Raw genomic sequence first — 72,089 nt, 5'->3', positions numbered from 1 at the left:
ACATTTGGGTTTTTAAATGAGCTGCTTTCTACATTCACAATGTTTAGGGAGAGAGTGTGTTTTCAAAGCCAACACTCAAGGTCAACAGGCCTAAGTTGGGTACAACTATCAAAAAAGCAAAACCGATTTCTACAGGACCATCTGATTGGCATAGGATCTTTATAGTCTCTATCACATGACTAAAATGAATAGCAGTTTATATAGCTAATGGTGAAATCGTATGTTGCAGATTGATTGCAGTCTTTTGTAAAGACGTATGAAGGGCTGATGTGTATGAAGTGGCTAAATGTATGCATTCTTTACTGCTGCTGAGTTTAGCTGGAGTTATCTGGGGAAAGAGGTCCAGGGTTTGTCATCTGGTCTGAAGGGATGCTGTATGGGTTTCCTTCTGTCTGTCTGTCTGCCTGTCTGTCTGCTGTGCTATGTTTGTGCTGGGGCGCTCTATAGCGTGCTTCCGATCCTTCGCCAGCTCTGGCCCCCATACGCCCGCCCTCACACCCTCTCCCTCTGCCCCACAGGTGGACGAGTAAAGACATGGAAGAGGAGGTGGTTCATCCTCACAGACAACTGTCTCTACTACTTTGAGTACACAACTGTAAGTCAACCAGGTTCATGTGCATTTGTTTTTCCACATGTGAAGGGGGGGAAAAGATTCAGGAACCAAGACATTGTAGCAATTTTAAGTAGCTGAATTTTGAAGACCTTCTGGTAGTAGCTTTTAGATGTGCCAGTAAGAGGTTTGGTTTTTTTTTTTTTTTCAATGTAACTTTGTGTCTCCATTTCATGTACCAGGCAGATTTCTTGTGTATTCCATTGTACTGTGGCCTCTGTGTTTGTATTTTGTATGCTTATGTGTCAGGGCCATAGCCGTATGCATCATGTGTTGGCATTGTATATGTGTTGTAGCATCATCCTAGGTGTCATATGTGTTTTATATGGTGTTTTATCATGGTTGCCTTTGATCTCTCTGTAGGACAAGGAGCCGCGAGGCATCATCCCTCTGGAGAACCTCAGCATCCGGGAGGTGGAGGACAAGAAGCCGGTAAGGAGAACGCTTGAGCTTACAATGATGTTCCCAAAGTTCAATGGTGCTGCTGATGTTTTCATGTCTGTCTTGTATGCTATATAATATCTTGGACAACAAAGTCTATCCATCTTAAATATTTTTTTAAAATCTTACCAGTGCATCTTCTACAAAGCAAAGCATAGCTTTTTCATCATTGGTTCTGCATTTAAAATGTAATGTAATGACATTTAAAATGTGCCTAGAGAATTTAAAATGTGCTTTTGACTCTGAGGAAGATGCAGGTGCATCGAAACGTCAGTCGCTTTGTGCTCCAAAAAATTAAAAAAACTCTAAAAGTATGCTGAGTGCTCCGGTCATCCCTGGGTCTAGTTACTGAGATGTAGCCCAGTTTGCCGTCATTTAAAATGTGTGTTTTTTTGTACTGCAGAACTGCTTTGAGCTGTTCATCCCAGACAATAAGGACCAGGTGATCAAGGCGTGCAAGACGGAGGCGGACGGCCGGGTCGTCGAGGGCAACCACACCTTCTACCGCATCTCCGCCCCCACCACCGAGGAGAAGGACGAGTGGATGAACAGCATCAAGTAAGCTTGGCCTTATCAGTCATCATCATCACGGCCCTACATGTTTACATCCAAGTCTGGCTCCACCGTTTCACTTTAGCCTGGCCATTATCATCATCATTGTCTGTTCCCTGGCCTGCACACCCTGAACGTCTGGCCATATCCATTATCATTTCCATAAACATTACATACATACTGGATTCTGGATCAACTGCATCAAGTAAGCAGACATAGTGGATAGGGTGGAGATGGCGGGCTGTGCCCGGTCTGGCCTGACCTTATCATAATTATCATTTCTCTATGCAATACATCAAATTATAGATCAACAGCATCAAGTACGCACACGGTGCGGGGATGCAGGGTTGGAGATTTGGGGGTTCTGCCAATTAAAAGTAAATACGTTTTTGGGCGGGAAATAGGGTATGTGGGTTTATTTGCTAATTTCATTTGAAATATTCAAGACATATTTTTGTATTGTTTTTCCTGATGTCCATGTATGTTTGTTTGTTTTGTTTGCCATCAGGGCTGCCATCAGCAGAGATCCATTCTATGAGATGCTGGCAGCGCGCAAGAAGAAGGTGTCATCCCTGAAGAGACACTAGAGGGCGCCGCAGCCAAAACACAGGCTCAGGAACGACACGCTCATCGGAGGAGGAGACACATGGCCCACTGCTGGCTACAGCATGCGTTTCCTCCTCCTCCCTTGCTCTGGGATTGGTTGATAGCTTTTATAGTGGGAGGGGTCTGCAGGGGAAGGGTCCTCTTCATTGACTGGTTATGGTTGTCAGTCATTGTAGGGTCTCTTGGCTGCTTGTCTTCAGACTGTTCTTTTGGTCTGCTCCCAGCTGGCTGTTGTTGGTTGGAGAAAGTTTTGTCATTCTCCCCCTCTTTAGTTTCTGTGCGAAACTTCATCTTACTTAACCAACTTTTTTCGTTTCACACTTGCAAAAGCAACTACGTCAAAACTATACAATCAGCAGGTCTGACAGAAAGAGGGGTCTCTATTAAAGTTTCTGTGTATGCTTTTGGAAATGAGTAGCTTTCATTGTGAGCTTTCACATTTACTGGCTGAAAATGTATTGTTTTTTGTAAAATATTTTTTCTATTGTGATGGTTCTTCCGTTCAAGCATTGTGGTTTTCACATCAGGCATAATGAACGAAGACTGAACTATTTTTCTAAGGAGTATGGGATGGAGTGATGTGTGTTCAGGGGATGAGAAGTGATCAGGGATTGGGGGTTGCTGGATGTCTTCACTCTTTGCGTGTGTGTGGGTGATAACATCCGGAACAGCCCATTTTGGAGGCCTTGTCTGTGATGAAATGGTTTATAAAAGCATAGCTAGTGTACTGTAGACATTACTAGATTGTATTCGATTGAACAATAAGTCTGGTCACGCCATGTGCCTACCTGCTCTCTCGCTGGGTCCCTCACAAAGCCCCATGCCCATGCTGCGCACTCTAAGGCCCTCGCGTCACGTCCACACTGTAAGCATGACTTCCGGAAAGATGACTTCCGAGAGAAAAAAAAAACACAACTTCCATCAGTAACACTTCCGTAAGCACGACTTCCATAAATTCCACTTTGGTAAAAAGTCCACTTCCGTCAATGACACTTCTGCACAGACTGTGATGGGCAACCAGTGATTGATTCTTTTTGTTCACAATCCAGTGCCACATATTCCAAATGACCTGGTATTGCTGCTCGAATTCAACCAGGTGATTATTCAACCAGGCAAAAAAAATGAACAGATAAAATCAGGTCATTTGGAATACGTGGCACTGGAATGTGAACTAATGAATCCGGATTGCCCACCACTGTGACTAAAGGCGACTTGTGTAAAGTCGTCGTGTTTCGGACTTGTACCCTGAGCGCCCAGTGCCTGCTGATGTTCAGTGCTCTTCTCTTGGTTAGCGTTTGCTGCTGACCGCTTCGCACTCCCTCTCGTGCACTGACTGTCAGAAAGAGAAAAAGAATCTAAAGTCTAAAGCAGTATTTGTTTATTTATCATGGATGTATATACTTCAGTGTAAAATGTATACTGTCTCCATTTCATGAAGAGCGAACATGTCATGTTTATATATAGCATTGAATTGTTATTAGTATAGTGCCATTTATTTTTCTTTTTTTCTGTGTCATTTTAAAGTTTCTACCATTTCAGTGGTAACTTGTGCTATAATAAAAAATAAAAATAAAATTACAGCAAATAACTAGTTTCTGATGTGTCTTCATCTATGCTTTAGGCTGGTTTTACCATGGCCTTGGAGTTGTTACCATGTAAAGGTTGTTCAGAAGGTCTGGAGTTACTGGATTGATTGTCTATTGCGGGTTAGAGGGGTGAACCCAGTTTGAAATGTTTGGATCACTTGGTCATATAAGACAGTGTTTCCCAACCTGGGGTACGCGAGCATACGGCAGGAGGTACTTGGAAAATGTATGGGAATATCAAATGTAGGGAACATGGTCACGTTGGGATAGAGAAAGTGATATAGAACTTGAGTTAGGGGTACTCAAGGCACAATGAAAAGGCTTAGGGGGTACACGAGACAAAAAAGGTTGGGAAACAATGATATAAGATAATGTACCTTTATATAATTATTGATTATAGTATCATTCTGGCTTGGTTGTCTGGAGACGTAGACAACATGACATAATCTACTGTATACTCTGGAAAGAAATTGAGAACTGAGTGGGAGCGTTGAGTCTAGTCATGAATAATCGGTGAAGGGGGTTCTGTGGTTACTGAATGGCTGGTTTCTGTAACAGCTGGTTACCTAATACCCATACGTCGGAACCAACAGTGATTGGTCATAAGTAAATATCACTTTTAATTAGATTAGTTTTGACCAATCACTGTGTTTCTCACATCTGGGTAACCACTTTTTATGGGGACACCAGACATCACCTCACACCAGCTCATAGCCCAGGGGCTGCCAGTTTTATTCCTCACACAGTCAGGAAGTGAATCATCCATGACTGGGGTAGCATACAACATCCTGCTTCCTTGGGTTGTCTGTTAGATGGTAAACCAATTTCGAAGTGTGCCCGCCCGGTGCTGTCATTATGACAAAAAATGGGGCTTTCTCTAAAGTCCAGCAGATGGCAGCATTAATGTGCAACAGTGTCATTTCTAGTCTGCCTAAACTACACACTGCTAGTGGTGACACATTGACAGGTAAAACACTCAGAAGAGGAACACAATGGTCATTGGTCAAGAAATCTTATTCTTAGATACTTTTCAGTGCATAGTAAACTCAATGCCAGAAATTAACCGCTCTTTCCCCATCATACCGACAAAGCTAAGAAGAGAACAAAATGTGTCTTTGTGACTTAGCAAAGGTTACAGTATATTCTGGCTTCCCTGTACTGTAGTGTACACACAAGGAAGCGTAATGCATAGGATAGTAGGACAGAGGAAAGGACATTCTGTCACTTTCCAGTCACCTCTGTGTGTGTGTATATGTGAGTGGATTGTTTGTGTATGTCAGTCAGTGTGGTGGAGGATGGAGGCATTTCCTGAGTGGAACCATCCGAGTTCACTCCAATTATCTTCACTGTTTCCCAGAATCAGACTCCTCCTCCTTCACCAGCAGTAACACACACATACACATACACACACACACACACACACACACACACACACACACACACACACACACACACACACACACACACACACACACACACACACACACACACACACACACACACACACACACAGAAGCATGCGTGCACAGCACACATGAAACAATGTAATCTAATCCACACAGATCAATCCTTGTAGCTCTGCTACTGTAAGATAAAATGCAAAATGCACACAGCACAAGCATGCGGGCCGCAGGACGCCGTTTTGGCAACAATCGATATCAGATCTGTTGGGAAGTCATTGCCATACAGTTCTCCACATCAGATATTGTTAATGGTGCTAATACAACACAGCATGATCACATATTAACCACACACTAGCTTACAGTACACATCAGATGTGGCTAACGACGGTAATACTGTACACACCGCTTGATCACATATTAACCAGGCTAGCATGGAGTACAATAGACGAGCACACAGTGGAGCCAGGAAAAGGCGTTCAGGAAGGAGCAAAGGACAGCGCAAGTCCTGGCACAGCTTGTGGGTACAGCTCATGCAGGTCGGGCCGCTGACAGCTTTGGCCGGGCCCAGGACAAAGACATCTGAAAGGGGCCCCCCACCCCACCCAATACATACAATGTCATGAGGACCCAACTCTGGGCCCGGGCCCGGGACAACTGACCCCTTTGCCCCCTCCTTCTCGGCTCTCCTGCATGCAGGCATAACTTCCTGCATGGTGCACAGGCCCACATTATTATTGCAGAGAACTGGGAGAGATCCCATCAGACAGGATTCTGTATCTCAAATTCCATCTGCTCACTTCTCCGCACCCTCTTTGGTTTTCCTAGTACACAGAAAAGGTCAAACAAAGGACAGCATCTCCACACGGATCGTCAAAAGACAGCCTTGGCGTTTCGGTACTCAACACTGATGCCACGACGTACACAAAGCTGTGTGCAGATGAGCTTCTCTGCCCTCAAATGATGCTTTGCTCATTTTGGGATTTTAATTTGGGGATTTTAACTCATTGTATTAACTTATTGTATTTTTATTCTCATTTTCCTCTGCTCTGTTTCTTGTTTTATCAGCTGTTTTTGTGTGAAGTTCAAGTGTATGTAATGAGCTATATAAATAAACGTGCCATGCATTGCTGTTAGAAGATGCCATGCCACCACAGTGTTAATGCATGAATGACATATCCCCTGCTATTTTTTGCTATCAGAATGGCAGTGTGTGACCATGTGTTACTAAAGACTCTGTAAGGAAATGTAAAGCAGTGTGGTAGGCTAGTAAGGTGGTCATGGGTGCCGCGAGGGGGAGGGGAGGTGTTACAGATTCTAAGGGCCCGACAGCACTTAGAGGGCCCTTGGAAGGATGCTGATAACGTAATTTGTCATTTTGGGGTCCCAAAATTTGAATCTTTCATAGGGCCCAACATTTTTAGCGCTGCCCTTGATGGTGGTGAAGCGGTTTCAGTGAATATATAATGCTATTTTTGGAACTGTGTGTGCATTAGGGTGCATCAGTTGCCCCCTATGAAAAGATATTGCCTTGGCCCTATAGTAAAACTGTTCTACACCCAGTAAATAAAAACACACTGTGTAAAATATTTTGAAATTTGGATGAAGTCTACCGGGGCCACCAGCCCCATGAAAATAGAAAATAATGGTGATAGTCAGAATCTTGGAATAGAAATGGACATTTTGCTGCATAAAGCTACCCAATAAAAACATATTGTCTCAGCTCTGTGATAGAAATGTTCTATGCACAGTAAAAACACACTGTGTAAAATATTTTGAAATTTGGATGAAGTCTACCGGGGCCACCAGCCCCATGAAAATAGAAAATAATGGTGATAGTCAAAATCTTGGATAGAAACAGGGCTGGACTGGCCATCTGGCATGGCGGGCATTTCCCGGTGAGCTCCGCACCCTCGTTGGCCACGATTTTTTTTTTTTTTACATTACTGAAAATAGGGGCCCATGAGGGTGCAGGGCCCACCGGTGAGTCAGTTCTCCGGCACTAATAATAATGAGGGGGCCCCCTTAAATCCAAAAGTGCCCGGGCCCTATTTATCGCCCAGTCCATCCCTGAATAGAAATGGACATTTTGCTGCATAAAGCTACCCAATAAAAACATATTGCCTCAGCTGTGTGATAAAAAAATGTTCTATGCACAGTAAAATCACTCTGTGGAAAATGTGTTGAAATTTAGATTAATTCTACTGGGTCCACCAGGCCCATGAAAATACAAAACAATGGTGATAGTGATGGGCAACCTGAATTCCAAAGTCCAGTGCCACATATTCCAAATATAGCCAATATAATGAACCAGCTGACCCACTGCCAGTATCAAGCAAGAGATTGTGAAGTTGTATGACTTTTGTGTGCTTCACCTGTGGGCCTACAGGATTGTACAGGTAGCTGTTACAGTATTTGCCTAGTGCTTAAACACTATAGGCAGATGCTTAAACCAAAGTAGCGTATTGTTAAGTTGTTGGTGCATAACTTAAACACTTATTGCTTGACTCTAAACAAAAGTAAGCATTACACTTTCATACCAGTTTAGCAAGGCACTTGCTCCTTTACGCAACACACAGACTCCAGCTGTCTACACACAATTTCATACACAAGACACTTTGTTCAAAAGTAAAATCTCAGAGTGTCATTGTGAAAACACATCTGTTAAAAAAACAAAACACACTGATGTATGACAAGATTTAGACACAGACAATAAAACACATGCTTTCAAAATTGATCACTCTTCTGCCATGTTACAAAGTTGCATGCTTTATATTTTATCACATTTGTTTTATTTTGCATTTATTTGTTTTACTTTGATTGCTTGTATGCTAAACAAGGCGAATAGCACAATGGTACTAAAGAGTAGAATATGGAGTATGGCATTGACTGACTCACGTACTGTAAAACCTAGCCTGATACATGCCGCCAAGAGTAGCCTTTTGTCTTCATCATCACATAATGTGAACATGATAGTTTGTAGAAATAGTGTCATTTTCAAAACATAACCAAGCAAGACCACTTGAGCAAACTGACTGAACATGATATAATTTTGATTATGTCATGTAGATGTCAGCTGCATAGTGTGTCTGTGAAAATGTTTTGTATTTCGTGAATACCTCATACCTCATAACCAAACAAAGTAGCCTATATTGACTTGATTGTCATTGATGATTGTCATTACAGCGTGTTGACGTAACCCCAAATTTATATCATATTTAGATGTTTGAAAATGTGTGAATATAACCAATACACAAAAACGGTGCATAAGCTCACCTACACACTGTTGTACTTAGAATGATGTACTGTTTGAGATATATTTTGCTTCGGTTTAATGTCCTGTACTGTAAGGTGCAGTTTTGCAATGTACAGTATTGAATTTTGGGGTCTTGTGAAAATGTACATTCTGTGAGACTGAATAGACTGCTCCAAAAAGAAAGACTGCTGTGTTTTGTATAAAGCAGACAACTGTTTTAAAGTTGATCTAATTTGTTTTCTCATTTGGTGCTTTTGTGTGTCTTTTGACATGAAAGTGAGGTTTTGACAAAAGATTGTAAGGTTTTTATGGCAATGTTTATGCTTTTATAGCAGAGCTTCATGTTGCCATATATGTGATGGGTTTATCTCCAAGTGTTGAGAGTAATTGGCTTGTGTGTAGAGTTTTGACTCTATGAGCCAAATTTTGCAAATTGTGTGCAAGCAGTCGGCAAAAACTGTAATACCTGGTGGAGCATCTGAACATAAGCTGTGAATGCTCCTTGGGAAGACTTGTTTCTTCAAGAAATCCCTGCAGTAGTTCAATAGAGTACATACAATACAACTGTATGTGATGTTGGAAAGAGTGGCTTCCCAAAACCTGTACTTTAGTGGCTTCTATGTATGTCATGGGTATCACCAGTCCATTGCCAAGGGCCTCTCAGGTAAGTTATGGTACTCATCTGATGGAGTGAAGTGAAATACTACCACAGGCGATGGGATAAAGAAGTAATGGCACTCTTCAATACAGTTGTATTGACTGCCTTGTAGCCAAGTCATTCCAAGGAACATTCACAGCTTTAGTACAGATGTTCCTCCCACAGGTGAAACACACAAATATAATAGTCATACAGCTTTGACATCTCTTGCTTGATACTAGCAGTGGTCCAAGGTAGCGAGGAATTGATATTGTGTTGCAAAACAGCAATTTTGCCTGAATATAGCCGTTTGACCATCAGTCTGTCCTAAGACTGAAGTCTGTGTAAGTGGATCGACTGAATACACAACCTGCTTAGATATTCCTTCTGTTTGTGCTCCCAATACAGGTGATCTCACTAATTACCTCATCAACCTGGCTTAAGTGGTAATTAGGCTCAGCTGGTTCATTATATTGGCTGGGGCAAATGTGTCACGTGGTTTGTCCACCTCTGTTTTAAGACAATGGCAAACCTAGATTCAAAAGCTACAATCCAGTGCCACAGATTTCAAATTACCTGGTTTTACCTGTCCAATTGCCCTAATATAACTGTAAATGTAAAACTAGGTATGTCATTTGGGATATGTGGCACTGGACTTCAGCTTTGGAATCCAGGTTGCCCATCACCATCACCATTATTTTGTATTTTCATGGGCCTGGTGGACCCGGTAGAATTCATCTAAATTTCAACATATTTTACACAGAGTGATTTTACTGTGCATAGAACATTTTTATCACAGAGCTGAGACAATATGTTTTTTATTGGGTAGCTTTATGCAGCAAAATGTCCATTTCTATTCCAAGATTCTGACTATCACCATTATTTTCTATTTTCATGGGGCTGGTGGCCCCGGTAGACTTTATCTGAATTTCAAAATATTTTACACAGTGTGTTTTTACTGGGTGTAGAACATTTTTACTATAGGGCCAAGGCAATATCTTTTCATAGGGGGCATCTGATGCACCCTAGTGTGCATTATAAGTAAGCGGTAAAAACTGACGGTGCCAGTTGTGGATCTGCAGGGTGATACCATAGAAAAGATTCTGTGCAGTACCACAGCCCAAGAAAACAAATCTGTGGCAGTACACCCTCCAGGTTAGTCTAGCAAGCCGTTGTCACTGAACTATTTCTGGCCATTGGTGTTTGTCTCTAGCTTACTAGGCTACCTCCAGGCATCTTTGTCTCTGAAATCCCACTTAACTGGCACCCACACAGTAAAATTGAATTTAAGGTGTTAGTGCAACACTTATGTGGACCAAGTGTGTGACCAAATTTACTTTTAATTTAAGAGTGTTAAATTCAATTTTGAGTGTTGATTGAATGTTATTTCCACACGTTCCATAAACACTCCTTCGTAGGGTGTAGTGCTATACTCCAGTATTAAGTTAACACTGGCAACATCTAATGTGCATGTTGCCCTGACTCCATACGTAGGCTACACATCCAGCTAGCAGGTACCTCCATTTTCCCTCTCTACTGCCCCCTATGGGTGACCATGCCAACCAGCCCACACCAACAGCCTTCAACACTCCCAGCAGATCTACAAACCTTGCCAACCTATCACCAGTGTTGTATAAAGTACAAGTACTCTTACAGATGTTATTCCAGCACAAGTGGTATGATATTACAAAGTCCAAACCATGCTATATCATACCACTAGTATTGTAATTACATCTGTAAGAGTACTTCTACAGTAATTCTACTTTATACAACATTGCCTATCACAACTACAAAGCTCTTTTGCAATTGGAATCATAATTCTGATTCAGAAAGCTTATTTTTTCCTCTTTCTCACAAGTGGTGGGCTTCACCTGCGTCTACCAAATGCCTCTGTATTTTAATGGGCAACGCTATAGGCAATATGGCCATGGTCCACGTTAGCTAAACCTACACCTGCAACTACCAACTGATGGGTCAGGGTGTAAATCGGAGCTTTGTGGCGATTCGATTCAATATTGATTACTTGGGCCAGTACAGCGTTTCGATTACTTAAGAATGCTCCTTGATTCAAATCAATGGTTCATTTTTTTGTACTTTACAGGCTTGTCTTATGTGGGAAATGTTACACAAATGAACAAAAGCTGAAATATCTGCATGCATTTATTTGAGGAACATCATTATTACAGTCAGTATCATTATTACTGCATGAGCAAAATAAAATGCCTCACAAAATGAGTGAAATAATAACAATAATCAGTTAATCGATTAATAACGATTAATCAGTTCTCTTGTAGATGAATGGATTAATTGAATCACTGGCTGTAGGATCGATGCATCGATACAAATCGATTATTATTAACACCCCAATGATGGGCATCAGGGGGATGGTTTTAGATGGGTTTTGCTTAAAGGGGTATGCCACTATTTTGGGTCTTAATACAGTTAAAATCGTTGGCTGTGGTTTATAACAGTGGTAAAGTGTCTTATTTTTCATGTTAAGCATTGTCTTGCTTTAAGTACAGTTAAAAGAGGGAATATGTCGCTAAGCTAATGAAGGTCAACGGATCCATTGACTTTCACTAGCTTAGCGACATGCTCCCTCTTTTAACTTGTCTTAAAGCAAGACAACGGCTTACATGAAAAATAAGACACTTTACCGCCTTTATAAACCCCAGCCAATGATTTGAACTGTATTAAGCCCCAAAATAGTGGCATACCCCTTTAAGAAGTACCCTTGAGGCAACCGGAGAGAATAATTTGCCAGCCTGTATTCCACAGCATGGCCCATTGGGATGTGTTCCACTGAAGAGCCATCTCTAATGTGGGAACCAGTTCCGATTCCAAAGAAATGCACTTGATGTTCACTTAACTTTTCTCCTGATCACATTGTTGGGGGATTCCTGTCTAGGATTTTTTTTAAAGACACATCAGTGTGTGTGACGCATTCAAACAGGGGACTTCAGAGACAGTTCTCCAGAGGAACACATTTTACTGTAGGCAACAGACAGTGGAATTACAAGGGAACTAGATGCAGCATTGTGCAGGGTGGGGCTTTCCCAACCTCATTGAGGATCTTACATGTCACAGAAAAAGGAGAAGAATTCCCAGAGTGACATTTAACACTAATCAGACTTCTGTAGAATATACGCAGACAGTATTGCTCAGTGTGTCTCTTATACATCCACATACTACTCACGGCAAAAGAAATACATATTTAAGTTCACATACTTAACAAACAGTTTAAAAAAAATCTAGTGATTGTTATTCCAACTGAAAAAAAGCTTTGTTATGATTAAAATGATTTTGGTAGTTTCTGTTTCTGTTTGTGTGATTATTTAAAAGGAAAAATGATGTATCACTTACTTTCAAAATGCTATTTTCAATTAAAAAGATTTGGTGTAGAGTTCTATGTCCCTGTCTAACCTGGTCTTTTACCGTACATTTTGTGTTCATCAACTGATGGCCCCCTGGTTGGAAGTAAAATCGTCTGTCTCAGAGGACTATACTGAAATGCCCCGCTACCCCATGGGTGAAAATTTAGAAGGGCTTTTCACCCTGTTACAAGTTGATGACCCACTGAAACGATGTTAAAAAAACAGCACATTATTTTTCTTAGTAGGCCTAAAGCTTTAGATATTCATGCTGTGCTTATTTGTGTAGAGCTATGAAGATGGAGCTCACCTATTTCCTATAAAACTACAGGGCAGTCATGGGTAAGCGGTTAGGGTGTCAGGCTTGTGTGACCCAATGGTTAGCGATTCAATTACCTCCACACCAGGTTGTTCTCCCTCATCCTCCTCCATGACTGAGGTACCCTGAGCATGGTACAGTCCTGCCGCACTGCTCCCTTGTAGTGCTGTTTTGGGGCTGCCCCCTTGCATAGGTAAGGCATAAACGCAATTTCGTTCTGTGCTGTGGAGTGCTGTGCTGTGTCACAATGACAATGGAAGGGGCACTTTCACTTTCACTTTATATGAATGGAAATTCGATTTCCAATAGAAAAAACAGCCCAATTTACCTGAAAGGAGCAGCACATTTTACCATAACATGTTCAGCTAAAATGGGCCGATGTTTTTGGGATTTTTTTTTTTTACATTTTTAGGTATTTAAACTTCACAATGTTACCACAACTATGTTTTTCCAGATTAAAGGCACATATTCAAACCTAAAAACATATCCGTTTTCCAGTGTTTCTCACATTTGAAAACAGTATCATCCTTATTTTATTCAGACGATTTCTTATTTTGGCATTCTGAAAATGTACTTTCTTCTGTCACTCTCCATATGAGGGTTCCCCCTGCACATCAAAAAAGTATTATGCTATTCAAATGACTTTAAACAGATAGAGTAGTAATGTTGCAACAATTTCAGTACATTTGTGGTGATCGGTCCGTAGAATTCAAAGAAACCCAATGCTTATCCGGCCCAATTTACCTGATGGCCCAATTTACCTGAAGGTACCTACAATTTTGGTGACAGTAAGGTTATAACATAGGCTCTGTGCTAAAGGGTTAAGTTACTCTGCTCTAAATTGGCTGTAACTTATATGTATTAGTAGGACGTGTACTTGTAGATGGCTGCTTTTGACTGTGACACCAACTTTGTATGGAGTGTAGCTTGGATCAGTGACACCTTCAACTGCCCATCACTTAGAACACAAGATGCAGTCTGCCTGCATGTGTGCCTGCATCCATGTGTGCACATGTGTATCAGTTTCTTTGGTAAGTGTGAGAACAAGCCAGGTTGGTTTTTGAATTTCATTAGAATTTCAAATTAGAGGACTTGACAGAACCCAGTTCCTATCGCTAAACACACATTCCCTCGAATCGTGTGTCAAAATAGGAGGTGCACACAAGATACTAAATAAAAGCATACTCTATTCCTCATGTGTCAGATATCTGCTGTGTCTTATGGGCCCATGAGGTCTATTAGACCTTTTATTCTAAAATAAAATAAATAATATAGGCCTAATAAAATAAAGAAGTAAGAAATAGCCATGACCTTGTACAAAATATTGTACAGTATGCACAAAGTAGTTAAAGGGGTATGCCACTATTTTGGGGCTTAATACAGTTAAAATTGTTGGCTGGGGTTTATAAAGGTGGTAAAGTGTCTTATTTTTCATGTGAAGCGTTGTCCTGCTTTAAGACAAGTTAAAAGAGGGTGTGTGTCGCTAAGCTAGTGAAAGTCAATGCATCCATGTAGTAATGAGATATAATACCTACGTATATATAGTGTAAAGAAGAAAATGATTCCACTGGGATTGATCAGCTTATTTTTGGTTTAGTTTGGTTCACTAAAGTTATTCGATTTATTGAATTATTCATTTTATTTAGCTATATTTTTCCTGCCAACCTGCCACGGCCCCCCTGGCATCCCCTTGCCCCGGGGGGTGGGGGTGGGGGGGCCTGGCCCCAACTTTGAAAACCACTGCCCTAGATGTTTTTTCCCCCCTAAATCATTTCTGTACTTTTGAAGGTTGTGTAACTGCTCTGGGGTGAATTTCTCAAAACCAAAGCTGCTTACTACATTAGCTACTTTGTTGTTTTCAATGCATTTTCCCATTGGCAACTACCAAAGTTGCTAACAGGCTAACAACTTCTCTTTTGAGAAACTCACCCCTGATTGGTCTGGCCTCGTTCTCATGCACATCTATAAACTGTAATATTTTCACTGAAAAAAGATAAAAGAAACACAAAGCTTCTGTGACAAACACTAACATGTTAAGGACCTCATTATCCTGTCCAAACCTCATGGACCTACTCATCTACAGTAAATGGATAAGTTACGAGAAGGTTTCATTCCAAACCAAATCAGTCCCAGTGCACAGTCTATAATAGACCCCACATGCTGTGTGTGTGTGTGTGTGTGTGTGTGTGTGTGTGTGTGTGTGTGTGTGTGTGTGTGTGTGTGTGTGTGTGTGTGTGTGTGTGTGTGTGTGTGTGTGTGTGTGTGTGTGTGTGTGTGTGTGTGCGTGTGTGTTTGTGCATCAGCGTGCGTGCGTGTGTGTGTGTGCCTGTATGTGTGTTATCAGACACCTTATCCTGCTAGCTGGGAAACAATAACAATAAATGTATTTTATGGCAGCAAAGGATCTAGGTCAGGTCTAATGTGTAATCTAGACTCATTGAATCACCTGAGCTACAGTTGTCTGAGCCCTTTGAATGACCTGAGTCAGATGCCGTTATTGTGTATAGGTACAGCATGGTAATATGAGGAGTCTAGCGGTTTATAGTTCATTCACTATGACAAGACAACATCTTTACTGGGCCATTCTTAGGAATTGTTCATAAATTATCCCAAATTGTTTTGCTTGTTTTTATTATTCATTCCGATTTTTATTTTTATGCGGCATATGTTTTATTCATGATTGGACACTTCATATTTTGTAGATGTCTGTTTTTTTATTATTATTATTTACATTTTAAACAACATATGAGTCTGTATTTTCAGCAACACATTAGTCAGTAAAAATGTGTGATTATATTACATATGCTTTGCAAATGAAGTGTACAAACTTACCAACGATCCCTGTTATGTGTGAACTCTGAGAGCTGAACTCAGTCAGGACTCTTTACCGGAGCTTTCATATGTACCCGGATTTGGTCAAATGCATGCATCACAGAAACACTATTCAAATAAATTGTTTTGCCTATGAAAAGAGAAAACGTTAAACTTCAATGTTTTGTCAGACACACACTTTTTGGAGTATAGAAGGTTTCAAATATGGCATCCTATCAACTTCTGTATTTTAAATTCAAAACCTAATAAAGCATCATTTTCAGCAATGTACTTAAATAGCCAAGCAGCTCTAATATTTTGTTTCCCTTTTCTGTCCTCCCCATACACCTGGCTAGTTTCCCCCAACTCGTCAGTTCCTTGTCAGTTCCTCCCTTTGTCAGAAGAGCTGTTAACGTTAATGTACAGCTGTTTGTCTATTTCCGTGTGTGGTAATCTTTCATTGGAAGCTCGAAGAGCGGTTAACGTTAATGTAGTCAGCCGTTTGTCTATTCCCCCTCTGTGGTAATCTTCCTTGGTAGTAAGGAAAGCTGTTAACATTAGTGTAGTCAGCTGTTTGTCTATTCCTCCCTCTGTGGAAATCAGTTAGTGTTAAAGGAACAGTGCACCCTTTTTTGATGTTCACATATTTAAACAATTTCCAAGTATTACACATGAATGTGTCTATAATTTCCTTCTCAGTGTGTTCAGTACTTAGATTGACGTTATTAGCATACAACACATTTTCTGGAAGTAAATGCTGTTAACATCAAGCCACAAGCAGTCACTGGACGGAATAAAATAGCCATTTTGGACTCTGAGTTTTACATTTATTTTAAAGTGCTTTATAAGTTTGGTGACATTTGATGATGTTTTATTTGGTACCATAGACCTCCATCGCTATGTTAAATATGACTAGGCCTATACTGTCAATAATCCTATGTATTCTCTTATTTTGCCAGGGCTTAACGACAGACCAAGATCTCTGAGCAATTTCCAGGTAAAAAAAAGGTGTATTGTTCCTTTAATGTAGTCAGCCGTTTATCAGTTCCTCTCAGCGGTACCCTTCCTTGTTAGTCAGAAGAGTGGTTCATGTTAATGTACTCAGCTGTTCTTTCAAGTGGGCCTCCTGAAGCATGACTAAGGGAAGACACACATACACTATGCAGTCATTAAACAGCAGAACAATTAATTGAAGTCAGCCGTTTTCTCAGAAACACCCAAAAATGTGGAAGTGCGCGCGCGTGTGTGTGTGTGTGTGTGTGTGTGTGTGTGTGTGTGTGTGTGTGTGTGTGTGTGTGTGTGTGTGTGTGTGTGTGTGTGTGTGTGTGTGTGTGTGTGTGTGTGTGTGTGTGTGTGTGATTCACACCAATGGCTGGGCAAGCCGCACCTCTCCAACAGGAAGAGGCAATGGGTGACAGCAACGCTGATAATACCATGAATGTGGATACTGAACACACACACACACACACACACACACACACACACACACACACACACACACACACACACACACACACACACACACACACACACACACACACACACACACACACTTCCTGGAAATTCTCACCAGTAGGGGGGCTGTTTGCATGACTGCCACAGAGGGAAGAGAAACTCTCTGAATTTCCATAAACACGCAATGACAACTGGAAGTCACATTTACAGAACTGGATTCTTTACATAGCACACATTCTACCAAGAAGATGTAGTCCTATCTTAAAGGTGCTAACGGGAAGTCAGCTTATTTACATGGAAGATTAGGTTCTTTACATAGTCAAATCACTTCCATACTCCAAGTCACCGTAAGACTGGATGTTTTACATAGCTTAAACGCTTCCAATAAACCTAAGTGCAATTCAGCACATTTTTACATTCAGTCTGTAGGCTGTAGTATGGTACCCGGAAAATGTAAAATGAATGCACATAACACCAGTGCTGGAAAAAAAAAACATTAATGAAAAATACATAATCTTTTTTCAACACACACACACACACACACACACACACACACACACACACACACACACACACACACACACACACACACACACACACACACACACACACACACACACACACACACAAACACAGGCCTACACATGTTGGAGTGAATTATACCATGAACTACTTGCGAAATGCAATACATAACTTGTGTGCGTGCGTGCGTGCGTGTGTTCGTGCGTGCGTTAGAGAGGGGGGGGGGGATGAGAAACAACAACCTGTTCAAGATGAAAACAATCATCTGAGGGAACACCATGTTCTAAACCACAGTCACATCCTCATCATCATAAGTAGCAGCACTATTGCAAAACTGTGTGTGGACACCCTGTTAGTATATTTCCACCCTGCTCACTGTAAGGTCCTGTTGCCTGAGGACCCATGGGCATACAGTATGTTATTAGGTAATCAAACAAAATTGGGTAACAGAGGACTTCAGGCTGAAATCCTGTACTCGCCAGAGGGATGGGTGAGAGCGGAAACAAAATAAGCGATAGTGCTCTGCTGCACCCTCGGCCCTTGCTGACATGAGCTATTGAGCAAAGGCTGCTGGAATATACCGTCCCCGGGTGGGCATTGCTCCAGGGCCTAGCCTCTGCAGTGCCATTGGCAGGGTCGGTCATGGGGCATCTACAGAGTGTCTCTAAAACCTCTAATCACCGATGGATGAGGACACATTACCGAAAAACATTTATGAATGGAAAAAATCTTCAATTATTCATTGTTCATTCTCAGCCGATCCTTACGTTATGGTGGACCCTCTAGTCCACATTTAGCTGGCAAGGGACTACCTACCGCCACCCCCTTCCCAGAGACAGAAATGTTGTGCATTGCATCAAAATTCCATCCATTCCTATTCCAACCCTCTACGTCTACATGCACTATAAATGTGTGTATACTGTAAGTAGAGCATGCAAAGTGTACAGTTGTGGAGACCTGCCAAAGTTCCCTCAAAAGGAATCCTAAGCCACAGTGCTTCACATGACATGTGGAATCCAGGCTGTCTACCTTCCTATGCAAATAGGTTTAAACAGTCAAAAAAACTAACTATCGGCAAACCTATTTGTGCAATTCTTACAAGATTAAAAAAAAATGTTTACACTTTGCAAATGAATCTCACTTACTCACTGTATAAAACAGCATGCTTTGCTCAAGTCCTCAATGTGCTTTTGAGTAAATGCAGCCAATGCAATCACAGCTTAAATATGTATTTGTAATGAACATGCTTTACTGTATATTGTAAATACACATTTGTATTATCTTTCAATTCTTAGTGCTGACTTCCTCTGAATGGCACCTCACATAAGCCTATAGTGAGAGTCTTATCACTGAATTTTTCGAAGAATCTTCACAGGACTAACTGGTATGGTGACAAAAAAGACTTCCACTTACAGTAGTTTAGAAAGAAATCTATTTGCTGGTGAATGTGCCGTTTTAACAAAAAAAGGTGTGAGTGTAGTGTTTCTGAGAACCATTGTTGATCTAATGCATGTCAGTTAAACCATGTCATCACACATGCACAAGTCCCAGAGGACAACAGTGTTCACTCAGTGACGGGAACGCTGTCAGTAATGGGAGAGGATTCATTGTTTATCATACACTACTAACCCAAGAGAGGCCTGACTCAGCACAGGCCAAACACGCTGGTTTAGATAATAATGTACCCATGTAGTTATGGGAACAGGAGGACACACTCACACGGGCTTTCTGGAAATAGCTTTGAGACATACTATGCCTACTTTTTGGTTATTATTTGGCGCGATGAAATTAAGGTTGATTTAAGACAATACTGAATAAAAATTACACTGAGCATATCAGTAGGCCTAAGCGAATATTTAAAAAAAAAAAAACAGCGCCACAAAATGGAGAAGCCGGCGCGCTTGTGAGGTAACCAAGTAGGGTAGTCTCTAACGCAGGCTAGTCTAATAATACCCGTAAGACAGTTAACAAGAATCCTGTTATCTGTAGGCTACGCTTCTCGAGCTGTAATCATACGTAGCCTATGTAGCAGGAATGCGCAATCACCAAACCCCTGTTCTTCTTATGATGATATCTACGTTAGTCATCGGGTTACCCAATAGTTTCCAATAATTGTGCGCACCCGGATATCATGTTTTCAACGCAATCGCTGTTATATTTTTTAAAATACGCCTGAAAACTGAATCAAGATTTTACATCTGCGAGTGTTTAGCCAACATGGTTGGCTAGTAACGGCGTGTTTAGTGCAACTAACTTACTTACAGTAAGGATAGGAGGGAGTTCCGTGTGAGAGAAAGGGTGGCAGGGGGAGGGGTTGCCTTTGTGTGTGTGAATACCAGGAATTGTCCTCACCAAAAAAATCCTTACTGACAGTCCTTCAGCTGCACTTACGGGCAGAGGGCGGAGCTTGAAACAGATATGAACTCTGCTCAGCGCGCTCCCCAGCTCAGAAGCAAAGAGCGCTCCATAAAAGACAAGTCGGGAGAAAAAAGTTTTCAAACTGAAATAACTGTTTTGCCAAAATATTCAAGTAAAACATCAAAGGACTACTCAAAAGAGCACTTTAACTACAACATATCTTTCGGTAAGTTGACTTAACTTTATTTATTTTGAATGATTTATTCTTATCACTAATAATTACTAACATCCAGTTAAAAGACTATTGCCAATTGGGAAATTATTTCTATTGTAAATTTATTTTTGGTTAGTTTGTTTAGTTACATTTTTGTAGTGTTACATGTTCCTTTCTTTTTTTTAATGCCATAGCCTAACAACACATTTTCTGGCCAGACCAAGGCCCCTACTTTTCTATCAGACTACAATAGTTTAGGCTATTTATCAAGCGAGTTTTGTTAGGGTAGGCTATAATCTTCAGAACTGATTGTCTTTGTAGCCTATACCCCCTGGTCTCCTCTGTGAGAGTATTACCTGATCATGTTGCCCTATGCGGAACCGCTTTTTGCCTGTCTCTTCTTTATTCTGATTGGCCCACTTAACCCTACTCTTGATTATGGGCTTCCTGCTTATTCTGCTTCATGGCCTACACAGTAGCCAACATGTGATTGTCACTTTTCATTCTGAACTGCTTATTTATCTAATCTCTCTACATGTTGTTTCCCCTCTATCAGGCAGCCTACACAGAGCCATGGTGAGACAGAGCATCCCCATGTCCCATGACAACTCTCGCCGGCCTCCTCTGAGGTGCAAGACCTTCACGGGCATGCGGCAGCACCAGCTGATCCTGCAGACGTTGGCCAAGCTACAGCAGAGCGGCTTCTACTGGGGGGCCATCAACGGGCGCGAGGCCCAGGCCCTTCTGGAGGGCCAGGCCGTGGGGGCCTTCCTCCTGCGGGACAGCTCCGACGCGCACCACTTCTTCACGCTCAGCGTGCGGACGCAGCGTGGCACCAAGAACCTGCGTGTGCAATGCGACTCGGCTAGCTTCTGGCTGGAGTCGGACCCCCACAGCCAGACGCAGCCGCGCTTCGACTGCATCCTGAAGATGGTCCAGCACTACATGCCCCCACACGGGGACGCCCAGGCGCCAGTGCCACCCTCCTGCTACATCTGCTGCTCGGACGCGGGCAAGGTGCCCCTCCTGCTCCGGCGGCCCCTGACCTGCGGCCTCACCTCGCTCAAGCACCTGTGCCGCAAGACGGTCAACGGGCACCAGGGCGCCTGCACGGAGCGCCAGCAGCTACCTCTCACCATCCAGGAGTTCCTGGGGGAGTATGACGCTTCCATCTAACGGACTACAGAACTAAACCAAAATACAAACAACTATGGACACACACATGTCCAAGACCAATGGACATATTCTGCACTGCCTGACCAGAGGTCTGAGGTAGACAGCACTGCCAAGCCATGCCACACCACAAGCCTGGTCATTCCTTCCTCCAGCACCTCAAACATGGAGGACATAACCAAAGACAACCAGGGCCAGAACCAGAGAGATTTCTGGGAAAATTTGTGGTGAATGCCTCCCTTGCCTTACTTGCTGTGGTTGCCAGTTACCATGACACCAGGATTAAGGTTGCTGGGAAACCCAGTTCCGCACTTCCCAGTAAATGTTTGTGTGTGTTCCAGTGAAGCCTTGGTACTTACCCGCAGACATGCATGCCTGCTGGGAAAGAATTACTGTCTCACACACAAGTAAGGGGAAGCATGAGTAAGACAGTGGTACATGCCTGAGGGCGTTATGGGTGGTGTAAACATGCACAGAACAATGAAATATAGGGGTGTGTTTGTGTCTACGCACATAGAGACATAAACTCATCGTGAAGCTGTGAAGTCAAGAACAAGGGAACAAAAGAAGAAAGAAGTGCCGAGTGGACTGGAAGACAGACAATCTCTGATCTTTAACTGTCAGTGGATTATCCATAACAAATGTTCGACGAAGCAGCACCTGCACCTGCGACCAGAGATGTTCAAATGACATACCATATGATATGGTCAAAAGATTTACCCCATGAAATGTGTTTAGACGGGCAATTCCCTAGGAATTAGCCTAGCCTAGTCTAATATGTCAGTATACTGTGTATAACGTCATCTTTGTAACAATGCAGACAGTTGAATGTATTTTCTGAAGAGACTCACCTACTGTTGTAAGTGTATCTCTTTGACTTCTGATGTTTACATTTTAGAGAATGTTTTTTTATTTCTCTATTTGAAAATCCAGCCTCTGTTTATTTCAAAGAAGAGACTGTGGTGATACGTCATCTGACTAAAAGCCTTTGCACTTGAATTATTTATGAAGCAGTTGAGTAATTTATATTAAAAAAGAGCACTATTTTCATATCAACACTGTTGTCTGTCTGTGTTATCAGTTGCCTGGGACGTTCATATGAAATTCTCAGGAAGTTTCCCCTCACGCTCTGCTGTTCTGTGTAATGGCACTTCCTCCTCTCTTAGCAAACCAGAGTTGCATAAGTCAAATGAAGTCAGCTGAAATGATTTCTATCGTGTGTGCGCGCGCACACAGATATAGCACAGTCACACACGCATGCAGTACCTACGTACGTACATGCCAATTTCCAAACGTTCACCGCACCCTTTAATTACTGATTCTAAAGGTTGCAAACGTGTGTAAGCCTGTTTGCCTTGGGCCTAAATCCCCACACATACAGTACAATACATGCACTGGCAGAAGTAGAGACAGAGAGAGAGACTGGATGGCCTGGCTTCCCTTTGTTAATACTTTACATCATGACCTATATATTGATCAACTAAAAACCCACACTGAAAACCCCATATGGTTTGGGGAACCTAAAGGGGTAACTGGGGCAACTGAGGGTATTTAAGGAACTGAATCATTTTTACAGTACATAGCCTGCAGTATATTATACCCACAAAAGTTATGTTTTTTCAGTAGGCCTATAAGGCATGAGAAAAGTGCCACACACTGAGTTTCTGAGGAAGGCCAGGGAGACAGAAATGCTATCCCTGTGACAAACTAAGAGGTTTGGTCAAACTAGGAGAACAACAGGACTCTGCGATAAGGATATTAAAATGTAGATTTGGTGAATTTCTAGTCTCTTGCAGAGTTATGGTCTAGTACAGGTAGGCCTACAGCTCATCATGAAAATATATATATATTTTATGTTACTTATTTCGCAATAAGCAACCCATATTTTGATATTTGTATAATATGTATCTCGTTGGGCATATCAGACAAATACCATTTAAAAATAGGCTACCAATTAAAACACAACAATATCTACAACCAGTCACCTGCTGTACAATATCTTCAGAAATAATCATAAAACAGTTTGGTTAAACATGAGTCTGTTTTAATGGCTATATTTGCCTCTGTCTTCTAGACAAGCCATGTTACGTATCACTTCTCGTAATAGGCTACCCTGTAGGCTCATAAACAGCTGCCTACTGTAACTGGTTAACCAGCCGGGCTTCCAAAGAATTGCTCAGTCGGTGAAGTGCCATGTAGACCTAGCCTAAACTGCACAAAGGCACCAACCAACCATCATCTGGCATAAATTACGGCATTATCATTTGGGCACGGCACTGCATGCCACATGGCCAACACCATACCGGTAACCGGCACTGCAGTTACGGTTGACTGGCACCTGTTGTGGGCGTGCCGTGCCGCCACACATACCTGCCCACAGGTGCTTTTGAACGTATGTGGCCGGGAAGAACACACACAGCGCGCTCATGTGGCCTTTGGAGTGTGTATCCTCAACTTCACAAGGGCCCATTAATTGCTGCCAATTCCAGGGAACTTCCCTCTGAGTCCGTACCAGGAAATTCAGAGGAGCTGAGCTTTGTTAGGGGAATCTCAAGCTGCTCTGTGATCATAAATTCATGATAATGACTTCTTTATCCATATAGCACATCTGCCTGGCAGGAAATTGTTGCAGGCCTAAAACAATATCAATCATCTAATCACTACAGTTACATAAAATAGTACTTTTAGTGTGAGATTACACAAATAAAGATGCAAAAAAGATGCACTGCAACGGGAATATTAGTTGCCCTAGTGAACTAGATGGGCCCTTGCCTGACAATTTTGAGTAGTACCCCAACATGGGAGATAAAATGAAAATGACGTATATATATTTTGGAACATTTTCAGAAACATACTTTTTTTGGAGGGGGGGGAGGGCACATTACATTGAATTGCATTGCAAAACCCATTTTCTATAGGTGTAGAAGGTATGTTCTCAAAAAAGGGCACTTACGTTTTGCAACAAAACTCAAACGGGTGTAAAATCCATCCTACAATCACAACACTTCAACCAGGGTTTTTCTCAGTTTGAACATGTGCAGTGAGACACTGGGGAAAGCTAGCACAAGCATGGTGAAGACACAGTCTTCACCATGAAGAAACAGTCTTATTATTTAAATCGGTACACATAGCCTATCCATCTTGATATGCTGACTAATACTAGATAAAGAGGCGTTGCGAAAAAAAACTACATTTTCAAGATGGCTGCCATGTGTACCGATTTTCATACTTTTACACAAATAAAGTTAATCAGATGTGAACAACGTTAATAAGCATGTTAACAAAGTTAATAAGCATGTTATTGGGCACTTGTAAGGGTATTACTACCTGCTTACTAGTGACTATAAGCGCTTACTAGAAGAACCTTATTCTAAAGCGTTACCGACAGCTTTACTGTAACAGTTAAACAGCAGGTAGACAGTCAAGCAGTTAAACAGTTTGAACTGATTTGATCACCAATCGGGTTGGTTCCACTGCATCGCTAATGGTGTGGTGCCAGACTTAGCCTACTTCTCATCTAGTGTGACTTGCCATTGTAGGCTAGTAGTCATTTTCCTAATGCAGGGATTCTCAAATTGTGGAAAAAGTTGGGAACCCCTGGCCTACTGTAACTATAGCTGTGGTCTAAAGCAGTTTTTCCCAACCCTTTTGTCTTGTGTACCCCTAAGCCTTTTTGTAATACCATGAGAACCCCCTCCCCCATCCTCTAGCTATCCTATCCTAATGTGACTGTGGTGCATATACAGGTTTCTTGTTATTAAGTTTTTCTACCTACCCCCTGCAGTGTGTTTGTATGGAGGTAATCTTAAGATCAGAGGGTTGCAGGTTTGAATCCCACCTCTACCTCTCCCTACAACACCTTTCATGGCTGAAATGCGAGCCACCTAACCCCACATTGCTCCAGAGGCTTTAATCAAGTCCCTTATAAGTGTCAGTTAATTGTAATTAGAGATGTCCGATAATATCGGCCCACAGATATTATCGGCCCGATAATAGCATAAAATGTAATATCGGTCAATATCGGTATCGGATTTTTGATAAACCGATAAACCGATATGATAAACCGATATGATAATGCTTGAATTATTGTACACTTTTCTCCTTAATTATTTTTCTATTTTGCACAGACTATGTTAATATTTGGAAAGCTTTGTTGCATTCGAGAATGCATCTAGTGGGGCATTGCAATAAAATTAAGCATATTTTAATAATAAATAATAATGCATTTTATTTGAAAGCGCCTTTCAAAACTCTCAAGGACACTGTACAGGCAGAAACTAAATAAAACAAGACACATAAACAGAATTTTAAACAAAAATAAATAAATGAATACAATTTTTTTTAAATATGAAAATAAAATAAAATAAAACAGAATTTAAGAATCATAAAGAATAGGCTATTTGAAAAAGATGGGTTTTTAGCCTGGATTTGAAAAGGGGGAGAGAGTCAGTATTGCGGATGTCAGGGGGAAGGGCATTCCACAGCTGAGGAGCAGAGCAGCTAAAAGCTCTATTCCCCATGGAATTAAGACGGGCAGAGGGGACAGAGAGGAGAATGGAGGAAGAGGAACGGAGGGGGCGGGAGGGAACAGCAATGTGAATAAGATTAGAAAGATAAGGGGGGGCAAGATTGTGGATAGCCTTGAAGGTGTGGAGAAGTATTTTAAAATGAATTCTATATTTGACAGGGAGCCAGTGGAGATGTTGCAGTGCAGGGGTAATATGGTGACAGGAAGGGGTTTTTGTAATGATGCGGGCAGCTGAGTTCTGGACCAGTTGGAGCTTGTGGAGAGATTTTTGAGGGAGACCAAAGAGGAGAGAATTACAGTAATCAATGCGGGAGGTGACAAGACTGTGTACAAGAATGGAGGTAGAATGGGAAGTGAGAGAGGGGCGGAGACGGTTAATGTTGCGTAGGTGGAAATAAGCAGACCGTGTGATGTTGTTAATGTGGGAGAGGAAGGATAGAGAGCCATCAAGCAAGACGCCCAGACTCTTAACTTGAGGGGAGGGGGAGACAGGAGAGTTATCAATTGAGAAGGAAAAAACTATCAGATTTGGATAAGATGGATTTGGTGCCTACAAGTAGGACTTCAGTTTTGTTAGAATTGAGTTTCAAAAAATTGGAGGTGAACCAGGATTTGATTTCAGAGAGACAGGTGGTGAGGGAGGGGGGAGGGAGAGTGTCAGAGGGTTTGCCAGATAAATAGAGCTGGGTGTCATCAGCATAGCAATGGAAATTAATTTTGAATTTGCGGAATATATTACCAAGGGGAAGGAGGTAGGTGATGAAGAGGAGGGGCCCCAAAACAGAACCTTGAGGGACACCAGAGGTGACAGGGGAGGGCTTAGATTTAAAAGACTTCATTTGTATAAATTGAGAACGACCAGAGAGATATGAGTGGAACCAGTCAAGGGGTGTGTTACTAATGCCAATTGAGGAGAGTCTGTGGAGAAGGATAGAATGAGAGATGGTGTCAAAGGCTGCACTGAGGTCAAGGAGAATGACAATAGAGAGTAGTAATTTTGTTCCACAACAGCAGATTTGTAATGTTACCTAAAATTTGTGATGAGGAAAAATAACCCACATATATTGGCATCGGTATCGGCCGATATCGGAATCGAAAATTGAGAGTTGGACAATATCGGCATATCGGATATCTGCAAAAGAGCCAATATCGGACATCTCTAATTGTAATGTAATGTAAAGTACAGTGCGGTTATAAGATGAAATGGCCAAATAAATATTACTAAATGAGAACAGTAGGCCTAAGGACAAACTCATATCAATACTCTAGACTCTATATCACATGGTTACTTCAAAGGTTTCAGCCTATTTCTTGGAAAAATGTCATGAAAATGATTAAATTAGCCTATGACAAAGCATCTTTTCCCTTCCATTCTTCTTTCTCTCTCTCTCTCTCTCCCTCTCTCTCTCTCTCTCTCTCTCTCTCTCTCTCTCTCCCTCTCTATCCAGTAATTCCTCAGGCTCTAAGCTGTTTGTACTTCCACAACAGCTGGAAGTCGTCATGACAACAGCCCTGAGAAATGTGTCATCAGTGCTTGGCAACCACTCCCTTGTAAACACAAAAGGCCAAAATTGCTCTGCCGCGAAGGTAACGTGGATTACGGTTTTGCAAACTCCCTACGTACAAAGTATTCCCCACCCTGTTTGGAATTTGTACTTTTTTTGGCACAATATACGACAACGCAGCACAGCCTGTTGTGGTGATATTGTGTGTTTGTGGTGATACTGTTTGCATTCGTGGTGAGACACAATATACGGTTGCTTTCCCAGTAATCCCATTGTGCATGCTGTTCCACCAGTGGAACACTGAACTACACTACACTACTATGACATAACACAGGGCCTTTAGTAATGCACTATGACTTGGCCATTGCTGTTCTGGTAACAGCTTATTTATAACCGAGTCAGTGAAACACTTGAGGAGTCTGCTGCTTGCTGCTGAGTATAAACTGGCTGTATGCCATGCACTTCATTTTTATACTGTAGTGCAAAACAACCAGCGCTTCAGAGAGATGTTCACGCTGGGGTATTAGAAATTTAATCAGGTGACTTAATAGTGTTAGTAAAAGGAAGACCCTATAGGGCCAAATGTAGATATTGTGGAGATATTTTGTTTGCTTTTGCTGTCACTGTGTGTGTGCGTGTGTGTGTGTGTGTGTGTGTGTGTGTGTGTGTGTGTGTGTGTGTGTGTGTGTGTGTGTGTGTGTGTGTGTGTGTGTGTGTGTGTGTGTGCTGACATTTTGCGATCACTGTGCTCTCAGTTTTTCTGCACATCTGTAACTTTTTCCATTATATTTACTACATTCCACTACACTTTACATTTTGCTGTTTTTGTTACTTATTGTTTTTAATCCAAAGGAACTTATAAAGGATCTGAGCACACCAAGACCCCTGTGCAGGGTATACGGCTGGACAAAAGAATACAGCAGTCCCAGAAATGTGTGAATGAGAGAGAGAGGTACTGTCAACGGCACCACCGATCTCTTGCTCTTTCCCAGAAGTCCCAGGAGGTGTTGATGCTTGGAATGGCGCTCTTGTGCAATATCACAATATGTGTATACTGAACAGGCCCACGGAGAGAAAAGTTGTAAACTTACATTTTTCGCAAGAGCGCAGCAGCATTGCACATCCTGCGGAGTGCCAAGAGCCAGCTCCTCTCCACTGTTGCCAGATGTGTCATTTCCAGCCCATGCAGTGCTCAAAAACCGCCTGGAGGCGCTTAAGTCCAACCAATATCAACCAAATTGTATTGATTTTTATGGCCATAAAACTACAGAAAAACCTGCCCATTGTACATTTTTGACCGTTTTACCCAGTTACACAGGTAACCGCCCAATCTGGCAACACAGCTCCTCTCTATCTCCCAATCAGCATGACTCACCGACACAGACAGGTCTCTCTTGCTTCCACTGAAGACAACCCTAAACCTCAGCTCTCCCAAGGTTCGGGTTGATACTCTGGCTTACTCAGAATACGGCAGAAAGAATGTGTCTCGTCATAGTACCATGGAAAGCAATTTTACCAAAAAGGGAAGTGTGTTCCTCACTTCAGTTGTAAATCAGCAGGCTAGGGCAGGGTATGTACAGTATACTGTACACAAGGGGCTTGCTTCAACTTCACAGGAATAGAACATTAACGTCCATATGTCGAAAGTGATGACAATGCACTCAGAGGAAGCAAGGAAATTCTCTATAAAGTTCTGTTGCATTTAAAGTGATATTGTGCCATTTTTGGAAACAAGTTCATTTTACACCTCCCCTTGAGTTAAATGATTGAGTTGTACCTTTCTTCTGTATTTACAGTCGTTCTCTGAGGCTGGCAGTGCAAACTTAACCTCCAAGCTAGCAATTAACAATGACTCCTATGAGACCAGCTAACTGTTAGCTGGTCTCAGGATTCAATGTTACACCGTAATTGCTAGCTTGGATGTAGAATTTGCACTGCCAAACTCAGCGAATGGCTGAACGTTCAGGAGAAAGGTACAATGGTAAAATATCACTTTGAGCATAGTACTACTGATGGCATTCAAAGATTCATAATATTACAATGATTTTAGTTATTATAGTTTCAGTCCCCCATCCCCCCATAACAACCTCCCCTTTACAGTAAATACAAGACCAATGCCATGAAAAAGTTCACTGCCAGGACGATAAAGACAAAAAAGAAAATGTATCCAATGTCAAATGTCGCTGACTGTCACATCATCAGCTCAGTGTTTGTCAACAGAACCTCTTTTGAGAGTTGCATTCCACCGGGCTGAGGTCATGCTTCCAGAGACGCCGTGTCGGCCTGTCTGGCTGTTGATCTATTGGCTTTACGTTCGGTGCCAGGTCTTCGCAGCAGCTTGTCATTGTAATGCATTTCAGTCTTACCAACCTCCCTGCGGCGTGGCAAGACAAAAGTGGCAACATGTTTGTTATGACGAGTTTAATTAAAGGTACACTGTGTGAGGAACTGACAGTACAACACCCATAGGTGTGGGGGGGAGGTGATCATGCCATATTTTTGGACGATGAACCTATAGCCTGGCCTTATGCCCAATGTCTTCGTACATTTCATCAGAATGTAATTTTGTATGTGTTTTTCAAAATGGCAGCACACTTGCACAATAATAGGCGTATATGTAATTTGATACCCAACACGTGTTTGCATAAGGAAATTTGACTCATTTTCTGGGTTTTGTATGGGCAAGAATTATGGAATTTTAAAATTCAAAATTAAACAAATGAAAATTGAACAAATGAAATCAAGTATAACATAGGCCTGTAGAGTAGTAGTAGAGTAGAGTAACTTTATTGATCCCCAGGGGGAAATTCAGGAACAGTATACAGTAACTGTAACAGTAGCCTTTAGTTAAAATAACCCACTATTTATGTTAAATCAACACAACTTTTAGGTTGATTGCACCCACCCGTTTCAATTTAATTGATTGAGCTAAAGATAACCCAGTGTTGGGTGCATTGAACAGGGATTGGGTCAAAGTTGAGATCATTTTGACCCAGAATTTTTTAGAGTGCATTATTCTGAAAGATGACTACTGGGGTAGGCTACATGCTACACAAGCAAAATGCCTTTACTGATGGTTAGGGTTAGGAATTGTTTTGGTTTGGGCATAGTTTTAACTTTTCAGGTAATTTACAAAAGTATTTAGTATTTACAAAAACACTAAAACCATTGTATACTGATAGGACATGCCTTAACTGACGGTTAGGGTTAGGAAATGTTTTGGTTTGGGCATAGTTTTTTAAATGAATGGGATGTAGGAGTAATGGGTCTCTTTTTTAAAGGTCAATACGTGCAGCAGTCTATAATTGGACAAATGGGAAGTCAGACTAATGGGCTGTCGGACCAGGTTACGTGGCGCTATTCGACATGTCGCTATTCCGACGTTAATGTCTATTGTCGGAATACCGACACGTTTTCCACCGTCCGCCGCTATTCCTACATGCTGCTATTCCGACATCCCTAACCTTAACCCTAACCCTAACCCTAACCCCTAAAAAGTGTCGGAATAGCGACATGTCGGAATAGCGCTATGTCGGAATAGCGATTGCCCCCCGTCGGACCAATGACATGGAACCGGTATGCATGGCTTTGAGGATACTGCACACTGCCCACACCCAAAGACGTCACAGTACAGCAGAACAGTAAGCTATATGTAGGCCTACTGCTTTTTGTTCTGACTGGCAGTCTTTGTACGTCTCACCAGAATGTAGCTCTGTACCGATGTGTTTTTCAAAATTGCAACTCACTTTTACAAATGACAGCATACAATTCCTTTCTAAGCATTCAAGTGCTGAGCACTGTGGTGCAGTGTGCTAAAAGCCCACCACATATGGGCTTGCATGCCCATGGCAACCCAGGTTCGAGTCCGGCCTGGATCCTTTGTCCAGCCCTGCCCCATCTCTCTCTCCCACTCTCTTCCTGTCATACTCTCAACTCTGCCCTTCAACTGCAAAGTGCAGTAACTTCATGTCTTGTCCAAATTGAGTTCAGACAGAAAACAGTCTTCATTTCACCTCCTTTATGTTGTGAAAAAGCCTTATCGTCCAAATGTGTCCCCTTTTAGATATTTTGGTATGTCAAATTTTTCAGTGACTACAATACCCAACCTCATTTTCCCTCAGTTTCAGTGTTGGCGTAGTTAATGCATTTTGCCTTTGTAAGGCAGAACTGTCAAAAATAGACACAAATGCCCTACAAAAAGCATTTCAGAGGAGTCGTATGAATGACAGCATGAAATTCCTTTTAAAGCATTTGAGCTATAGACCTACTACCCATAGGAGGGTAGGATCATGCAGAGGAGGATATGGTCGTATCAGTGATCATCTTTTATATGTATCTCAGTGGGTTGTAGTATGTCTGGCAGCATGAAATTCCTTTTAAAGTCCTGCCCAAGGGAAGAAAGGGTCACGCTGTGTGTCAGATCCTTGCCTGTTCCTCAGAAACAAGGCATGCAACAGGCAGTGACACAACATCAAACATTGTATCCCCCCCCCCCCCCACACACACACACACACACAAACGCCAGATGGGTGTGCTGTGGCCAATGATTCCATGGAAGTTGACTTTAATATAGAGCTTTCTCCCCCTTCCTCTCTCTCAATTTGAGATGTGTGTGTGTGTGTATGTATGTGTGTGTGTGTGTGTGTGTGTGTGTGTGTGTGTGTGTGTGTGTGTGTGTGTGTGTGTGTGTGTGTGTGTGTGTGTGTGTGTGTGTGTGTGTGTGAAACCATTTTCCTTTTAACACAGACAAGAGATACTCTATTCAAATTGTATACACTTCCAACGAATCAGCCCCATATAATCTCTCTTTCTCTCTCTCTCTCTCTCTCTCTCTCTCTCTCTCTCTCTCTCTCTCTCTCTCTCTCTTTCTCTCTCTCACACACACACACACACACACACACACACACACACACACACACACACACACACACACACACACACACACACACACACACATTATATCACACCATACCACACACCACATGCATAGTTAACTAATTCAGATGAACACTTTTTGGGAAATGCTATCTTAACAAGAAAGAGTTCATGTTTGAAGCAGGCTCCACCATTATCAAACCTGATTCACATGTTAGTAAAAACATTAATAAATAATAGCAACAGTGTGTAACTCCCCAACACACACACGCACACGTACACACACGTACACACACGCACACGCACACGTACACGTTCACGTACACACACACACACACTGGACTGCTGACAGCTTTGATCAGGCCCAGGACAAAGCCACCTTAAAGGGCACGTGATCCAATAAATTGATTGTAATGAGAATCCAGTTCTGGGATCCCTCTCTCTCTGGGCCCGATGCAACTGACCTGTTTGTCTTTTAATGTGTGTGTGTGAGAGTGTTTGCAGAAGTTCATTAATGGGTGTGGAGATGGAGGGACTGATTCGTTGGAAATGGATACAATTTGAATGTGTTCCAATAATAACGGATTAGCACGCAGAGGCGCACACACACACACACACACACACACACACACACACACACACACACACACACACACACACACACACACACACACACACACACACAACTTTGGAGGACTTATTCAATTCCCTTTGCTACAGAGCCACCTAGTGGTTGAAATCAGCATCGGAATGTAAAGCACTTGTTCCCCACGCAACATCAACCACATTCACATTCACATTCACAACCAAACCCTTTGGCATCTGCTTCAACACCTGCACAAGGGGAATACTTGGCTTTAAGTAAAGTTATGGACTGTGTTTAAGATGGCTGACTTCAGGCCATGCCAGATAAAGGGCACGTTATAGACGGCAACTTGCAAACATGGATGGACCCGTGTCTTAGCTTATTTGAATCATACATTTTATTTTACAGAAAGAAACACTGTTTAAATATATAAATAAATAAATAAACAGACATCACAAATTCATTACATACTGAGAATCAAAATAATTAAGAAGACAGAAAGAATGTGAATGGTGAATGCTGAGATACAGTAGCGTGAGAGAGAAGATGGAGTAGGTAGCTGATGCCAAGGTGTAAGCAATGTCTACAAAGATTATATTCACATAGGCTTCACTTGCATTGCGACTGACTGACTGACTGACTGACTGAATGAATGAATGAATGAATGAATGAATGAATGAATGAATGAATGAACTGAAGTCACACAGAAGATAGTCAACATTGAATGGCTTTAGGGGCAGAAAGAAAGAAAGAAAGAAAGAAAGAAAGAAAGAAAGAAAGAAAGCAAAAAAGAAAGAAAGAAAGAAGGAAAGAAGGAAAGAAGGAAAGAAAGAAAGCTGCTGCGAGTGTAATAATGCAATTATAGGCCTACCGTGTGTGTTTTATGGAGAAAAGTGCTTCTCTTCCAGAAACAGGTGACCAATCACTGAGAGTCTTCAATGCACTTTTGCTGGTTGTCATGGAGAATGACAAAATTGGTTGGTTGGGGGAAATAAAAAGCCTGTCAGCTTTTCATTATTAATAATACAAAATAACTAGTAACTTGGTCATCATGCCAATGAATGGATGAAAAGAAAAAAAGAACTTTAAGAAGAAAAAATCCAAAGGAATGTTCAAACCTTTTTCAAAAATGACACTTTTTTGTTCAGCACCGGGGATTGTCCTGAAGCCAAGCCAAAAGTGACCCTTAAAATAAAACGCCATGATAATGTATAAACTACATTAATATAAATGTAGACTATATTTACATAAAATGCTGTGTTTTCGAGGTTTAACTAAATAATAAACTAAACCTATCTGTTTTTTAAATACATTTTATTCGGACAGGACAGTGAAGAGTGGGACAGGAAACGCGTGGTAGAGAGAGACGGGGAAGGATCCGGAAATTACCTCGGGCCGGAATCGAACCCGGGTCCCCGGTCTGAACAACGGCAGGGCCACTAAACCTATATCTTGAGGTTACTTGCTTACTAAAACTAACTACACATGTATATTTAGTTGAAGCTGAATTCAGAATGGAAATCAACACCTTCTTCCTCAAACAACTACATCTTTCCCTTCTTCCCAATAAGAAAAACACATGGCAACATCACCAATATTATAGGCCCACTACGCTATCTACAACATGTTCAACTGGGCAGTATGACAACATAAAGCCATACCGCAGCATTTATGGCACATTTTCTAACCTTGGCTTAAATACATTTTTAAGTTTAAGTTTTATCTTTCTCAAGCCGAGTGTGGTAGTGCAAATTCTGGGGGGGGGGGGTCTCTCTCTCTCTCAGCTATGTAGTGGTCATTGTGAGAGCCGTAACAGTGCTAGTGTGATCTTCCAGTGTGTGTGTGTGTGTGTTTCTGTGTGATGACGGGGCTATCTGCACATGTCACTCTCCACATATTCTGTGTTGGTCGTTGTAAGCGCCACAACGGTGCTGCTGTGAGCCTCCAGGGGCAGCTCCGCTTTGGCGTCCTCCAGGGGCAGCTCCTGCGGTGTGGCGTCCTCCAGGGGCAGCTCCTGCGGTGTGGCGTCCTCCTGGCCCTCTGGCTGTGTGAGCTGCTGGGCTATACAGGAGGCCCAGAGCAACAGCAGGCCACAGCAGGCCTGCAGACAGAAGGACAGGCAGGCCACCGCTAGAGACCAGCCAAAGGACAGCTGCACCCGGGAGAGCATCTCCGCATCCACCGTGCGCCGCACTTCTGCCAAGGCCTGCTGAGAGTAGCTGACGTAGAGGCTTACGCCAGACAGGGTGCACAGACCTGCAGGGACAGAAGGGACATGCGCACAATGTTGTTCATTTGATTTTGTTTATATACTATGCATACAAATATAGCAATAGCAGTACAGTACACGAATACAGCAAAAACAATATACAACTGTCATTCAATGTGCTTGAGAAAGAGAAAGAGAAATAAAAATATATTTCTGATATGTACTTTAAATAGTATATTATACATTATTTAATTGCCTATGTATACAGTATACTTTTGCCATACTTCCGTAAGGTCTTACTTGAGTTAAAAAAAAAAATATATTATTTATCCATCAAAAAGTAGTTGGTGGATGGTGAATAGGAGGATGAGGAGAATCATCGTCTTTGAGGCAACCAGTAAACTGGAAATAATGACGTCCAGTGCACTGAACCGTAGCCTATTTATGGGATGCCAGAGAACCCTGTGACCCTTACCTGAAGTAAAAGTTATCTTAGTATCATTTCCAAGGACACTCAGGACATCAGCCAGTTTAGAATTATGTCACTGCTAAGCGTGGAAGGCAAGGTATTTTTCAGTATAATTGTCGCGACAGCTAACTGAGTTTCTGCTGAGAAACAGCTATATCTACACCTCTGTTCAGAAGAGCGGGATTCCCAGAATGCCTGGTTGTTTCAAACATACAGGCGTGGTGACACAGCTCATCAGGGAGGCACGAGAAGGAAAGGGGGACCTGACCGTCCTATGGCTGGACCTTGCTAACGCGCATGGTCCCACACCTCATAAACTTGTTGAAGTCGCACTCCTACGACATCATGTTCCCAGCAAAGTCACAGACCTTATCCTGGATTACTAAAACAATTTCAGGTTCAGAGCTACTGCTGGCTCATGTACATCAGACCAGCATCATGTAAGATCATGATCTTCCACCACCACCTCTTTTTTTTTGAAAGATTTTATTTAGGTCTTTTTCGACTTTATTTGATAGGACAGTGTGAGAGGTGGACAGGAAGCGAATTGGGAGTGAGACGGGGAGGGGTCGGCAAAGGACCTGGGCCGGGATCGAACCCGGGTCAGCCACATGGCAGGCGAGTGCCCCACGGGTTGGCCAAGGCAGGGCTGCACCACCACGTCTTCAGCAGTGCATATCACTATGCAAAGATAAACCAAGGGTCTCAATGTCCTGTGCAAGAGGCCTCCTTTGGTCATTCACCCTTTTCTGTTAGTGCGGTTGAGAAATGGAACTCAATTACAGTTTATATTAGACATAGTACAAGCTGTACCAGTACCAGTTTACCACTATTTTAAACTATAGTTTAAATCAGTGGTTCTTAACCTGGGGTGCGGGCACCCCCTGGGGGTGCGCCAGAGATTTCAGGGGGTGCGCGGAATTTAGTTAGTCTTGAGGTTGTGACCAAAATTCTGCAAGCGAACATTATAATTAGGCCAAATCAAAACCCAATTAAAACATGTTTTGGTCCCCATGTTAAGGCATAAAGGTATTTATTAATGTCTCAAACAAGAGTCATTGTAATTAATCACTTAAATCCTTTTTTAGTGCGTATACACGTGTAGAAGTTTGGGTTGGGGGTGTGCAGCTTGTCTTTGGCACAGGTAAGGGGGTGCGTTAAGAAAAAAAGGTTAAGAACCACTGGTTTAAACTATATTTGAAAGCATGGCTGAAGACTAATCAAATATGTGATAATTCACCTATGTGCTGCTGCCTTATGTATTGTCATGTGTCGTATACTCTGTGCATCATGTAAGCGATGATAGGACGATGTGATTGAACATGTTGCTTTATTATATATTAGTGTGATATGTTAGTTTGATGTGACAGTTTTTATTGTGTTACTTTTGTAATAGTAGGGCATGTATTGTCCATGTTTTAATATGTATTTGTTTGATAGCTTCTCGCCAGGGACCACAGATACAATGAGCTAACTCTGCTACTGGAACTGTCCTGTACATGGTCCCTGTCCAATAAACCAATAAACCAATAAACTGAATTAAGAGCCTTCATGGACAATTTAACTGTCACCACCACATCTGTCCCAGGAAGCAGATGGATCCTCCAAGGCCTAGAGAAGCTCATCACCACATGGGCAAGGATTTGAAATCTAGGTCTCGTGCTCAAGAGGGGAAACGTGATTGGCAAGTTCCGCTTCTCTCTGGCTGGAACAAACGTCATATCCATCCATCACAGAGCAGCCTGTTAAGAGCCTGGTGAAGTACTTTGCTCCCTCAAAGACTCAACATCAATCCTCAGAACTAACAAAAGCTGCCTCCGTGCCTACATGGTGCACAGTCTAGTGGGTTTCCATAGCAACTACATGATCGAATTCCCCTCGCGCACAGAGTGTTGCAGAATAGCCTCTGAGAACCGCACAAACAAGCAACAAAAAAGAGTGGGAAAATCTTTTGCGAAAAATATTTTGCTAATAAAATGTTATCACAACACACCAACACACATTCCCATATTCACACACCTCAACTCTGGAGGCTGCCAATGAGTCCCCAGATTGTCAGGGCTTTACATGAAAAAGTGCACACACACTTTTTGTGTGGGGTGCGTCACTGCGTGTGGGTAGATGACAGATAGGCAGCAAAAAATGATTTTTTCACAAAACATTGCTTATGAGGGAAAAATGTATATGTCTACGTAGTGCAGCAATTCATCTTTCAAAAAATCCAAGTGGTCACAATGTTGGTCTATTCATTGATTATTTATTTACGTTGATAAAGCAATTTGCTGAAAATATGTCCTTTGGTGTGATGTTAAGAAATAAATATATTAAGTAATGTAGAAATGGCTTGATGGAGTTTTATGAACATTGTTACACTCTTCATATTTATTGCAATTTTTTAAAGTCTTAATTTAATGAGAAATGACCATTTAAGTATTTTTTTCCCATTAGATGTGAGATTATTAGAAACCTTCGAGGAAAAACAGGGATATCTTTCTTTTAAATGTTCAAAACTGTCCGAATTTATACTAACTTTTCAGGGACGATAATTTGTTCTTCCCTAATGCAATATTCAGTGTTTATCAAACATATTGTTTAGCTCAAACAAATATTTGAGCGTTTAAAACATGTCACACCGTAGGACATTCATGTCACGCTAAAGGACAGAAATGCAAAACTGAGCCAGAAACAAATATATCAACATGATTATTTTGTCTTTTGATCATAATATAATGTTGTAGCCAATATGGACCTACACTTTACACTTATAAGTCTTTGAATCGTCGATTATCAGCCTATCGTAACTCTTAATGACAGCCATGCGGTCATTGAATGTAACCTGCAGAGCTCATAAGACTCATACTGAAGGGTGACCTTGGCATGACCATTACACTTTTGTCGGTATGCTATGACTGTCACACCATTGAACCTGTAGTGTGTAGTGGCCAGTGCCTGTTTGGTATCTCAAGCTGGACAGCACATTTATGCTGTATATTGAGCTCTCCACAGCATACTTTATTCATCTATACTCCTCTATATACTCTCACACTGATCTTTCCTTCACTGTTACCGTTTTATGGTTTCAAAGCACCATTAATGACATTTTATATCATTTGACAGTATCTAAAATCAACAGCAAATATTCATCAACAATGCATCAAAGTATAAATTCCATAGGCCAATAAAGGAATAAGTAATTTGAATACACAATATTTATCTAGTCAAACAACAAAACAACAAAAATATGTACTACCAGTTGTTTTAAAAGCTATTTCTCAAATATCTAGTCCATTGGTGTGACCTGTTTGTCCTTTGGTGTGATACTCCAAAGTGTCACACCATAGGACTTTTACCATCACACCATAGGACTTTTACCATCACACCATAGGACTTTTGAGCTTTTGAGTTAATTTAAAGCCATATCGTTGCCAACTGAAATTAATTTCACCTTTAGTAAGATGCATTTTCATACATCTACATAAGAAAAAATATGAAAAATATACACTATTGTCAAAATGTATTTTATGGCTGTCACACCAAAGGACTACAAAACTAATACATCTTGTGGTAGCAAAACATAATTGATTGACTGAAGAACTCTGAGAGAAAAATCTAAAATCCACCCTTGCCATTGGCTTCTTAAGGGTCTAAAGTCACAATTTATGTACTGCTGGAGCTTCAGCAATAGATAATTATCCACAGAATTAACCAAAAAATGATGTCACACCACAGGACATTATTTTCTGCGACAAAGTTTCACACGTCCATACGGTCTCAGAAAAACAGGAAAAAAATTAAGCATTGCCACTTGCTAAAATAGACACCTTGAAAAACATGCCAGGGTTGTTTAGACAAATGACTGAGCTTTGATTATTTATTTAAAAATGTTTTAATATGGAGAACCAGGCTTGCCTCAGTCACACCATAGGACAAATGTGACATTTGACTCAAAATTAAGTATAATTATTTAAGCTCTGGATTTATTACACATTACTTTTTCACAACAACGACATTAGTTTAATCATTTAAAGCATTGACAATTTTGAAAGCATGAATTTACATAATTTTAAGAGCCTGCAACAGCAAAATTTACACGTCACGTCATCTACCCGTGTGCGTGTGTGCGCACTTGTGTGAGTGTGTGAAGGAGAGGGACAAAGAGTATGTGCAAATCCGTTTTAATGGAACACACACTATTCAAATTGTATCCATTTCCAACGAATCAGTCCTGTCTTCACACCCATTAATGAACTTCTGCAAACACTTGCACGCACACACACACAGTAGGGGACAAGCAGGTCAGTTGTATCGGGCCCACGGAGAGAGGGATCCCAGAATTGGATTCTCATTACAATCAATTTATTGGATCAGGGGCCCTTTAAGATGGCTTTGTCCTGGGCCTGATCAAAGCTGTCAGCAGTCTAGTGTGTGTGTGTATGTGTGTGTGTGTGTACGTGTGCGTGTGCATGTGTGTGTGTGTGCTCGTGCGCGCCTGCGTGTGTGTGTGTGTGTGTGTGAGAGAGAGAGAGAGAGAGAGAGAGAGAGAGAGATAAAGAAGGAGAGAGAGGATATGGGGCTGTTTCGTTGGAAATGGATACAATTTGAATAGAGTACCTCCTGTCTGTGTTGCAGTGCATTTACACTCAATCATGTCCGCTTAGCTGCACTATATGAATGAAATATCTGTAGTGGTCATACAATCATGGTTCGAGTTACGGGGGGACTCGGGGGATCCGAGACCCCCTGGAACAAACACGGGAACCCCCAAAAATATGATTTGGGAAATGTTGGGGGGTCTCTAAACTATTGGCAAAATTATGTGTATTGACAAATAAATCGTGTGTCAAATGGGTATTTGCATACCCAACGTGTTCTGTTTAGGCTACATCAAACATAAAATTAAAACAATATGACGAACAGCAACTGTGAGCCTAAAGTTGCGGTTGCGCGTGAAGTGCCCGTTAGTTCTAGTGCTATGCAATAGGATTTTGGCAACAGCAAGCTGCATAATTGAACATTACTTGACACCTCAAAATTGAAATTGTTATTAAAAAGCACTGCATGAAAAAAAACACAAGCCAGTCAAGTCATGCCTCACGTTCGCCACTTCATATTGAAAAAGGACACAAATGATGCGCTGTCACTGTCTGGAATATTTTGGAGGGTATGAAAAAGTCACCAAGGAGGAGTTAGCGGCGCAGTCTAAATGTAACTGGCTGGCCCTCAGGAAATAAGTCAAGTAGCCTAATAAGTCAATGCTAGAGGGACTTCTTTCCTCAACTAGAATCTAGCATCTCATATTCTGCTGCTGATGCCTAAGTGAAGTCGCTACAAGTTTAACAGCTCACCAGCGAAATTGCTCAGTGTTACAGTGTGAGGAGTGACTTAATGAAGCATTGCAATTTGGGTGCTATGAAATTGCTTACAACTCCTTGGAGCTACTGTTTTTTAATCAGTGAAGTTTAAGCCGGGGCGTTTATGATTAATATTGGGTATCTCTTAGCCGGGCTCCGCCCTACTGGTGACGCAACGCCTTCGGATCCGCTATGAAAATCAGGCAAGGTATCTCTCTCTGTGCGTCAGCGAAGACAGCTGTCAGTCACACATGCGCGTGCACACACCCACACACAGCTTTTCTCTCCCCCTCTCCTTTTGCTCAGCTCCTTGTCGTAACTGGTGATACAGTATGCATAAGGTAGTAACCAAAGAGGCTTGAGACAAGAGCGCTTACAGCGTGAATGTTTGTCAGCTGTCCTTAATTACCCCAAGCAATTACTGCTGACCAACAGCTGCAGTTAATTTGGCCACACACTGAACACTGACAACCAGTATCCTCTTTCGGCACATTTTTGCGGAGTTTCCGGATTTTGCGGAGTACGGAAATGTAATCCATCATGGCGTAACACCCACTGACCATGCGCAAGGGAGTTAATTTTCCATCCACTCGTGTCCTCGGGCCACGCCCCCGTACTACACCTTGGCCAATGCATTTACCCCCAAGTAATTGTTCTTCTGTCTGTACTTTCTTTGGAAGTAACTGTTTAGGTGCGCTGTGGAACGGTAACGTGAAGGCCTTCACGCTTGTCATGGTTTTGACCAGCTACTTTCTTTCAATACTCCATGATGTAAATGTACACATCATCACGCTGTAAATCGCGAGCGATACCTGGAACGTTCATTAGATATAGTCCTTTCGAGATTCGCGCTCTGAGACGAGCGCTACGACCCTCCACCACCACCCCCCCGCGCGTGCACGCGTGCTCTTAGACAGTCGCAAGCACCCACCCCCGTGCGCAAAAAAAACCCCCGAGACCCCCCGAAATTATCGGCATAATTCGAACACTGCATACAATTATATCACCTATTGGGAGGGAAAGTGGAAAACAGCGATCCTAGCGGTTACGTTCCAAACACCAGGGCGATCCTATTGAAACTCCCATAGACGAGTTTTTAAAAAAATCCCACAAAGATATGCCTAGGAACTATAACACCAGACACATTTTTCAGCTTACACAATAGGATGAACTACTACCTGTGAAAATCTTGAGTCATTTTTTGCCCTTTTAAGCAAAAAAAGAAATTGTACCAATCTGGTCGGAAACTGACTACAGCTCCAAGCATGCTGTGCTTCGCGCCTCGGAGAAACAAATGAACGTGAATGAACGCAAGCTCTTTGCGTTTCTTCACATTCTTGTAATCCTGTGAGTTCCATATTGTCTTCTTATTACACATATATACATGCGATTAGTTTGGTTTGGTTTTAACTTCTCTAGTAGATATGATGGCTTCTGTGGTGACGAGTAACCACCTCTCTGGCTCATGTTTGGCTATGCTAATTTGGCTATGCTAATTACATGGAGGTAACACGTCACACATGCCAGTCAGTGTAGTTCTGTATTAGCTTTTTTAAGAATATTAAAATCACTGCAGATCAGTGAAAAACTGAACATTTTACCACCTGATTCGATGAAACGAGCAAACATGCATATTATATGACTGCCACTACTCCTACTTCGTCGTCAGGGCCAAGATGTAATTTTTCAAAGACAAAACCCATTCATTTGATGCAGGGGCTTGGAACGTTGCCAGCAGGGGGCAATGAGATTACTTTCCCTCCCAATTACAAGTATGTTCAACTGCAGTGTGCAGGGCGGGGGGCAGGTCTGGATCACATCTCCCTCCTCCCCCCTGAGCACATCTTCCTCCTCCCCCCTGAGCACATCGAGTGCCTCCCCCTTGTCATTCAGCGGCAGCGCTAAGCTTCTACATGGGAAGAAAAATAGCTCTGGAAGTCACTGCACCGTGCAGAGCAGAGACGCAGAGTTTTCACAAATAAAATCGTAGATCCACTCTCTCTACTCCACTAATGTATAATGGTTTGGGGGAGTGTAGGAAACACGAGCGGGGAGCTTTGAGTGAACCGCGCGATGAACAGCACGCGACCCTGTTTAGTATAATGTATTAATCCCGAGGGAAATAAAGCTATTATTATTATTATTATTAGCTAATATAAGCTACATGTAGTATTTGTTAACGCATGGGTCTAATTTGAATTAATATTAAGTGTCTCTTCTTAGTATCTTAGTTTGAAGACCAGATATTTGGTGCCAGTTTCTAAAATTCGAAAGATGGGTAGGCTACTACAACTAAAGTAGGCAGTAAAACGCCTGTGCAGTGGCGAATTAGGCTACTCCATGTGTGATCCGCTCGAAATTAAACATAGGCCTACCCATCATTGAAAAGCATGAGCACATTCTTCAAAGTCCCAAAGCCTGGATGCTGTCGCCACAATCAAAGGATTTGGGGACTGGACTCTGAGCAGGCCATTGCAGTAGCCTTTGGTAGGCCTATCCTTCGTGCATCTGCCCCGCTTCCAAACTGACACCCTGACACATTTAGCATTAACCTTTTGTTTTTAACCGTCTAACAGCGCTTAACATTATCATTAAATCAATGGAACCTAAAGAAGTTGCAGAGACCGTTTCAATCTTCTCCTTTGCTATGAAAGAGAAAGTAAGGTCAAGGACAAATTATTCTATGTAAATGGAAATACTCATGAACGACCATCCGGGTACTTTGCTCTTAAATTTGCGTTACGCCCCTTTATGGGTGAAAACAAACCGAATGTCTCATTGACTTACATGCTAAATCGTCTAGCCTAAATGAACACATTCCATGCTTCAGCCACGGCTGTTTGGCTGTATTATTTGAACAGCCGGCAACACAACACGTTTTCGGCATGTTGCGCGTGAACAACGATAGTCTACAGGTCCGTATCTTACGTGTATTAATCCCCAACATCACCAATTGACTTGCATGGGTTGTTTTCCCCCACAAATGGGCGTAACGCACATGGAAAACGTCACGCCGTTCATGAGTATAAACACTCATGCAATTGGAACGTGGAAAATGAAAATTAAATATAGGCCTATTTAGTAGGCTAAATATATTTAATTAGCACTCCAAACGACGAGACATGATACAAGCTGTGTGCATAGAATACAGTGTAGCCAACAACGCATTCACTATTATTGATGAATGATTCTATGCCCAGTGTTTAGTAAATGTAGGCCTATTTACTTAACACTCCGAACAACGAGACACGATACAATCTCCCTAGAATACAGGGTAACGCATTCGCTATTGATGGATGATTCTATGTCCAGTGTTTAGTAGGTCTAAATATATTTACTTAACACTTCAAACGACGAGACACGATAACAAGCTGTGTGCATAGAATAAGCCTACTGCATTCGCCAGATAATTTGGGTCCATTTCTCAAATATGGTGCGCTATTATGATTGACGAATGATGCTATGTCCAGTGTTTAGTAAATATATTTACTTAACCAACGACGAGACATAATACAAACCACTTCACACCGCAATTAGCCTACATAGGCATTATTATTGTCCAAAGCAGCTATAAGAGTCATCAATGTATGCTAGTGTGCTAAACTTGGGCCTACCGCCATCGAGTATCCTATTATGATTGATGAATGATTCTATGTCCAGTGTTTAGTAAATAGGCCTACATTTATTTAGCACTCCAAACGACGAGACACGATACAAGCTGTGTGCATAGAATAGTGTAGGCCTAGACTATGCATTCGCCGGAGAAGACATTTGGCGCAAATTCTCAAATAGGGTGACGTCGGGATGGTGTGGGACTGTACAGACTACTATAGGACTAATAGGAAAAATAGGAGGGGCGAGATCCAAAATGGGAGGGGCGGGATCTCAGAAATCCAGACCTGCCCACTTCTGCAAACTGCAGTTGGATGCTACTCCCCAATTAGGGAAAACTGAAATGCCAGCTGTAGACTGGGTCAGGGGCGGAGTGGGACGACTTTTCCCACCGGGACAATTTTCCCCTTGGTGGCCCTTTTTAACCCCCCCAACAGCGCGAACAACATGGTTCCCTAACCAAAAAGACAAAAACCACGAAATCTGCAGTCGTACTACATGTGGACATTAGTGTTGTCAAAATATCAACCTGAAGTGAAGAATTGTAGCCTACACCTTGATGAAATACACAGCCAGCATCACAGTCCAAAGCATTCACCATAGAACATTGCAGGTTAGGCTACATACTGTTCCATGAAAATGTGCACTCCACTGTCATTTTGACAGTTTGTAGGCCTATTGAAATATCGTTTAAGGAAGACAGGATGAGCACGGGCACAAAGTTTTGAGTGTGGAGATTTTTAGAAGAGTAGGCTATAGCTTACAAAAAGTCTGTCTACATTGTGCAATAAACCCACCATGCAGCAACTAAGCCAAACCTAGGCTAATTCAAAGCACAACCATAAGTCAACAAAATTAATAACCAAACGGTGTAGGCCTATCTTAAAACGCTATCTTCGTTGCAGCAAATGTCTTTGTTTCTTGCAATTAGGCTACACTTAAATCTACAGTTTACACACCCAGCACTGCTCACATCAGTATCTTGTGTGGTAATTATTGTGTTCCATTTCTTCAGACATTACATAGGCTACATCCTAAATATGCCACATATAAATATATGTATGATAATAACATTATTTCGACTATAAGGAGATATACCGATAGTTCTAACAAATCAATGCCATCACAACAAAACCAGCCTTCTGTGGTGTGTATTCCTGCTTCGCTGCAGTTCACTTCCTTACCACTTGATGAAGTCTGTTCGTTAGGGTGCATCAGATGCCCCCTATGAAAAGATATTGCCTTGGCCCTATAGTAAAAATGTTCTACACCCAGTAAAAACACACTGTGTAAAATATTTTGAAATTCGGATGAAGTCCACCGGGGCCACCAGCCCCATGAAAATAGAAAATAATGGTGATAGTCAGAATCTTGGAATAGAAATGGACATTTTGCTGCATAAAGCTACCCAATAAAAAACATATTGTCTCAGCTCTGTGATAAAAATGTTCTATGCACAGTAAAATCAATCTGTGTAAAATATGTTGAAATTTAGATGAATTCTACCGGGTCCACCAGGCCCATGAAAATACAAAATAATGGTGATGGTGATGGGCAACCTGGATTCCAAAGCTGAAGTCCAGTGCCACATATTCCAAATGACATACCTAGTTTTTACCTTTCCAGTTAGGGCAATTGGACAGGTAAAACCAGGTAATTTGAAATCTGTGGCACTGGATTGTGGCTTTTGAATCTAGGTTTGCCATTGTCTTAAAACAGAGGTGGACAAACCGCGTGACACATTTGCCCCAGCCAATATAATGAACCAGCTGAGCCTAATTACCACTTAAGCCAGGTTGATGAGGTAATTAGTGAGATCACCTGTATTGGGAGCACAAACAGAAGGAATATCTAAGCAGGTTGTGTATTCAGTCTATCCACTTACACAGACTTCAGTTTCAGGACAGACTGATGGTCAAACTGCTATATTTAGGCAAATTTGCTCTTTTGCAACACAATATCAATTCCTTGCTGCCTTGGACCACTGCTAGTATCAAGCAAGAGATTGCAAAGCTGCATGACTGTTATATTTGTGTGTTTCACCTGTGGGCCTACAATTCATGGAGGAACATCTGTACCAAAGCTGTGAATGTTCCTTGGAATGCCTAGGCTACAAAGCAGTCAATACAACTGTATTGAAGAGTGCCATTACTTCTTTATCCCATCGCCTGTGGTAGTATCGGTATTTCACTTTACTCCATCAGATGAGTACCATAACTTACCTGAGAGGCCCTTGGCAATGGACTCTGGACCTGGTGATACCCATGACATACCTAGAAGCCACTTAAGTACAGGTTTTGGGAAGCCACTCTTTCCAACATCACATACAGTTTTATTGTATGTACTCTATTGAGCTACTGCAGGGATTTCTTAAAAAAAACACAAGTCATTCCAAGGAGCATTCACAGCTTTAGTACAGATGCTCCACCAGGTATTAACAGCTACCTGTACAATCCTGTAGGCCCACAGGTGAAGCACACAAAAGTCATACAACTTCGCAATCTCTTGCTTGATACTGGCAGCGGGTCATCTGGTTCATTATATTGGCTATATATGTGGCACTGGACTTTGGAATCCAGGTTGCCCATCACTATCACCATTGTTTTGTATTTTCATGGGCCTGGTGGACCCAGTAGAATTGATCTAAATTTCAACACATTTTCCACAGAGTGATTTTACTGTGCATAGAACATTTTTTTTATCACACAGCTGAGGCAATATGTTTTTATTGGGTAGCTTTATGCAGCAAAATGTCCATTTCTATTCAGGGCTGGACTGGGCGATAAATAGGGCCCGGGCACTTTTGGATTTAAGGAGATTATTAGTGCCGGAGAACTGACTCACCGGTGGGCCCTGCACCCTCATGGGCCCCTAATTTCAGTAATGTAAAAAAAATAAATGGGGGCCCACGAGGGTACGGGGCTCACCGGGAAATGCCCGCCATGCCAGATGGCCAGTCCAGCCCTGTTTCTATCCATGATTTTGACTGTCACCATTATTTTCTATTTTCATGGGGCTGGTGGCCCCGGTAGACTTCATCCAAATTTCAAAATATTTTACACAGAGTGATTTTACTGTGCATAGAACATTTTTATCACAGAGCTGAGACAACATGTTTTTTATTGGGTAGCTTTATGCAGCAAAATGTCCATTTCTATTCCAAGATTCTGACTATCACCATTATTTTCTATTTTCATGGGGCTGGTGGCCCCGGTAGACTTCATCCAAATTTCTAAATATTTTACACAGTGTGTTTTTACTGGGTGTAGAACATTTTTACTATAGGGCCAAGGCGATATCTTTTCATAGGGGGCAACTGATGCACCCTACTGTTCGTAACCCAATAGGCCGGAAGGTGACCCTCGAAAAGTGCTTCAGAAACCTAACTTCGCTCCACAGCCTCCGAACAAACAGACATTCAGTTCATAAAAAAGAAAGACTTATATAGAGGATTTAAAACCTCCGTTCGGATTAGTCCGCACTGCAAGGCTATTCAAATTCGCAACGTGTAATGATGAACTACTGTCTCCGAGGCGTATGTAGATATTCGGCCGGCGTAATAATACTTTTCACCTCGAGAGGTGCCACGGTTGAGGCGTCATCAGAAGGAACGAATCAGCTAACTGCTATGTCAGCTGAGATGTGGAGTAAACGGAAGAAGCATGGCTACCGAAGGAGCTGGTCGATCATCTAGTATTACCGAGGAAGACGAAATCTCGACCGAAAATGTACAAAAAAAGACATCTTCGAAACGCAAGTTGTGTTACATCATGCATATATCTTCGGTCAAGCATGAAGAAACACAGAATTTCACCAACATACGGTGGAATACATGTCGAAATTTTCGGCAGTGGCTAGAATTGAAGGGTGAGTGCAGAGTAGCAGAACATTTTAAGCAATGTATTGAGTTGGAGTTTGACGAAATTCCCGAGGATGCGGCTTTCCATCCCACATGCTACCGGAGGTTTATTGACAAGCGGGTAATTGAACGAGTCACACGGCGTGTCTTCCGAGAGGCAGAGAGGGGAGATGGCCAACAAGACCCCCAAACTAGCCAGGCTACCTCCGCTTCATCGGCTGTGACCACCACTCCGACCAGGAAACTGCGATCCAGATCAAGCTTGGCCATCACGAGCTCTGGCCCCGTTCTTCCTGCTGTCTGCATGATTTGCAAGAAAGACAGCAAATTTATCGTCGCGAGTGGCAGAGGTCAAAAAGAACGAAAACACAGACTTTAACCGCAGGTAAGACTACTCTCACCCCTACCACACAGTCTATGCGAATGCATCCCATCCCCCAAACCACACACACACACAGATGTTAGTAGAAGTTGACTGACTATCTAGCCCACACTGCTGCACAATCATTGTTTTTTTGTCTAATTCTAATATGAATGCACGTGTGAATTGGAATAATGTGTTGTGTATGTGTGTGGGTGTGAAATTACATTCCAATAGCCTGCAAAACATCCCCATGCCTATAGTACCCCCAGTGTTTTAGGTTTTAGATGTTTAAATGAATCACACTTTGTCTTAAATAGGATAGGGTGTATGTTTATATGGATGTCAAAGCATGCCTGATGTTGATATGACACTGAATATCTGTTCAGAAATGTGGCTCCTCAACCTGATGGCCTGTCTGGTTAAGACACTGCTTCTGCCATCCCATTCCCCCACCCCCCACTGCCCCCCTCTCTCACTTGTACACTTGGGATTTTTCCGCTTCTGTCCCTGGGCAGCCTCAGTGACCAGGCTCAAGAGGTGTGTCCTGGCTGTGCTGTACATCTGTGTGCTTAACCCCTTAGCGCAGCACCTATGTTATAACCTTACTGTCACCAAAATTGTAATATGTATGTCTTAATCTGTTACTCTGTACTGTCATAGCAATGTTGTTATGATGTCGTTTTCAGCAAATAGTGAATAGGCCCGCTGGCAACCCCATCTGCAGTAAGAGGCTACGGAATGCTTTTTTGGGGGGTGCAACACCCATCGCCATTTTTTTTACAATACCACTTCACCAGGAAAAATGTCTAATTGTTTACCTGTCTATTTATTCATTCTTTTTTCTTTTCTTTTGTACAAGGCAAGTTGCAGGAAGCAGCTGAAGGAAAGGAAGACCAGAGCATCCTCATTCACATCAAGGACAGAGACTGTGTGGCTCTGGAGGTGCAGTACCACAGAAGTTGCTACAGAGAGTACACAAGGTTTTTGAGTGAGCCTGTCAGAGCAGAGAAAGAACAGTAAGTCAATCTTAATTTCATATAGAAACACAGTACAATGTGTGTCCTATGATTGAGACAGTTTGTTCTCACAACATGGATCTCACAACGAAAGCTCTCACAACACACATCTTCTTCTATATTTTTGTAAGGATTGGGCCAACATTTGATCTGAGCTACAAGTTATTCTGCGAGAGGGTAATCCGCCAAAGGCTGCTGATCAACCAAGAGGTGCTGAGGATGAGCCAACTGAGGAAGGCCTTTATTGCCCTTGTGCAGTCAAGTGAAGGTGTTGATGCGCTTCAACCTACAGGTAATTGCAAGTCAGTGTATTACGAATTTGTCAAATCCAAGGGAAAGTTCACACATGTGTCTTAAAGGACCACTTCAGTCAATTTCAATATGCTGTTGTATTGCTCATACCCTTGACTTGTCAGTACCCGGTGATGGCACATTTTTCGGCTCAGCCCTTTCCGAGATATGAGCTATTCTAATGGGGGCAGCGTTTGTTTACATTTACATTGTTTACAGCATAGGCCTACTCCAAATATTTAAAGGGTGTCGCTGTTTGCTAGTTGTCGGCTGATGTTGTATAACCTTTTGGATGTTTTTGGGAATAAATAAAAATGTTTTTTGAAATGTAAACAAAGCGCTGCCCTCATTACAATGACCAGAATCTCGGAAAAGGCTGAAGAAGAAGAAAAAAAAATCTCTAGTACTGACACGTCCAGGGTAGTGTGAGCATTACAACTGCATGTTGAAATTGACTGAAATTATTCTCTAACACTCTGCTTGTCATCTGCACATACTGTACTTGTAATATTTTGAAATAAGGAGGATGGCAGTATTCTTGATAGTGTGATGTTTGTTACAGTATGTGCTTCCCTTTGGAATACTTGGTATTATATCTGTTGCATAGCAAGTAAACTCCACCAATATTATTTATTCACTCCGAGTTAATTTGTGAGGGTGGCTATTGCATATCAGCGACAACATGAAGCCCCACTATGCTTGTACTGATATGCCTCTTTTTTGTTGATTTGAGTTACAGACAGGATATATTGAAGAAGAGGCTCAGTCGTGATTTTCCTCAGCTAGTGTTCCACACCCCCGCCAAACGCAACACATCTGAACTGGTTTTTGCTGAGAACTTGTCGACGAATGCAGTCTTGGACTTGTTACCATCAGGTGCGGAGACGACTCAGTCCAGCGAAATGAGCCAGACAGACAGCGACACGGAAAGGAGGAAGTCAAAGCAACCAACCACAGCAGAGGAGACACGGACACTTTACACAGCAGCATTGCTTTTGAAGAGGCTGCTTAGTCACAGTCCTGGCATGTCATGTGCATGGCCCCCAACTGCATTCTGCCATTCTATTCCATTTGTAGCATTATTATTCCTTTTATTATGGTTATGTATATAAGTTAATGCCAGTTCATGAAAATGCCGGTTCATGTGTAGGCCACTTGTTTTGATTTTTTTATTTGTTGTATAGTTATAAGTGAATAAATGAATACATGAATACCTGAATGGTCCTTATCATTGATCATTAGATTATTTCCATTTATTAATGTAAATATGAAAAGGTAACCTTATCATCCACTTGCATAATAGTTGTTGGTGCTATAAACAAAGCACTGTTGCAATCACTTAGAGGGTTATCAATAGCCTGGGTTATCTATAGCCTACTTATTGTAATTGTTTCCATTAATTGCTCAAAACCACAGTATGAAATGTCAATTGCAAAATTGTGCCTTGTGCTGTAAATAAAGCACTGTTTATAATTTATTTAGAACTTATCCCAATCCAGAGATATATGCATGAGTATTATTTTTAATAATTGTTATTATATGTGAACATGAAAAGGTAACCTTATCATCCACTTGCACAATAGTTGTTGGTGCTATAAACAAAGCACTGTTTGGAGTTACAATCACTTAGAGGGTTATCAATAGACTGGGTTATCTATAGCCTACTTATTGCAATTGTTTCCATTAATTGCTCAAAACCACAGTATGAAATGTCAATTGCAAAATTGTGCCTTGTGCTGTAAATAAAGCACTGTTTATAATTTATTTAGAACTTATCCCAATCCAGAGATATATGCATGAGTATTATTTTTAATAATTGTTATTATATGTGAACATGAAAAGGTAACCTTATCATCCACTTGCACAATAGTTGTTGGTGCTATAAACAAAGCACTGTTTGGAGTTACAATCACTTAGAGGGTTATCAATAGCCTGGGTTATCTATAGCCTACTTATTGCAATTGTTTCCATTAATTGCTCAAATCCACAGTATGAAATGTCAATTGCATAATTGTGCTTTGTTCAGTAAATAAAGCACTATTTATTATTTATTTAGAATTTGTCCCAATCCAGAAATGTAGGCACGAGTATTATTTTTGATAATTGTTATTATATACCGTCTTCAAAAGGGTATCTTGGGAGATTCTTATAGGTTGGTCAGACTTAACAACAACAGACGGCTTGTCATTATTTTCAGTTTTTCAGACGGCTTGCCACTTTTTCCCCGTAAATCGGCTACGTGATTGGTTTAAAACGGTCACATGGTGTACAGTGACGTAAAAATCGTCATTCCCTACAGAGGATAAGATTTCTTACTAAAATGTCACCGTTTTAATTACGTGCACGATTACATGAAGCGGACATTTCACGGTAAGTTGAACATAGCTTTGGTCGTTTCATCATCTAATGGACCTGCTGTTCGGAAGCTGTGGAGCGAGGCTGAACGAAAAGGGCTGTCACCCTACGGCCTACAAGTCAATAACCACAGAACAAGTGAATCTGCACTGGCAGACTGTAAACTGAAACAGTCATGTGGAAATCGGAAAATAAATCACAACTTATTAATATTTCCATCCCTTGGTAACCAATCTAAATATCACAGGTTCTTCTAATACTGAAAACGAAACTGTGTTACTAAGATCTAGTAAACTTCCGCAATCTACGGTGTATGAACATTATCAGTAGGGAAGGGGTGTGGCCAATTTACTGTCTGACACCGTCACTGAGGTATTGCCGTCTGGTAGACGGTATATATACTGGCCAGTCAAAAACATTACATCAGGTGAAGTGGAAATAGAAAAGTAGAAAGATAGCCCTGATGGCTAGACTCAGGAAACTTTAGGGCTGGGTGAGAAAACGACGCGGTCTCATTACATTGTTACATTTCGCGGCCGCGGCCCACCGGGACAAGTCCCCGATCTCCCGATGGCCGCTCCGCGCTTGGACTGGGTGCATAGAGAGCATGCAGACCATACATGCAGAGGCTAGCAGAGAGGCTGTGACTGATAGCATATCCACCAACATTAGGGCTAGTATGCAGGTGCACAATGCTGATACAGTATGCATAGGCTACTTTTAGTCCTGAGCAATGTGGATTTATTTTCTCAAAATAAATCAGTCCAATATGACTTCCTGGAATGGCCATCATGTTCATAATTCTGTTGTATTTCTCTACCGTAGTCTTTCTCAGAAGACAGCTGGGGTTGTATGGGCTCAAGGTCATTCTGAAAAGGTTGAGACTGGTCTACGGCAGGGCTGGGGAACTTCTTTCATTCGAAGGGCCACTTCAAATTGTATAAAGTCCTCCAAGTCACGTAATATGAACACAAACCAGGATTTCCCCCTGCACTTAAGGCCTATATTGAAGGTGGCCACTTTTACAACAGACCCACCTTCACTGGGTCCCCTGAAAATATAACTTAATTGTATTGCAAATGTAATTTCTAAGACTGCTTTACAAAATAGTTCCCCACCCATGCGCTACGCCGGTAACACGTCTTAACAGCTGCTCATCCTGCTTCTGTAATTACTCCTACATAACGTAAACGTCATTGCTCCCCACTAAACCGGTTGTCTGGTTACCGTCAGCAGAGGCGCATCTTGTCACCAGGCTAGGCAGGCAGCCGCTTGGGGCCCCCAAGCTTCTAGATGATGAAAAACAGCTAAACTTTAAACTGCAACTAGCAGAGTTTGGCAGTAGAACGTTAGTAAACATCCCTCCCGAAGCCTCTGGTGCTGTGACTGGAACAGCTACGTATCCTGATCATGTGTATCATTGTGTTTATATAATCATAGTTCTCTTGTGCTTCTCCACAGTAGCTATTCTTAACAGCGGCACTTCCTGTTTGTGCACTATGTAGTGCTTACGTAGGCTACATTTCTTGGCAGACGTACGGCTTGGGTCGCATGGTTTAAACATTCAGTAGATACTCTGTTCAGTGATCACGTGGTTTTGGTGCACAGCATTTAAACGTAGATACTCTATACCATGAGACCACTGTACTGGTTTCATGTTTAACCCGTTAAAACATGGCGTGATAAATTTGTTGGCATGGCAATGGCCGAGTTGTAGTGCATTACTAAAGGCCCCTGTGTTATGTCATAGTAGAGGAGTACTATGGTAATTAACCTTTCAATGACTTATTACAGCGTGCCTCAGATGGTATGGCGTGCATTATGGGGCTACCAGCATGCACAGCATTGTTTGTAGTACCATGAGATCACTGGTGTCATGGTTTATGTGCACAGTATTCAAATGTAGATAGTCTGTTTGCAACATGAGACCACTGTACTGGTCTTGGTTATATATTATATGTCAGTGACTGTGGGCTCTAAAGCAATTCCAAGTGGGCCTTGAAATAATTTTCTAAAAATCAAAATAAGATCTGTGTGTGTGTTGATGTTGACTATCTATTTTACTTCTATTGTTAATTGAGTCAGAGGTGGGCCACGAACATTTGTGAAAATTTCAAGTGGGCCCCAGCTTGGAAAAGGTCAGCAAGCCCTGTTCTACATTGCAGTGTTCCACACTTCATTTGTGGATGCACACATGAAATTACTTGTCACACAAAATGAGTGACAGGTAGCTACAATGCGGTGTGTGTGTGTGTGTGTATGAGAGAGAGAGAGAGAGAGAGAGAGAGAGAGAGAGAGAGAGAGAGAGAGAGAGAGAGAGAGAGAGAGAATGAGAGGAGTAAAGCTGGACTTACTGCAGAGGAGGATGTAGGTGGCGGTGGCTTTCAGGAGACAGCTGCTGCTGGTGAGGACACTGTAGAGAGAGCACAGGCCTCCTGCCACCAGCAACAAGAGGTTCAGAGGCAAGAGCACTACCACCGCCCTGTGCAAACCTGGAACACACACACACACACGGACACATGGGCACACACACACACACACAAACACACACACGCACACACACACACACACACACACAAACACACACACACACACACACACACACGCACAGCAAGCTTTCAGACAGGAGAGTTCATGTACACACACATACTGTCAATGTACACACATGTTTTATTATTTATTTATTTATTTATTTCGAGGAAAACTCCTTGAGATGTGCCATATTGTTTTTGAGGGTGCTCCTAATGTCAATTTAAAGAAAGAAAAAGAAAAACAAGGCTTGTATACACACAATCGACACATAAGCACACTCACACACTTGCAAACGATGATCTCCAAACGAGCCCCCCAACACCACCCACCCACCTAGCACACTACAGTAATGTCATTTGCAAGCTATCAGAGTAATACTATTACCGCTACAACAAATCGAAGAAAGAGAGAGGAGGTGGGACTGAGACCATTCAGAAACAGGAGCAGTATGTTTGAAAAGGAGTGATATGGTCTGAAATTGTGAAGTAATGGACCTAAGTGATGAATAATGGTCCGTGTAACGCTTTGGGTCCGTGTATATTTTCGTTCATTCATTATTCTATTTTGGATATCACACGCGAAAGGAATAAGGACTCGTTTATGATGATTTACGCTTGAATATCACTTATGAAATGGAACGAAGCGCCATATTTTGCTATTTTGTAGGTACTGAAAATGAAATGTTGAATCTTAGAAAAGAGAGAAAAGCAATAAAGAAAAATGTCCTTCTGAATTGCGTCTTTTGTTTATTCAGAATTCGGGTGACCTGAGAGTAAATCCTGGAAGGCTGGTTGAGCCTTCATTACATGGTTTCTTTGGAGGCAAACGGACTTTGCAGGCATTGTTGATGCAATATACAGAACGTTGCTACACTTCAACGATGTGGTCGATCTGTGATGACTGTGCGAGGAATTTGTGAGATGGTTGCGTGGGCTATCCATATCAAGCAAGCGCCACAAGCATGTGCATACGCGTCACCACCATTGAGTAGGGCGTCCTAGAGGGGGGTAGAAGAATGATTTACCGTCTATTTTTTTTACTTAAACCTATCAACCAATTTAACTTTCGAAACAACATTTCATGTGCTTAGGCCTGGTCTTAACACTTGATTGTATTTGGCCATATAGCCTATTATAGCGTCCTAATCCAACAGAAGTGCAGCTGTGCGACCGGGACAGATATCTTCGATGGGAAGGGGTAGACCAACTGTCATCGAGAACATTGACAGTTCTTACGATCAGCATCAGTTTCACAGTTCATCTCAAGCCTTTAAGTGTTTCTACCCGGACATATTGCTTTCCAACAATATCACTAATGTTCCAAATACACCAAAGCGAAATGTGTATTCAACATGCGTAAAACCCGGTATGGAGAGTGCGCGCTTCAGCTCATTACACTTGCCAGAATACGCAACAGTTTGCGTGAGAACACTGCTTTGGACCGTTTGCTCCCTTATGCATATTACTATGTGAAAGGGTATAATAGGTTATTGATTCCAGAGACTTTAGCCTTTATTTAGGCTATAAAGTTGAGTCCATAACATAAAGGGAACTTCATCTCTATTTTATAAGGCGGACGCACGCTCCAATACAGGCCTAACCATCACGCGTGCTGCGCATAGGCCTACTAGCCTGTACATCGCAAAAATGTTTTTCATCATTATATTATTTTTCTGTTGTGTCTCTGGCTCCAGCTACTGTTCTGTGTCTCGTTTGGTAGCTAGACCTTTTCTGATGCGTTTCAGACGGCAAACTTTCCTTCCGGGTAAACAGAGGGGGAGGGGTCAGTCAAATGAAATAGCCAAATATCACAAATTGAAAAACGATCAAAAATATTGTCATTTTTTATAATGCTATTATGGTATGAAGTAACACATGCAGAAAACAAAATACAGCCATTTCTGCTTGTATTGCTTTAATCAAAAAAAGAAGTTGCACCCTTTTTTGAATTTCATATTTCATTCCAAAATAGAATAATGAATGAACGAAAAAGTACACGGACCCGCTTTGCAGTGCTTTGATCCATTTTCCGAATTTACTTGAAAGACATGAAAAATTGGTTCAAAATTTCAATTTTCAATTTTCCAGACAACTCAGAAAACAGAAAATGGATGTTGTTTTTTCATGTCATTGTCATTTGTCTGTGGCTTTTGAAAGACAAATTATGTGAATTTGAAACCAAAGTAAAATGAGTCAATATTTCAATTTTCAATTTCTGCGTGGTGGTTGGACTGAACCATTCGCGCAGGGACCGGGGGATGTAGGTAGGCTATTGGCTCAAGTAGCGCCAGTTTGCCTAGCCTACAAATGAAATGGATGGCAAGTCAGCTTGGAGACGTAGGTCTACAACTCGGACAGAATGACTGGCTCAGCTGTAGTCGTAGCCAACCTGCAAACTTTTCAACAACCCGCTTTCACCTCCCCTGCCAACACGCCAGAGACGAACTCAGAACCCAACTCCGAACTCAGAGGGCTGCCCGTTGGGCACGCACAGCTTACTGTAGATCAATGGTCGGCAACTCCGTTTGCATATGGGCCAACTCCCCTAAGAATTCAGACAATCAGATTAGGCTATAGAAAAAAAAAAATCAGTTGCTGCACTTGACAGCAGGCTGTGGGCTAGGCCCTACATTGCCGTTATAACGTTGCGCTTCAAACTTTCCACTGAACTGAAATGACGCGCTCGAGCAATAAGGCACTCCGCATTCATGTCGCTTGCTTTGTTTTAATCACCCTTTAGGCTACACCCGTGCATTTCAAGCCTGTCTTATTTTTGTGAAATGTCAAGATAATATTACAAATAGGCTAATATAGGCCTTTGCAATATAGGCTGTTGCAGGTTGGCCTACAGCTGAGTCAGTTATCTGTCAGATCTGTAGGCCTACGTCTCAAGCTGACTTGCAATCCATTCATTTGTAGGCATTACGCAAAACATCTGCCGCTACTTGAGCCAATACATCCCCCGGTCCCCGCGCGAATGATTCAGTCCAACCACCACGCAGAAATTGAAAATTTAACTATTGACTCATTTTACTTTGGTTCCAAATTCACATACTTTGTCTTTCAAAGGGCACCGACATATTACAATGAAATGAACAAACAACATAAATTTTCTGTTTATTGAGTTGTCTGGAAAATAGAAAATTGAAGTTTTGAACCCAATTTTCATCTTTTTCATGTGAATTCCGAAAATGGATCAAAGCACTGCAAGTGTTACACGGACCAATAATGGACCTAAGTGATAAATGCATGAGGGACAATTTCTTTGCCAATTTTGGGTGTAACTAAAAACAACTGGTCAATGTTTCGTTGACAATAATAAGATTTAATTTTAAGTATCTAAACTCCTCCAATGTCCCATCAAAGAAGAGAGACTGACCAAAGTCAATAGTGAGCCGGGTTGAGTACCAAACAGCATGCTGAAGGCTTACATGCTGTACATGAAAGTGACACAGACACATAGACGCACAGACACACACACATAGACACAGAAACACGCACGCGCGAACACACACACGCAAGCACGCACGCGCACACACACACACACACACACACACAGACATAGACACAGAAACACGCACGCGCGAACGCAAACATGCAAGCACGCACGCACGTGCACACACACACACATACACACACACACACACACACACACACACACACACACACACACACACACACACACACACACACACACACACACACACACACACACACACACACACACACACACAGACTGTAGAGCTGGATGCCCATCCTGAATGATGTAATCCCTAATTCACAAGGTCTTGTTTGCAAGTGGAATATGAACGGTTAGCTGCTTGGCCTAACACCTTCGATCTCAGACACTGCATTATACCACAGAGCACATGTGGTTTTAGTGTGTGTGGACAAATCAACAGGGAACAGCTGAGGTTGTTGCCTGAGAGCTTGATGGGGTTTCCTTCCCTCCATATTTATTACCTCCATGCAATAGCCTACAATAATTAAAAAGCTACTAGCACTATTGCTTAAATCCAGGGGGACAAATGATGAGATGGAATACTAGGCTGTTATCTGAAATTCAGCTATTGGAAAATTGAAGACAGCTGTATGACAACTAATAACAAAACAAAGTTTAATTGACAAGGAAGCAACTACAGTATATATTCCAATTCCATTTCACTTCATCCGACTGGGCAAAATCATTTGTTAAAAACTAAGAAGTGGCAGGCATGAAATGTCGTCGGTTATTATTGCATGTGGCTAGAGTTACATATGTGAAACACAATGTCTGGTCTTGGCAGCTGGCATTTATGCAGTCCTAACGCAATCAGTGAAACAATACACGGCCTACCAGCATGCCAATTAGCATTGTCTCTTCTTGGCTTGCTTGGTACACTGCACTCTATTGACCCCTTCCTTCCCTCCTCTACTCCACCACATGCCCCTTCACTTCCAGTCAGTGGTGTAGTCTACTTTTTTTGGTGGGTATACTGTATATTTGAGTATTTTTTGAAGTGGGTATACTGTATATATTTGTGCTATTCAAAATAATGGATAAATCAATTTTAAGTGAGTATACTGAAATCCCTAAAATTTACTCCGTATACCCACGTTCTACGTAGACTACACCACTGCTTCCAGTTAAACTTGGGATTTTTTTTCCCTCTGGGTCGCAATTCTGAAACTATGAAAACTCCCCACCACCCTAAACCTAACCCTGCACACTGACCATTTCACATTTCATTTCACCCTAACCCTCCATCCAGAGGCAATTCTAGGTTCAGGTGGGGCCCCAAGTGAAAATGCAAACTAATGAACATTTGCAACAAAATCTCCACTACTGTAGTACAGTATGGGCTGTTATTCACTATCTAGGGGCTTTGGGGCCCCAAGCGGCTGCCTGCCTTGCCTGGTGGCAAGATGCGCCTCTGCCTCCAACCTCTGCCCTAACCCTGCACACTAAACATTTCACTGTTTTCTTTTCTTCACGACATTTCGGTCTTGATGTTTTCTTTTATTTGCCATTTCAGAAATGGCGTGAAATAAAAGGAAACAACAAAATGTTCTGTGTGCAGGAGATTTTATAATTTCTATGCTTCAGGTTACAGGAAAAAAAGTCCTTATCACAGTATATCTGTTCATCACATCAAAAGGTAGACATTTTGCACACAAAAAAATCATGCACTAACGCCCAAGAGTATCGGCACTTTAAGGTGTTCATAGGTCATGTTTTAGATGTGTCCTTCCTCTCCCTACCTCTCATCAATGAAATGTCACTGGATAAGACCGTCAGCTAAGGGCAATGCAATATAATGTTCATTATCAAAAAAAAATGGTGTTGCCCTTTAACAAGCTTGAATCTTCAAGATTGAATCATCAAGACCTACCACAAACCACTCACACTTATCTTTACTTAAGACGTCCAGTCTCTCATGTTTCCACTCATTATGACATGATAAACTTACAACAGCTATACCAGAGATTCTTTAAGTCTCTCTACTCTCTCTGGCTATACTGTAGGATCAAAACACATTACAGACTGAATAATGTAAGAAAGCAAAAGAGCTAAATCAAAACAAACAAACAAACAAACAAACAAACAAACACATGGTGTTGACAAAGAGGAAAGCTGCGCATCACGGATGAGGCCAATCAGGCCTGCCCCCCGCTCTCCAAATGATGAAAATTGCTCATCAGTTTGAGTGATTGCTTCTAGGAAGACTCACCAGCACAGATGCCAATAGTTCTCCAGCCTGGGCGAAAGCCGACTGTTGACTCTGTCAAACAGTCTCGCAAAAGCTAAGAGGAATACATCTCCGTGGAGGGTGGGAGATGGTCTGATCTTACTCTGCCATTTAAGTTAGAGTTGCCAATTTAAATTAAAAGTCATATTGTGCTTTATTAGCATGACTGTTATGATATAGTGTTGCAAAAGCATACAAATAGCAAAACAAAAGTGTGAATAGTGTTACCTTAACCAATCAATAACGGACTTCGCGGGTGAGTTCTGCGTTACCTCTCTCAACTGTTTGCTGATTGGTTAAACAGTGAGCGGACCAAGCTTTTGCCAGACGATGTGTGGAGCCAAAATCTTTGGGTGGAGAACATAGGATGGCGTCGCCAGGCTAATAGTTCTCCACCCTAAAGGCATGATACAGTATTTTTTGCCATTCTGAAATAACTGATTTTTCAGTTATAATCAGAGTAACTAAAAACCTTCCGCACACTGACCATTTCACCTTTGCTTTATTTACAACGTTTCAGTCTTAGACCTTCATCGGGTAAATTGATGATTTGAACTGATGAAGGTCCTGAAACATTGTGAATATAAAGCAAAAGTAAAATGCTAAGTCTGCAGGAGCTATATTGTTTTGAAATGTTGAAATGCATGCAAAAATCAACCATTCATACCAACAGAGCAATCCTGCCAACAGGTCCTCTCCAAAGGCCTTGAGCATCTGGTCTTCTTGCAGTACCACTTTAGGACAAATTGTATTCAATTTTTAGTTTATGCATATTACCTTGTTTATGCATAATGTGCAGTGGGATTATGAGAGATAGGCATTGCATTTATTATAGTGTTTTTCAACGGGGGCTCTACAGCCCCCAGGGGGGGGCGTTGGGGAGCCCTAAGTGGGCATTAGTCCATTTTAATTTTTTTAATACCAAGGGGGGCAATTTTCAAATGGTAGTTGTTGGTATTGGAAAATTCCAGAGGTGGGTAGGAGTGGGGTTGATTTAAATGGAAATCGTCTGTTTAAATGAAAAAAAAACAACCGTGTTTCAGGGTACAGCCATCTGACTGTGTGTGTGTGTGTGTGTGTGTGTGTGTGTGTGTGTGTGTGTGTGTTTGCGTGTGTGCATGCATGCATCGTGCGAGTGTGTGGGCGTGTGAGTGAGTGCATGCGTGCACACATGTGTGTGTGTGTGTGTGTGTGTGTGTGTGTGTGTGCGCGTGCGTGCGTGCGTGCGTGCTTGCGTGCGTGAGTGTGTGTTGGCTGCTGCAAAGCCTCCATGATTTCTTCCCACACGCATGTCATGAACATAGGAGTGATGACAGCAGTATAATGTCACTTACAAGAAAGTGGATAGTTGAAATAAAAAAAACAAAAACAAAAAACAAAAAGAGTTGTTTTGATGTGTCTTACGGAGCAGGTGTTTCTCCAGGGCGGTGTGATTAGGTGCCTCATCTGAGATGATGTACGGGCTGTTGTCCGGTCCTGGAGGGAGACACACAGTGGGCATGGTGTCCCTGTGCATCCACACAGTGCGCCTTATAGTTCACCCACAGTGCACCTGCGGCTTAGTGGACTTGCATTGTTATAACTCTGAAGGGGATCGTTTAAAAAATTGACGTGGCCAAATTTTCATTCATTTCATTTCAATAGGATAGTTACTATATAGTAGCCTACAAAAATACTCTGAATAAGTGCAAGATACATTTCTATGAGTTCATGCTACACCTCTTTCCTTTAGGCTATCTATCTATCTTATATAAGTGTTAATTCAACACTTAAAGAGTTGCCTGGGACCAAATACACCACAGAATGTGTTAAATTGACTCTTTAAATGTTGAATGAACTCTGCATTCTTTATTGTAGATGTATTGCATTAATTAGTAGGCTTAGGCTACCCAGAGGCTGTCTAATAACAGAAATGTTGAATTATCAATTCAAAACCAACTTACCTTCGTAGATTCTCCACAATCCGGCATGAGAACTCTGAACTCCCTCCATGATTTGCCTGTCTGAACAGTTATCTGAAGGATTCACATGAATGACATACCAATACTCGCTTCCAATAGCCAAAACAAGAAGCCCGAAACTGGAAAATCCCAGTATACATGCAGCAATAACAACTACTCCGAACTTCATCGTGGGTTTGTTCTTCGCCGCTGGCATTCTACGGTCAATTACCAATTAGACAACAGGAGCTGGTAGGGTACTCTTAGAAAGTGGCTGGACAACCAACGAAATGAACGTCTGCCGAGTTGTTTAAAACTGAAATATATGTTTGTCCGCATATTCCTCGGCAGACCGTTTTCTAGAGGAGCGATGCCCAAAGAAGCCGCGCGCGAGGACCCAGACTGAGTTGAAATAAATTCCCGCCGAGGAAGACTCGGTTCACCAGGCTTCTACAGTATTACAGCACAGAGGTAGGCTACCCATTTCATATGCAACTCAAATTATTCCACCTTTTGTTTCGTTGGCTACTTTACTATATTTAAACCTACATGCGGCCAATAAGCTTTGTAAACGGCTGTACCATCTTCACAATTCAGAATAACCATTTAGGTCGTGATTGACATTGAATGTGACTAAATAAGCATGTGAACGGGGGCGCTATAGGTCATAGGTTCAAAGACGTGCAAAATGAAATTGTCTTTCAGTGTAACAGATACCTTCTGCTGACTGTAACTGTAAAAAACATGAATTTTAAATTGTTTCAAGTGAATGGATGACAGCCGATCCTTTCATGAATACACTGGAAAAATAAATAAATAAAAAGAGTCATGTTTTTTACAGTGACAGTCAGCAGAAGGTATCCGTTACACTGAATGACAGTTATACATATATTACATTTTGCACGTCTTTGACCCCATAGCACACTTGGTACACTGCCCTCTGACAAACAGGGACACTGTGAGAGATGATGGCAACTTGGTTACAATGCGTAAAACTTGCCTTGTTCAAATGGTGATAGCCTATGGGCCTACTCACCTTTTTCACGTTCTACGACCATTGGCAAAAAACTACCCCCAACACACACACACAGGCACGCAGACACACAGACACACAGACACACACACACAGACACACACACACACACACACACACACACACACACACACACACACACACACACACACACACACACACACACACACACACACACACACACACAAAATGTGGCGTTAATATGAAGATAATTGCACAATAGCCTACTGCAAATGGCAGAAGGCAGCAACTGCTAGGCCTACATCTGTCAAATTTGAGTCGTTTTTTAAGTTATAAGGTCACATGACACAGTTTACATATTTTGACAACAATTCAAAGTCCTGGCAGTGTCACACAGACAAACACAAACATCCAGTATCGGCCCATGTGGTTATATCCCTGCTGTTAGAACATGTGAACATGCCGTGTAGGCAAACTACACAACTGGCTGTGATTTCATAACAGCTGTTTTCGTGTCTTACAAAATATCACTTGTGTTTTAAAAGGTCGTCCAATGTCCATGTTTTATTCCACCTCATGTGAAACGGCAACAGTGTTTAGTGCAATATCTTTAATGTAGCTTCAAGGTCGAGAAAATACGAGGCACTCAAGGTTACAAGTGTTTTAAAGTTTTTGTTTGACTACAATGCCTGCGCATTGTGGCCCTACCATATGTCAAGTGTTTCAGCCTTGGTAGTGCGTGAAATGCCCAGTGATTGGATACTCTTTGGTGAGCTCCCGTGGAGTATCCAATCACTAGGCGTTTCGTGCGCTACCAAGGCTAGAACACTTGACATTGAGAAATGGTGATGGTCTTCTTCAGGGCAAGGCCATAAGGGCTGAAACATGCAGGCATTGTAGCAAGTTAAAAAGTGCCTCAGATTTTCTCTACCCTGAACAAGTTTGAAACCCATACACTGATGAGCACCAAGGAAAACAGGTAAAAACCCAGAAACACTCTGATCTCCTGTTTGTTACCTATACTGTAGCTGTTTACTGTGGTGGATATACCAGTAGTTTCATAGTGACTGGTGTAGCCTCTCACTTTGGTTTATAGGCCGTGCTCTATTCCCTCCCTGTAAATAAGCTTATGCCCTCTGTTGTATGAGATGCAGGTTTTGTAATGCCATCCGCTCTAATATAATCCCCCAAGACGACACACTTGAACCATGTAAAGGTCAAGCACCAAATGTGATCTGTGTTCTCTCTTCCAATTATTGCAGGACCTTTTTCCAGTCTGCTGCATCAACAGTGGTCTTGCTACAGACCCTCAACTCTCCATCAGCAGAGAGGCAGGTGATGACATGGACATGATGCGAATACCTTTGTTGACAAAAAGGTAACGCAATATCAAGTGTTGTGGAAATGCTTTGGTTATATATGGTAAACTATGATATTTGCATTCTCAATATTTCAGTATGTATAATGATATAGTACACTTTAACATAGTCTGATTTACTATACTACTGTAATATACACTATTCTACATTACACCATAACAGAGGTGGGCAAAGTCAGGCCCGGGGGCCAGAAGACAGACAACTTTTCATACGGTCATGGTTCACTCAACATTCTTAAATGGCTGGCCTAAAACAGGGGTCTTGTGAACTTAAACTTAACCAAGTACATGGGTTACATTTAAATACCTTTCCATATAATGTGCATGAATGACAAAACTGACAAGTTATGTCACCGCACACTATTTATTATTATTGACATGGGGCAAGTTGCCTGCAACTGTAGAGGGCAGTCATGGGTAAGCGGTTAGGGCGTCTGACTTGTAGCCCAAAGGTTGCCGGTTTGACTCCCGACCCGCCAGGTTGGTGGGGGGAGTAATCAACCAGTCCTCTCCCCCATCCTCCTCCATGACTGAGGTACCCTGAGCATGGTACCGTCCTGCCGCACTGCTCCCTAGGGGCGCCACTGAGGGCTGCCCCCTTGCACAGATGAGGCATGAATACAATTTCGTTCGGTGCAGAGTGCTGTGTCACATTGCTGTGACAATGGGAGTTGGAGTTTCCCAATGGGCTTTCACGGCTTTCGCTTTCAACATCTGGCCCTTCGGTCAATATTCTTCACCCAATGTGGCCTTGGGCCAAAATAATTGCCCACCCCTGCACTATAACCTACTATACTGTATTATACTGTAAAGTATACTATACTATACTCTACTATAATAAGTTTATACTATAGCCTACTAAAACTTTATGGAAACTAACAGCATAGTCTTGTTGCAATGACTCTATCTTCCCCCTAGGGGGCCTGTTAGCGTAGGGTAGTCAGGATCCTACCTCCCTTTGTGGCTGGTGGGTGGGGGTGCTGTCAGTGATGGACGGGCGAGTGGGTAGAACGTTCAGCATCCTCACTGCTTAGTGGACGAAGCTATTTGCAAGTCTGGTGGTTCGGGAGCGGAGGCTCCTGAACCTCTTTCCAGAGATCAGGAGGCTGAAGAGTTTGTTTGCAGGGTGGGTTGTGACCTTGGCAATCATTAGCAATTTGCGGGTGACACGGGTGGTGTAAATGTCCTGCCGGGAGAGGAGTGATGCTCCAACGATCCTCTTGGCTGTGTTCACGATGCGCTGGAGGGTCTTTTTTTCTGGTCGGTGCAGCTTCCGCCCCACACTGTGATGCAGCTGTACCGAATGCTCTCGATGGCTCCTCTGATGGGAGGTGTAGTGCTTGCCTTCTTCACTTTGCGTAAGAAGTAGAGACGCTGCTGGGCTTTTTTCGTAAGTGATGCAGTGTTGGTGGTCCAGGACAGGTCATCGCTGATGTGTATCCCTAGGAATTTTGTGCTGCTCACTCTCTCCACAGCATCTCTGTCGATGGTCAGTGTCCTGTACACTCACAGAGCATGCCAACCACTAACCCCACAAACTAACCACTAAAGGGCGGGTTATGCTTCCTACTTGTGCCACAGAGTGAGCTTGTCGCAGCCATGATGCAGTTAATTTTGGTTTATGCCTTGTTTTGAAGCACGGTCTGCGCGATGTCATTCCACGCTGAAACTGCCTTCAATACAAAGAGTAAACTAGACGTGTCGGTTGTTTTTAAGCATCACAGACTCGACGAGAATGAAAATGAAACATTAAATCTTTATATCACGTGCATGTTTGATCGCACTGGCAGCCACAGTGGTAGTTTGGAACAAAGAAGTGGCTCATTTGTCGAGGACGAAGCGGAATGTTTCCTCGACCTCGGAACCACTGTTCAACTGTCCAAATAACTTCAGCGTCGTAACTTGCAAGCGCATGTGTTGTCTTTGGTTCGTGTAAATAAATCAAACAACAAAGCACGGGCAACTTATTTAATGAAGAGCTCACAGTCCGTAGACCGACAAAGGTTAGAACAAGGAAGTAGCGCTTGTTCTCGACTCGAGGACAGAGCAGGCTGGTCGAGAGGACCAATCAGAGACCTATTTTCGCCCTATCACGCCGTCGCTCCCTGCGTCGAGACACAATTTTGGGGAGGTGCCCCAGAGTACCTGCGTGATGGGGGGGGCTTCACTACGTTAACTGCGCGGCTCACTGCATTACGACGCAGGGACGCTGGACTGGAGGCATAAACCACCCTTAACCCAACAAATTGACCCTTAACTCCTTATTATATGCCCACAAAGACAGTGAGAATCACCATCCTGAAGTAAGTAGATGAAACGTGCCATAAAATACAGTATTACCGAAACCGACACACAAGATTGAGGTGGGGTCTATTTTGTCAAAAAATATGAAGTTAGGCCTACTTCAGGTGAAAACACGAATTTTAAGATTTGTTAAGTTAACGAGGCTGAATTAACCTATTTTAAAGCGGTAAGAATTACATAGCACCATCAAAGGATCTTTCCTGTTCTTATCTGTCATGATGACAATGCCCATGCAAATCAGCTTGTAAGCACATTTGTAAATTGGCAGGCAATGCTATTGCTATTCCAGTGCATTGTATGCAAATGCCCTTAACTTTGGTGGTTTGTTAATTGTCTTGGCTGCCCTGAGAATTTGGAGGTAGGCAAACATGGCATGCAAAGTAGCATGTGGCATGGCACCTCAACTGGTCTCACTTGTGTCCAGTTGAGAACAACAAAGTTGTCTTTTCTCATGATGCTTTGGATGCTTTGGTCACCTGTCCACCCCCCCCCTCGCCCCCTCACTGAACTGTGAGATGCATATGGACTCGCCATAGGATCTTGTGCAATTGGTGTGTGTGTGTGTGTGTGTGTGTGTGTGTGTGTGTGTGTGTGTGTGTGTGTGTGTGTGTGTGTGTGTGTGTTGACATGTGAATACCTGAATCTTGCACTTGCACTGAATCATCAGTTGATTGCATATTTTAGCGCTTCATTTTTCCCTATATTTTATTACATTAATTATACTGTTAATATATCTTTACTTTTGTGGGCATCTGTGGGTTGCTTCCAAACAGCATCTCACTGTATCTATATAGTGACAATAAAGCACTCTACTGTATTCTCTACCACCGTTGGAAGTGTTGCCTCAAGGATCTGAGTGATCTCCAGGTTCCAATTGCCTTGCTACCGCCTGTGATGTAATCAACCCCTCTCAGAAGGGCTTCCTAAAAGGCTCATTGCCAATATTACTTCCATGTTGTTGCAGAGGGGCCGCCACAGAAGCGTACTGTAGATCTACTGTAATTACAGTGATTGTGTCTTCTACAAAAAAAATACTCTAATACACAATTGCCTTGAGGTGAGTGTAGGCCCCTTCCACCAGTAATTGCATAGCACCTCATTGTTTGATTCCCTCCCATGAACCCTTTCTCAATAATTTCTCAATAATTACACAAAAGCCTCATGATTATGGACGTGTCAGCAGCGGGCTGTATTTTTTCTCAGGAGTAAAAAAAAAAAAGCGTAATCAGTATCTGATTGGTCATAACTTTAATGAGCAATGATGTACAGACGTACAATACAGACATCAGACATTATTGGCTAAATAGAAAATTAGCTTGAAGTACTTGAGCAGGGCAAATTCATCAACAAAAAAAAACCATTCAAATATGAAATATCTGCCGGTCTTCACTGACATTCTCTCAAGTATGTTTAGTTATATAACAACAATTTTACTGTAAAAGGGACAAAAACCAAAAGGGACAAAAAAGAGATGTCCTATAAACGAGAAAGGAGCACGGTAAATGACAAGGAAAATCATATACACACACCAATCACCAACCAACCTTAACATAGATCTGTATTCACAGACATTTTGTAACAGTGTAATTTTATGCGCTTTATCAAGATCTTAGTGTATCAGAGGGCTTTTGGGTGTGTAGTAAATACAGGCATTCACAAAGACACTGAATGTACATTATTCTCTGCCATGTTCTCCGCCAATGTTGTAGCACGGACAAAGGGGTGATCGCAGGAGGGACGAGGCAGAAGGGAAGCTAATCTAGAAGTTTGGGTCAATAACAAAGCTTTTTCCTCTACACCCACCCCTGACTAAAGACCTCTTCAAGCCCACCAGGGAAACTTCCATTTGTCACACGCTACAGCACAGCACTCCAAAAGACACAGTGATGGACACACAATGAAATTTAACCCGTGGAAGGGGCCAACACAAATGGCGCTCACAAGGGAGTAGTGTGGTGCAACAGCAGCATACTCAAGGTACCTCTGTCCTAGAGGAAGATGGGGCAGAGCACTGGTTAATTACTCCCCCAACCAACCTGGTGGGTCAGAAATCGAACTGGCAACCTTGGGCTACAAGCCTGTCACAGTCACCCTAACCGCTTACCCATGCTAACCGTCGACTGCCCTGACACCTCGCACACAGCCATATCACCACATCCACACAGCTTGGCAAACGATGATGGTATGTAAGAACACAATTTCTATTTTGGGGGGGAAAAAATCATATTTCACTTTTTGCCAAATTAAAAGGAAGAAAAAGCCTTTTTTAGTGAGTATGCTGCATGGATATGAGCACTGGGGTTTGTATAAGAGCGAGAGAAAGGCATAGTTAGGGAACAGTCAAAGACGAGGAGCAGGGTTGGAGAGAGTTGTTGGGAGAGAGGCTATCGATAGGGCTGGGGCTGAGTTAAGGCCAGTTTGTTAGTTCTGGCTAGTGTCGCTCAACAAAACAAACAAACAACAAAAACAAAAACAAAAATACATACATACAAACAAAAGAAAGAAAAAAAGAAAGCAAAAGAGAGGATTTCCACCATCAGAATTCATTAACGCAACATGCCAGATGTTTGTGCCATTTTGAAGTGTTTTGCAGGATTGTTTCTTCACACTTCAATGGTGTGTATGCATGCATTTACGTACACTTCAAAATGACTCAAAGATCTAGTGCTGTGACTTTAATAGCAAGAGCCTCTGGCTACTCCTTATTCCTCTTCTCATCTGCACTTGGTATACTGTATCGTAAGCTGTATCTGTACTTTTACATCAACATACACTTTCTTTCTTAATTCATTTTACAAATATGAGTAGGCCTACCCTTTTTATTGTTTACCTATGTATGTTGGCTCTCAGGGTTTTTTACATGTTGTGACTGATGTATGCATGTGCACACACCCTGTTTGTATGTATGTCTGAGTGATTGTATGCATACTTGTACCGTATGTTCTGTATGCTTGCATGCATGTACATGTATGTACTGCCCTCGAATGTCCCTCCCTCTAACCCACTGAATCTGTGGCACGAGAGTTTCACTGTATTACACAGGATGTGCATCAGTAAAACTGAGCTGACTGACAAGTTCCTGCAGCATATAGTACATTTACGTTATCTCATATGTTAAGTGCGCTGAATTCAAAGCTCATCATTCAAAGCTCATCAGGTTGGCATAGAAACCATAGAATGCAGTGTTCTATTAGTTCTAGAGATTTATTTTTGGTTGCACAGACGCACAGGCATATGAAAGCATGAAAAAAACATGCAATTTGCCAGTGGCTGTTTTTTTTTTTTTTTTAATGGTCAAGTGACACTTTGTCGCCTACTGTAAAATTGGCCTTGTAGGGGTAAGGGTGATATTGAGGGAGGGGAGTAAGGGAGGAGAGGAGTACAATTGCAGGAATCAGTATTCCCATAGCGAGGACACGTCCACTTTGTCTGCGTCTCCCTTCAGCGTTCCACCCTGGTCTCCGCGCAGGTAATTGCCGCTCTTGCTCTTGATGGCCACCCTGCCGTGCTCCAGGAATTCTAGGAAGAAGTCTTCAGGCTTGTCCCCGTCAGAGCAGACCAGCCCGCTGCTGCCCACGCACCAGAACTTCCCGCTGCCCGCTGCAGAGAGCACCAGAGGGAGGGTTATTCATCAGGGGGGTGTTTCTCTAGTCTGGTATGACCCGCCCTAAAATATATCTTCATTCATACTTATGGTCTGGAGGTTCTTTGACCTGACGCGATTAGAGGGGCAGGAAGATTGCGCTCAGTTCTTATTTGAAACAGTTGGACAGCTCTCACCCAATCGTTCTCTTACTGACCAGCCGCCTGGTAGCCGAATCAACCCTGCCCAGAAAAGAACCTTCAGACCGTGAATAAGAATGAAGAGTATTGTAGAGTATGCAGTATTATCAGAGAGAGTAGAGAGAGAGAGAGGTTCCATTGGCCCATTGTATCCGGGTTCTATTATTGCAAGGGGGGGGGATCCCCCTTTAGGCAGACCTAAGCAGACCTAAGGACTGTTCTATTCAATGCTAGGAGTATTATGACACGCCCCTTTAGGCAGACCAGAACCTGGTCATGTTAGGTGCCCATAGCAACCTATTACATTGGCATATCTCTATATACTTAAAGAATCTCTGGTATTATGGGCGGGTCACCAGGCAAGCATTTCTCAACAGCATGATTGTTAACTAAGTTAGCAACTTACTTGCTTGAAATGCAATTTCCCATAGGCAACCAACTAAGTTGCTAATTATTTAGCGACAACGCTTTTGAGAAACAGGGTCTAAAACGAGAACAATATTACAAACAGAGGTGACAAAAACCTGGTTCAGAAGTTTTAAAAAAAACAACAACAACAAAACGAAAACCCTGCCACAGTTTCATTCCAGCACAGCTGATGTGCCATTGCAATCAGCTGATTCAGAGCTGCTTGGATCAACTTTCTGGCAGAGTTTTACTTTCTGAACTCAGATTGGTACCACTGGTTACAAAATACTGTAGTGGTGTAGTCTATGTAGAACGCCGGTATATGCAGTATACCCACCAGAAAAAAATGGGGATTTCAGCATACCCACCTAATATTGCAAACTGTTCTGTATATATCCAATAGAACCAAATTCATTGTTCCATGTTTAGAATAGCACGGGCATATTTAATCAATGGTGACTCGTCATGGAATGTAAGAACATGACAATACTCTGCTCAATAAGATTACAATCGCATGCATAGCTGTTTCATTGACCAGCCCTGTCTATAGGCATGAATGTCTCAAATTAATTAGTGCCATTAATATAGGGGTAACGCTGCTTGCATGAACATCTATTGGCAAAATGCTGATAGTGTGAGAAACAACCCGTACCAAGACAATGGCACACAAGGGTGGCCATGCTAACATTCT

The 72,089-nt window shown here is 42.1% G+C and overlaps 4 protein-coding genes across 5 annotated transcripts in view; 2 read left to right on the top strand and 2 right to left on the bottom strand.

Annotated features, from left to right (window-relative positions):
• The window catches only part of cyth1a (cytohesin 1a), a 37,341-nt gene extending 33,541 nt beyond the window's left edge, over positions 1-3,800 (top strand). For both annotated transcript variants that reach the window (XM_063186210.1, XM_063186218.1), the window contains exons 10-13: positions 519-595; positions 974-1,042; positions 1,455-1,609; positions 2,112-3,800. In XM_063186210.1, the coding sequence (XP_063042280.1) occupies positions 519-595; positions 974-1,042; positions 1,455-1,609; positions 2,112-2,190 (380 nt within the window). In that variant the 3' untranslated portion in view covers positions 2,191-3,800. The remainder of the gene's footprint in view (positions 1-518; positions 596-973; positions 1,043-1,454; positions 1,610-2,111) is intronic.
• A 16,220-nt stretch (positions 3,801-20,020) lies between these two features.
• Positions 20,021-22,943, top strand: socs3a (suppressor of cytokine signaling 3a). Its single transcript, XM_063186203.1, has 2 exons — positions 20,021-20,150; positions 20,695-22,943. Exon 2 carries the CDS (start codon positions 20,712-20,714, stop codon positions 21,312-21,314), a length of 603 nt encoding a protein of 200 aa, XP_063042273.1. The 5' UTR covers positions 20,021-20,150; positions 20,695-20,711; the 3' UTR covers positions 21,315-22,943.
• Positions 22,944-34,675: 11,732 nt separating this feature from the next.
• LOC134464145 (transmembrane protein 235) lies at positions 34,676-62,748 on the bottom strand. Its single transcript, XM_063217608.1, has 4 exons — positions 62,535-62,748; positions 61,996-62,067; positions 54,686-54,823; positions 34,676-35,061 (listed from the first exon to the last, which is right to left on the bottom strand). The coding sequence occupies exons 1-4, from the start codon at positions 62,746-62,748 to the stop codon at positions 34,676-34,678; spliced, it is 810 nt and encodes a 269-aa protein (XP_063073678.1).
• A 7,853-nt stretch (positions 62,749-70,601) lies between these two features.
• fscn2a (fascin actin-bundling protein 2a, retinal) overlaps positions 70,602-72,089 on the bottom strand; it is a 15,612-nt gene continuing 14,124 nt past the window's right edge. Inside the window, exon 5 of the mRNA XM_063214753.1 lies at positions 70,602-70,807. Coding sequence (XP_063070823.1) covers positions 70,602-70,807 — 206 coding nt within the window. The remainder of the gene's footprint in view (positions 70,808-72,089) is intronic.

This window comes from Engraulis encrasicolus, chromosome 2 (genome assembly GCF_034702125.1).
Source record: "Engraulis encrasicolus isolate BLACKSEA-1 chromosome 2, IST_EnEncr_1.0, whole genome shotgun sequence".
NCBI classification, from domain to species: domain Eukaryota; kingdom Metazoa; phylum Chordata; class Actinopteri; order Clupeiformes; family Engraulidae; genus Engraulis; species Engraulis encrasicolus.
Note: the sequence above shows the minus strand (reverse complement) of the source record. Positions and strands in the feature narration are given on the sequence as shown.

Bases quoted from the DNA above. Each gene is read 5' to 3' on its own strand.
- socs3a (XM_063186203.1), top strand. From the start codon at position 20,712: ATGGTGAGACAGAGCATCCCCATGTCCCATGACAACTCTCGCCGGCCT.
- LOC134464145 (XM_063217608.1), bottom strand. From the start codon at position 62,748: ATGCCAGCGGCGAAGAACAAACCCACGATGAAGTTCGGAGTAGTTGTT. The intron at 62,068-62,534 runs GTAAGTTGGTTT...GTCTCCCTCCAG, and splicing joins ATTGTGGAGAATCTACGAAG to GACCGGACAACAGCCCGTAC. The intron at 35,062-54,685 runs GTAAGTCCAGCT...CTGTCCCTGCAG, and splicing joins CACCTACATCCTCCTCTGCA to GTCTGTGCACCCTGTCTGGC.